At 44.5% G+C, this 71,114-nt stretch overlaps 1 protein-coding gene and 1 long non-coding RNA gene across 7 annotated transcripts; both read left to right on the top strand.

Moving 5' to 3' along the window:
* The first annotated feature begins 29,492 nt into the window (after positions 1-29,492).
* Positions 29,493-32,672, top strand: LOC115899085. Of its 4 annotated transcripts, XR_004058696.1 has the most exons (4): positions 29,493-29,535; positions 30,017-30,099; positions 30,361-31,165; positions 31,266-32,672. It is a non-coding gene; the product is annotated as an uncharacterized LOC115899085 (long non-coding RNA). The 4 variants fall into 4 exon arrangements; XR_004058694.1 differs by having other exon boundaries at positions 30,017-31,165; XR_004058693.1 differs by lacking the exon at positions 29,493-29,535 and having other exon boundaries at positions 29,723-30,099.
* Positions 32,673-32,681: 9 nt separating this feature from the next.
* Positions 32,682-68,252, top strand: NBPF12 (NBPF member 12). Of its 3 annotated transcripts, XM_030935490.1 has the most exons (29): positions 32,682-32,830; positions 32,934-33,143; positions 34,901-35,003; positions 35,832-36,046; positions 37,091-37,136; positions 37,624-37,835; positions 38,883-39,092; positions 40,845-40,932; positions 41,768-41,982; positions 43,044-43,116; positions 43,576-43,787; positions 44,839-45,048; positions 46,799-46,901; positions 47,737-47,951; positions 49,341-49,413; positions 49,874-50,094; positions 51,146-51,355; positions 53,106-53,208; positions 54,044-54,258; positions 55,647-55,719; positions 56,184-56,389; positions 57,689-57,740; positions 61,539-61,702; positions 62,745-62,796; positions 63,434-63,606; positions 64,307-64,358; positions 64,972-65,144; positions 65,862-65,913; positions 66,492-68,252. In XM_030935490.1, the coding sequence occupies exons 2-29, from the start codon at positions 32,969-32,971 to the stop codon at positions 66,733-66,735; spliced, it is 4,140 nt and encodes a 1,379-aa protein (XP_030791350.1). In that variant the 5' UTR covers positions 32,682-32,830; positions 32,934-32,968; the 3' UTR covers positions 66,736-68,252. The 3 variants fall into 3 exon arrangements, with proteins under 3 accessions (XP_030791350.1, XP_030791351.1, XP_030791352.1); XM_030935491.1 differs by lacking the exons at positions 40,845-40,932; positions 41,768-41,982; positions 43,044-43,116; positions 43,576-43,787; positions 44,839-45,048; XM_030935492.1 differs by lacking the exons at positions 37,624-37,835; positions 38,883-39,092; positions 40,845-40,932; ... (5 more) ...; positions 47,737-47,951; positions 49,341-49,413.
* Positions 68,253-71,114: the final 2,862 nt, after the last annotated feature.

Raw genomic sequence — 71,114 nt, 5'->3', positions numbered from 1 at the left:
AGAAGGAAGGAGACTGGCAACCCAATGCACAGAACTATATATAACAGGCATACTATTTATTGGTTGGTTATAAACCAGTGGAAATAAATCTTTTTATATATTGACTCTTGGTTTATGTCACAGAGGCACAGCCTGGAACAATAGACAACCAGATGTAAGATAAATTCGTTTGAATAACTGGACTTTTGTAAACCATTAGACAGACATTTGAGAAACCAAATTTAAAGCTGTTTGTGAGCCATGTTAGCCTATCAAGGTGGAAATTCAGGAGGGATACATAATGACAAATAAATGCTTTTGTGTGTGTGTGTGTGACACAGTGATCTGATGCATTGGGAATGTGATCTTGTGAATCTCTCAGGTGAGCAATCCTGACGTGATTGGGCATAAAGGTCAGTAACTGAAGAGGTACCAAATGTGCTCCATGTGTCAGTTGTGACCTAAGGAACTGAAGGCTTTCACCCTCCCTTGAAGTAATGAAGCTGACACAGCAGGGGGCTGCAAATTCCACTGCAGATCAGGGTCTTGATGCTGACATACTGAAGAGTGGACTCCCACTTGAGTTACAGAGTAGGAACTACTGTTTCCTAAGGCTCCTGAATATCCCACAAACTAACCTCCTCAGCTTGGCATTACTAATTATTTTAAAGCTCTTAGAGGTCTCATTTTATACTAGATCACATCAGAAGTAAGACTAATAAGGATCAGGTACAAACTCATATTGCATATCATCCCAAAGTTTCGGGCACTACATAATGCTGGAGTAGATTCTTGAATATTAAATTTAAAACTAAGGGAGAACATTGGCTTCTTAATTTTACAACTATAGTATTACAGCTAAACACAAGTGCAAATGGGCAGCCTTATCAACTGCATGAGTAATCTTAAGGAAAACTTATTGGTGAACATACAGAACATTTCACATGCATTTGTCTACAAAGTACAAATTCTTCCCAACCTCAGAACTTGATATGGGTTAGGACATTCCTCTCCCTTGGGCTGGTGACAAAGCTCTAACTGAAATGAGAAAGATTCTTCATACCTGGTAAATATGCAAGTTTCCAAAGATATTGCCACTGGCAGAGCAAACCTGAATCCAAAAAGCATTTGTTTCTAGCAGGATATAAGATCAATATGCGGCCGGGCGCGGTGGCTCAAGCCTGTAATCCCAGCACTTTGGGAGGCCGAGGTGGGCGGACACGAGGTCAGGAGATGGAGACCATCCTGGCTAACACGGTGAAACCCCGTCTCTACTAAAAAAATACAAAAAACTAGCTGGGCGAGGTGGCGGGCGCCTGTAGTCCCAGCTACTCCGGAGCCTGAGGCAGGAGAATGGCGTAAACCTGGGAGGCGGAGCTTGCAGTGAGCTGAGATCCGGCCACTGCACTCCAGCCTGGGCGACAGAGCGAGACTCCGTCTCAAAAAAAAAAAAAAAAAAAAAATTATGCAAAAATAAATGGTATTTATGCAATTGCATGGCAGAATTTAAATGTAAAAGGAATACCATTTACAGTAATGTCAAGTGTATACAATCCATATATATGAATATGACTGAAAAGTACAGCATATTTCACAGAGAACATAGTGCAGGCCTAATAACTGGAAAGATATTGTTTGTTCATGTGTTGAACAAACAATATTGTTGAGATGTTCATTTCCCCTAATTTGATCTATGAATTCAATGCAATCCGACTCAAAATTTCAGCATGCATCGTTGGTAGAAAATGGTCAGCTGATTCTAAAATTAACATGAACTGGCATAACCAAAATGCCTGTTTAACGAACAGCAAAATTGGAGGGCTAGCTCCACCTGATATAAAGAACAATCATAGAGTTGTAATGGCCACAATGGATGCTTTGGCATGTGATCAATTAAATGGATCAAAAGAAAATAGAGTCCAAATACAAGCCAATACATATATTGAGAACAGATTTTTGACAATCTTGAAAGAGCAATGTATTTAAAACTGCATAATATTTCAACAAATGATTGAGGATTTTCTTTTTTTTTTTTTTTTTTGAGACGGAGTCTTGCTCTGTCGCCCGGGCTGGAGTGCAGTGGCCGGATCTCAGCTCACTACAAGCTCCGCCTCCCGGGTTTTACGCCATTCTCCTGCCTCAGCCTCCGGAGTAGCTGGGACTACAGGCGCCCGCCACCTCGCCCGGCTAGGTTTTTTTTTGTATTTTTAGTAGAGACGGGGTTTCACCGTGTTAGCCAGGATGGTCTCGATCTCCTAACCTCGTGATCCGTCCGTCTCGGCCTCCCAAAGTGCTGGGATTACAGGCTTGAGCCACCGCGCCCGGCCGAGGATTTTCTTTTTAAGCAATGCATGTGACGTATTTGCAACCACATAAAAAATAAACAAGTAAAAAAAATTGAATTCATATGTCATATAATATATAAAAATTAGGGGTTACAAGAGGCTGGGAAGGAGATGGGGAGAAGGAAGAAAAGATATTAGTTAATGCATATAAAATATAGCTAAATATAAGGAATAAGTTCTAGTATTTGATAGTATATTAGGGAGACTATAATTCGGAATAACATTGCATATTTTAAAACAACTAGAAGAATTGGAATATTCCTAACATAAAGATAAAATTTTGAGGTGACTGATATCTTACACTGATTTGATCATTACAAATTGTATACGTTTATCAAAATATCACATGTATCCCTAAAATGTGTACAACTATTATACATCAATTAAAATAATGAAAAGTACCTCTTAGACAAATTAACAATGATTCCAATTCCATCAAGTATCTTTTCTGACCACAGTGGTATGAAACTAAAAATTAACTACATAAGGAAAACTGGAAAATTCAAAAATACATGGAAATTAAACAACATGCCTCTGAACAACTGATTGATCAAAGAACAAATCAAAAGGGAAATTTGAAAATATATTGAGGCAAACAAAAGTGAAAACAAACAGCAAAAACAGCTCTAAGAGTCAAGTTTATAACCATAAATGCATACATTAAAAAAGAAGAAAGACTTCAAATATACATTACACCTCAAGAAACCAGGAAAAAAAACCCAACAAAATAAATCCAAAGTTCACTGAAGAAAGGAAACAAAAATGAATGCAGAAGTCAATCAACTGAAGAATAGAAATACTACAGAAAAATAAAACTGAGTTGTTGTTGTTGTTGTTTTCCTTTTCATTTTTCTTTTTCTTTCTCTTTCTTATTTTAGGAGAGACAGCGTCTTACTATTCTTCCCAGGCTGACTGGGAACAACTGGCCTCCAGTGATCCAACATAGGCCTCTCACGCGCAAGTTGTTTTTTGGGAAAAAGTAAAATTAACAAACACTTGGCTAAAATAACTAAGAAAAAAATAGAGAAGACTCAAATAAGTAACATTTGAAATGAAAGTGGAGGCATTACAACAGAAGCCTCACAAGTAAAAAGGATCATAAGAATCTATTATTAACAGCTCTATACCGTCAAACTGGATAGCCTAGAGTAAATGGATAAATTCTTAGAAACATACAACCTACCAGGATTGAATCAAGAAGAAACTGAAAGCCTGAACCACTAATAACAAGTGAAAGGACTGAAGAACCTCCTAACAAAGAGAAGCTCAGGACCAAATGGCCTCACAGCTGAACTCTTCCAAATATTTAAAAAAGAACCCGGGGCAGTGGCTCACGCTTGTAATCCCAGCACTTCCAAGGCCGAGGCGTATGGATTACCTGAGGTCAGCAGTTGGAGACCACCCTGGCCAACATGGTGAAACCCTGTCTCTACTAAAAAAATGTAAAAATTAACCGGGGGTGGTGGTGCGTCCGTGTAATCCCAGGTACTTGGGAGGCTGAGGCAGGAGAATCGCGTTGCAGTGAGCTGAGATGGCGCCATTGCACTCCAGCCTGGGCAACAGAGCAAGACTCTGTCTCGGCGCGGGGTGAGGGGGGGGGAAGGAAAGAAAACGAAAACCTCTGCAAATCATAATGCATTTAGTTCCCTTTCTGAGAGTGTGATTTCCTCTTCCTGTGGAAATAGCGATAATTTTTATGAGGGGTGCTGCCCGGACCCCACTGGAGGAGCGCGTAAGATGAGGATTGTGCTCGGTGTTATCTCCCTACAGAACCACACAGGCTGATCGGTAATACCTGTGGCCCCTAAGTGTCCGTAAGGGGACTGGTCTCTCTACAGCATTACTTATGGCTGTGGACTCCCACTATATGGCAACAAGATGTATATGTGTGGGTAGTTGGCAAAACCATTATAGGCAACAGAAATTCAAAATGTTTCAGAACTCTAAAAAGTTCGCCTCATGTAGTATTTGGTCTATTGCAGGGGGCCCCAAGCCCCTGGGGCTGTGATCAGCTTCCTGTCCTGGGCCTGTTAGGCACCAGGCCGCACAGCAGGATATGAGCGGCTGGCAAGCGAGCATTCCAGCCTGAGCCCCGCCTCCTGTCAGATCAGTGGTGGCGTTAGATTCTCATAGAAACACAAACCCTATTGTGAAGTGTGCGTGAAAGGAATCTAGGTTGTGGGCTCCTTATGATAATCTAATTAATGCCTGATGATCTGAGGTGGAACAGTTTCATTCCGAAATGATCCTTCCCTCTTTTCAGGTCCCCACCCCTGGTCCAAGGAAACATTGTCTTCCACGAAACCAGTCCCTGGGGCAAAAAAGTTTGGAGACTGCTGGTCTTTCAGTGTCCCAAAACCCTTTTCTATGGTTCCTTCCCAAAGCCTGGAGGCTCTGAGTCCTCTCCTGTTCTTATATTCCTGTGTGTTGAGAAAAATAGCATTTCGTATGCTCTGAAGGCTCTCCAGAACATTCTTTCTAGGCTGCAGAATGGAGATTAATAATAACAGAATAATCGGCATGGCCTTGTTAGCCAATCCAAAGCCCTCTGGGCTGAAGTGGGGGTTTGTTTTTCACTTCAGGTACATACAGCCTGGCTACCTTCCATCTCAGCATCCCCAGGCACAGACAGGAAGTGACATCACCCATTTACATGATGTCTGTCTTTGTGACCTGGGCCACTGGGTGGCTTACCTCAGAGGTGGAAATGCCAGAGATGGGTGTTCTGGGCATGATTAACAAAGGGAAAACTGAGAGCGTTCCTACTGAAGCTCCTTCTCCTTTCAGCTCCCACCCAGGCGGCCTGTCCTTACGGGCCTTGCAGCGGAGACTTGAGCCACCACCTGTCCTTACAGGCCTTGGAGTGGAGACTTGAGCCACCACCTGTCAGAGGTGGAGGCTTCACAGGCACAGCCGGAGCTGAGAACCCTGGTGCCCAGTTGTCTGCGACTGAAGCTGGATCAAGGGTTTGACTGTGGCTATGGCTTAGCCAGGCGGGGCGTTTCCTCCACCACCTGCAGCTTCACAGCCAACGCTGATCCTGGGAAGCAATGGCCCCTGCAAGGTAGAGAAGGAAAGGGAACCACGAAGCTCTAATCCGGCTATTGGTGATCATGGTGCTGTGAGGGGAGGAGGCAATGTGGTCTCTTCGTGCTTCCTCAAAGTCAAGTAGAAATCCACAATGTTCCAACCCAGTGAGGTGAGCAAGAGCCTGGGGTTTAGGATCAAATCTGCTCTCAGGTCCTGGGTTTAACCCTTACTCATTATTCACCTCGGCCAAGTCATTTGTGGTGTTGGCATTTACATCTCAGTTCTGTCATCCGAGAGACCTGAAAAATAATATCTACATTCAATCATTGCTGATAACATTAATTATGACAATTTCCAAAGGGCTAATTCAGTTAAAATTGCTCAATAAATCTATGAATAGATGTTATCTAATTCTGTTTTCTGGTACGTTAGCACCTAGGAAATGACTTGACATTCGTTGTTTCAACTGAGAAAGTAACTGTTAGGATCTCTACTTTCTAGGGACCCCCTTCCTGTGTTTTCTTAGACAGTCTCTTTTGCCAGTTTTCTTCCTCTCCGTCAGCATCCCTTTTAAAGTCAATTTTCCCCTATCGAGCACTTTCAGTAACAACCTATTAGGCACATTAGTAAAAGTGCAAATCCTGGGCCCACAAGTCAGTCTCCTGACATACCCAGCTTCTTGCTCTGTTTTCTCCCCTCGTTTTGAAATAAAAGAATAAAAGGGCAACCTTCTCATGTAAAGGGTATAAATCTGTCTCTTCTACGAAACTCCATTTAGTTCATCATCTCCACCCATGTCCACGGCCATGTCCTCCATTTTCTTCTCACAGGGATCCACTTCTGCTCAGATTTCCTTAAAACCCTGGGTCGTGTTCATCCTTACTCTCCGTCCCACTCAATATCTACTCCTGGAGCCCCTGGGGCTGCCTGATGCTCATCTGTCAAGTGATGTCCCCAGCTGAGGAATAAGGAGACCCACGTCCTCAGGAGGGAGGGTCACGTGATGTAACGAGCACCATCTGGATCCCCGGAGAGGCCACACGGAAGACGCTCAGTGTCAGGGGATGCGTAGTCCCTGACACGTGCCCTGATAACTTTGAGTATTTAAACTGATTTCTTCCCACTGATGTCTCTTTTGCTTCTTCATGGATTCCCACACCCCCAGTCAGGACTCATCCACCTGGCTCCAACATTCTCACCTGCTGGCTTCCCCAGGAGTCCAGAGCACTAACCAGGCTCCAGGCAAGAGGACAGAGTGAAAGACTTTTGTTTCATTCTCCTTTACCTGGTGACTTCTCCCTGCTATCTAACAGGGCATTTGTTTCTCACCATGTCTTCCCTCTCTCATTCGTCTTATTTTTCTTTCTTTTTTTTTTTTTTTGAGGCGGAGTCTCGCTCTGTCGCCCGGACTGGAGTGCAGTGGCCAGATCTCAGCTCACTGCAAGCTCCGCCTCCCGGGTTTATGCCATTCTCCTGCCTCAGCCTCCCGAGTAGCTGGGACTACAGGCGCCCGCCACCACGCCCGGCTAGTTTTTGTATTTTTAGTAGAGATGGGGTTTCACCGTATTAGCCAGGATGGTCTCGATCTCCTGACCTCGTGATCCGCCGGTCTCGGCCTCCCAAAGTGCTGGGATTACAGGCTTGAGCCACCACGCCCGGCCATTAGTCTTATTTTTCTAAAATTTTTTTCCATTTTCAATGGACCAGATTATAATGTTAGTGATTATAATGCTAATTCAACATCTTCCACATCCCTATGTAATAATTTCTTCCAATAGATTTTTATATATAAACATATGCATTTATGTCATTTGTCATATACATTATGCATATTTGGCATATGTTTTTAATAAAATGTAGATATATGCTATATACATATCTGTATGATCATTTCATCAATATCCCATGTTTAGTGTATCCAATTCTTTTCTCTCATGTTCATTTAATGTTGATTTTTAGAATCTCCTCCCTCCCAAAACATAGCCTGTATCCAGTGTGATTTCCTTGCCTTTGCCTTATCTACCTGGAAGCTATTTGTGTTTATTAATCCTAAGTTTTTTGAATATGTTTGTCAATTGGGATCACCTTTTCCTCCTGGCAATCTTGTCATTACTGGGTGATGCATGAAAAATCAACAATACAGAAAATACCAAAATGTCTTTCCTGGCTTCCCTTTACCCCTTGGACTTTCTTATTTATGGCCACTTTCCTTCTCTGATGATCCTCCTGGGTGGAAGAGAAAGTCACAGTAAGATCATGGATGACAGTGAACGCTGTTGGGTGTGGTTTCATTTTCAGAGCTGGGTTTAGAGCCTCCTGGAATGAAGAACCCTCCCCAGCTGGAAGGTGATGCTCTTGAAGGCTCAACTGACAACACACATGAGCATCAAGTCATTGACCACAGCTATGCCTCAAGTGTCCTAAAACTGAAGATGATCAAAAGAAAACTGCCATTCAGCAAGTGGAGACTGGCATGCAGATTCCCTGGCCTGCAAGCTTAGGGTACGAAGGTAATCGCATCTATGGCTCTTAGCTGCACTCACTCCTTATTTCTCTCTGTTAATGATGACAGCTTCTTCTCCCATTGCTTTTCTCTTCCCTATTTGTTCTCTCCAGCAGCTGCTGTCACCTCTGTCTGGTCTTACCTCTGTGTCCCATGGGCTGCCACCCTGCCAGGTCCTTCTGGTCCCCATCGCCTGTTTGCTCTGTGAACTTTGCTCTGTTCCCACTGCTGCTGTCCTGAGAGTCCCTCTCACGGCCGCAGGAGAGCCCAGCCTCCTTGTTCCCCTCCAAGAGCATGGTGTGAGCTCTTAACCACAGGGTTCTTTGCCTGGAATCACACAGCTTGAGTAATTTGCCTTTCCTCTCTGCATCCCAAACTCCATTGCCTCTTGTCACTGGGAACATTGCTTTAATACATCATTTACACACAGATTTTTCTCTTGGGACAGCTTTTGAGCAACCCAACTAAGTCAAACTTTAACCCTCCCCTTGTACATGGGAATGAGACGTGTTAAAACTGAGCACTAAGAACTCCAAATCAAAAACTAAATTAGAACCTGGATCACAGATGAGAGTTCCCTGCTAGCCTGGAGTCAGCTGTGTCTTCAGCTCTAGATGGGCAATCTTATGTCAACGTGGATGAAGTTTCCAGAGACTCAGTGTCTGCTCCTCATGGACTCACTTAGCTGACATTAACTGGAGAACATTTATGGCATTCCAAGGGACTTCAGCCAAAGGTAGATGCAGATAGCAGGGCAGGACTTTGAACCTGCATAGACCATGAGGTACATTCTCACCTCTGTCCTTTTTATTCACATACCTACTTCTTTTTTTTTTTTTTTTGAGACGGAATCTCGCTCTGTCGCCCAGGCTGGAGTGCAGTGGCCAAATCTCAGCTCACTGCCAGCTCCACCTCCCGGGTTTATGCCATTCTCCTGCCTCAGCCTCTGGAGCAGCTGGGACTACAGGCGCCCGCCACCTTGCCCAGCTAGTTTTTTTTTTTGTATTTTTAGTAGAGACGGGGTTTCACCGTGTTAGCCAGGATGGTCTTGATCTCCTGACCTCGTGATCTGCCTGTCTCGGCCTCCCAAAGTGCTGGGATTACAGGCTTGAGCCACTGCGCCCGGCCTCACATACCTACTTCTACAAGCTCAGTTAGAGTCTAAAACACAACTCAGGTGACTTTTGAGGACAGAGAAATAAGACAGCATTTAGTGAATTAACTTTGAGAAAAGTGAGTCCAGGGGCCAGCTTTATGTCCACGTGAGATGATAGACAATAATCTATCAGTAGGACAGACTTTGCCTCAGACCAGCCCAAGTGAGAGATTTGATTTAACTGAAATTGTCAGAAGAAAGACTAAAATCCATAGAGCCACGGAGAATGAAGGCGATCCTGAGAGAAATGAGGATAGGAAAGAACATGACGGGAAATTGGTTTGGTTCATTCATTGTCTCTAAATCCTGCGACCATATAATAAGCACGTGGTGAGATTTCAATAAAGATGAATGCCTTGAACTGACATCTTGAGATTTTCACTTAAATGGTCTGGGGTGTGATTTGAGCATCAGTACCTTTAAAAAAACTTCCATGATATTCTAATATACAACTGAAGATGACAAGGACCACTGGTTTACTCTGACCTCAGGTTTTCAACATGGAGATGACCACATGTGTGGCTACTCCACACAAATGCTGAGCATCCATCAGACATTGATGGGATCTGTATTCACCTCTCAACAGTAGTATTTGTAGAACGTAGAAAAAAATTAAAAAGAAAAACAAGAAAATAGATGGATTAGACCTATAGTCTCTCTACTTAAAGCACACTTGCTTAATTTTGAATACAAGTAAAATAAGAAATAGTCATTATATTGAAACTCAGTATACAGAAAACAATACCTCGTATATTACACATATTCAAATTTCGTATTTTCTTTTCAATTTTATTTTATTGTGTTTTATTTTTAAGACAGAGTCTCACTCTGTCATCCAGGCTGGAGTGCAGTGGTGCAGTCTCGGCTCACTGCAACCTCCATCTGGCAGCTTCAACAATTCTCATGCCTCAGCCTCCTGAGTAGCTGGGATTACAGGTGCATGCCACCACACTTGGCTAATTTTTGTATTTTTTAGTAGAGGCACGGTTTCACCATGTTGGCAAGGCTGGTCTTGAACTTCTGGCCTCAAGTGATCCATTCACCTCGGCTTCCCAGAGGTGGGATTTAGGCATGAGCCATCATGCCCAGCCTTCTTTTCAATTTTAAAATAAATTCTGCAGTTTACATTTCCACACACTGATTCCACAGCCCATTAATGGATTCAGCACTGCAATGTAAAAATTCTGCTTTGCTCAATTCTTGACATTCAGTCAAATCCTCAAAGATAACTCGTATGTCTCACTCCACTAGAGAGACTATAATAATAATTAAAAACTGAAACTCGGCGGGGTATAGTGGCTCATGCCTCTAATTCCAACACTTTGGGAGGCTGAGGGGGGTGGATCACCTGAGGTCAGGAGTTTGAGACCAGCCTGGCCAACATGGTGAAACCCTGTCTCTACTAAAAACACAAAAATTAGCTGGGCGTGATGGCACATGCCTGTAATCCCAGCTACTCAGGAGGCTGAGGCAGGAGAATCACTTGAACCCGAAGGCAGAGGTTGCAGTGAGCTGAGATCACACCACTACACTCCAGCCTGGGTGACAGAGCGAGACTCCATCTCAAAAAAAAAAAAAAAAAAAAAAAAAGACATAATAATAATAAAACTGAAACTCAGGAAGAGATGATACATGAATAGTTTTTTTATGCTACCCTTGACGTTGGCATAAAATTCTAAAAAGAAATCTTTCCCAACAAACCACTTTGGGAAAAATATAACAGGGAGAGGAGAATGCACTAAAACATAAACTAATCCTTTTCACTTTCTACTTCAGAGTTTTGTTGATCAGATATTGAGAATATTTCTAGAAATGCCTTAAGGTATAACCAGGTGTGGAATCAGCTTCAGGGAATTAGGGATAATAAGTTGGGCCATGGTTACAATCTCCACCCTTCCTTTGTAATTCCATTTGACTCTTTCCTTTTCCTTTTTTTCTGATCCATTTTGGAAGAACACATATTTCTTTTGTCTTTTTCTCATTTTTTATTTTAACCAACAAAACAAGCAGCAGTGACATCATCTTTCTTTGTCAAAGCTCATTCCTATCCTAGCCAAGGTGACCCAGCAACCTCCAGTGACTGTTGAGAACTCCAGATTGGAGAATTTACTCTCCCTTCTCTCCAACTTACTGAAGGGGCCTTCGTGCGTGGGTTCCAGTTTCAGGGTTGTCAATAGCAAGTCATGTGGCTTTAGTTAAGTCAGCCCCGTGGCATCACTGCTCCTCTGTTGTAAAAGGCAGAACTGGACGTGGATGTGGTCTGAAGTCCTTCCTGTATCTCACACACAGGGTTCTTCCCATGGCCCTGCCCACCCTTCCCTAAGAGACTGGGACATGGAGTTGTAAGGGGGTGGGTTTCTCTGCAAAAGGCCCTTTCCTTCTGCAGCCCTCTGTTTCTGAGCTTTCATGGTTGATGCTGAGAACATCCTCACTGAGAGCTCTCAGTGATAGCTTGTCACAGAGTGAAAAGCTATCACTCTGCTCCTTATACATTGGGAATCAGGAGGAAAGGGGCTGCTGGTTGGGCAGAGCTAGGGTCCCTATATCCTTCACCTCAATCTGACTGGAAGTTCAGGGGCATTTACTTTTCACTTGTGGATGGCACTTGCCATTCACCCAGCCTGAGGCTCACCCTTCAGCTCATCCTCCTAGCAGGAGCTCAGTTTGCCCCGGGCTATCAACACTTAACTGTCCCTCTAGACTCAGCCATCAGCAGGACCTGACAAAGATGCCCATTTGATCTTTCCTTCTCTTTCTCCTGCAGATACTAGATGCTGCTGGAACAATGAAAAGAAAGAACAGATGTCACAAAAAGCATTTTCATTTGATGAAAAAAACTAAAAGAGTAAAGCATTTGAAAGCTCAACACAACACGGGAGGGATCCGTGGCTGAAGATTGTATTTCAGAACCACTGACTGCTCTTGACAATTGTTAACCCACTAGGCTCCTTTGGTTAGAGAAGCCACAGTCCTTCAGCCTCCACTTGATATCAGTACTTAGGAAGACCAAAGCCAGATGGACAAACAGCATTGAGAGGCTTTAGCCCTATTCCTCTCAGCTTCCATCCTGTAGAGAACAGGAGTCAGGAGCTGTTGGCAGGAGACAGCATGTCACACGGGACTCTGCTGGTGCAGAATATGAACAATGCCATGTTCTTGTTAAAAATGCTTAGCTTGAGTTTCATAGGAGGTAATCATCAGACAGACAACTGCAGAGTGTAGAATACTGAGCAGGACAACTGTCCTTCACACAGTCCATGTCACCACGAATCACACAATAAAAAGGAGAAAGACATTTTGGGTTCAAAAAAAGTAAAAAGATAATGTAGCTACATTTCTTTCTTTTTTTTTTTGAGACGGAGTCTCGCTCTGTCGCCCAGGCTGGAGTGCAGTGGCCGGATCTCAGCTCACTGCAAGCTCTGCCTCCCGGGTTCACGCCATTCTCCTGCCTCAGCCTCCCGAGTAGCTGGGACTACAGGCGCCTGCCACCTCGCCCGGCTAGTTTTTTGTATTTTTAGTAGAGACGGGGTTTCCCCATGTTAGCCAGGATGGTCTTGATCTCCTCACCTCGTGATCTGCCTGTCTCGGCCTCCCAAAGTGCTGGGATTACAGGCTTGAGCCACCGCGCCTGGCCTAGCTACATTTCTTTAGTTATTTTGAACCCAAAGTATCTCCTCATCTTTCTGTTGTTGTCATTGATGCTAGGGACATGGACTTGTTTGTAGAGGACAGGTCAGCTGTCTGGCTCAATGTTCTACATTTTGAAGTTGTCCAAAATGTCCTCATGATTAAATTCAGCCTAAATGTTTTGCCAGGAACACTGCAGAGTCACTACTGAGTTTCCTACCTTAGCCCATCTGCAGGCAGAGAAGGTCCAGTTTGTCCATCACCATTTTCGTGATACTAGGACTGGTCACTTGGTTAAGGAGGAATCTAGGAGACCTGTCCCTTTTAGAGACACCTTATTTTTAATGAAGTAGTTGGGAAAGTGGTTTTTAAAAGTATAAGTGTCCTGTATTCTAATGATCATCTTCTAAATATTTTATCATTCACTAATCATCCCTGCCCGTGTCAATTATTACATTCATATCTCTACGCTGGAAATTTTCTATTTCAGTTTTTACTATATCCTTATTTTTGCTAGTTTCTGTTGTTGAAAAAACATTTCCTGTCTGGGTTTTAATTTTTGTCGAAAGCTAACTTTGGACTGGTGAATTGTTTTTTACATTCAGTGTTATGATCTTTTCTTATGTTGATTGGTTTTGGTAGGTAATGATACAAATTAATAAGAACATTTTTATTTCCGTGTTTATTTTCTAAATGCTTTCACATTGTAGGCTACGTTTATCATATGTAGCAGATTGTATTTACTATATTTCTTTGTTCTAGTTATTTGTATTCTTTAACAGTGTGTGTGTGTGTGTCTGCGTGTGCCTTTGGCATTTAGGAAGGGTTGTATAGGTCATGTTTAATATTGCACTAAAATGTTTTCGATAGTTTTTCCCCTTTGAAGTAGACACACTTCTAATATTTGGTTTATATGTTTTAAATTATAATTTTCAACATCAAATATTTCCATATGACAGTCAATTACATGATTTGTTTTCTTTTCCCTATCTTCTTTACCTGCCACTTCTCATAATAGTAGATAGAGATGAAGATGAAGAGAGAGGAGAGAGAGAGAGAGGAGACAGGGAGAGAGAGAGGAGACAGAAAGAGAGAGAGAGAGAGAGAGAGAGAGAGAGAGAGAGAGAGATTGAGATTGATTTTAAGGAATTGGCTCATATAATTGTGGATGCTTGGTGAGACCAAATCTGATGAGGTAGACGAGCAGGCTGGAGACTCAAGGGAGAGAGTTGCAGTTCAAGTCGAAAGGGAATCTGCTGGCAGAATTCCTCCTTGTTAGGGGGAGGTCAGGTTTTATACTATTAAGGCCTTCACCTAACTAGATGAGGCCAACTCACACTATGGAGGGTCATCTGCTTTACTCAAAGTCTGCTGATTTCAATGTCTCATTTCATCAAAAAACACCTTCACAGAAACATCAGAATAATATTTGACCAAATATCTGGGCACCATAGCCCAGGCAAATTTACACATACAATTAAGCATCACAACATATAATATTGAAAGTGTAGAAAATCAAAGACCAAAGAACATCTTGAGAGAAGCTAGAGAAAGAAAACACCTTACCTTAGAAGAACAAGGATGAGTATTACATTAGACTTCTCTTCAGAAACCATGCAAGAAAGAACAGCAGGCAGCTGATATATTTACTGTTGGAGGAAAAAGAACCCTGTTAACCTAGAATTCTGTAGAATTACCCTTCAAACGTGAAGGAGAAATAAAGACCTCCTTGACAAACAAAAAGTGAGGGAATTTGTCACCAGTAATTTTGTCTTCCATGAAAGGTTAAAAGAAGTTCTTCAGAAAGAAGAAAAAAACCACAAAGGTGGCCAGGCGTGGTGGCTCACGCCTGTAATCCCAGCACTTTGGGAGGCTGAGGCGGGCGGATCACGAGGTCAGGAGATCGAGACCATCCTGGCTAACACAGTGAAACCCCGTCTCTACTAAAAATACAAAAAAAAAACTAGCCAGGCGAGGTGGCGGGCACCTGTAGTCCCAGCTACTCGGGAGGCTGAGGCAGGAGAATGGCGTGAACCCAGGAGGCGGAGCTTGCAGTGAACTGAGATTGCGCCACTGCACTCCAGTTTGGGCCACAGAGCGAGACTCCATCTCAAAAAAAAAAAAAAAAACAACAACAAAAACAAACCACAAATGTTAGAGACATGGCTACAGGAAGGAAGGAGGTTAGAGAAGGAATAAATGAAGATAAAATAAAATATTTTATTATGTTTATTCTTAATTCATATAACTGTCTGTCAAAATAAGAAAAACAGCAATAATAGATTGGATGATTATACATTATTAATGCATCAAATGAATGATAGCAATGTTTTAAAGGGTGGTAAGGGCCGGGCGCGGTGGCTCAAGCCTGTAATCCCAGCACTTTGGGAGGCCGAGACGGGCAGATCACGAGGTCAGGAGATCGAGACCATCCTGGCTAACACGGTGAAACCCCGTCTCTACTAAAAAATACAAAAAACTAGCCGGGCGTGGTGGCGGGCGCCTGTAGTCCCAGCTACTCGGGAGGCTGAGGCAGGAGAATGGCGTGAACCCAGGAGGCGGAGCTTGCAGTGAGCTGAGATCTGGCCACTGCACTCCAGCCCGGGCGACAGAGCGAGACTTTGTCTCAAAAAAAACAAAACAAAAAAAACAAAAAAACAAAACAAAACAAAAAAAAAAAACAATAAAATAAAGGGTGGTAAGAAGGAATTAGGAATTTTGTTTTTAAGGTACCCGCATGACCCATGAAGCATCATAGCATTACTTTAAGTTGATTTAGATTACTTGTAAGTATATATGGCAAGCAATAGGGTGAAAACAAAAACACCATTTTTCTTTTAAGAAATGGAATTCGTATTGTAAGAGAGAAGAAAAAAATGGGATCATATAACATGTTCAATTATAGCCAGAGAAGGTAGAAAAAGAGTAAAAGACACAAAAGGAAACAATGAAGAAAGTAAAAAAATAGAAACAGTTACACATATGGTACATATTAATCCAATGATATCAATAGTCACTTTAAATGTGAGTGGTCCAAGTACACCAATTAAAAGACAGAGACTGGCAGAATGGAAAATGAGGTCCAACTATATGTTGTCTACAATGAACCTACTTTAAATAAGAAGGCACAGAGATATTAGAAGTGAAGAGATGGAGAAAGATATATCATACTCATTGTAATCAAAAGAAAATTGGAGTAGTAGCTGGGTGCCGATGCTCACACTTGTAATCCCAGCACTTTGGGAGGCTGAGGCAGGTGGATCACTTGAGGTCAGAAGTTCAAGACCAGCCTGACCAACATGGTGAAATCCCATCTCTACTAAAAATACAAAATTGGCCGGCCGTGGTGGTGCATGCCTTTAGTCACAGCTACTTGGGAGTCTGAGGCAGGAGAATCGCTTGAACCTGGGAGATGGATGTTGCAGTGAGCTGAGATTGCACCACTGTACTCTAGTCTGGGCAACAAGAGTGAAACTCAAGTCAAAAAAACCCCAAAAAACTAGAGTAGCTATATTAATTTGAGATGGAGCTGACTTCAGAGGGAGGAAAATCATGGGGATAAAGACAGTCATTATATAACGACAAAGAGGTCATTTCTCTAAGAAGATATGGCAATCATTAAATGATATGCACCTAACAACAGAGCATCTAAATATCAGGGTGAAAAGCTGTTAGAACTTCAAGGACAAATAGACAGATTCACTATTGCAGTGGGAGACTTCAGCTTCAATAATTGACAGATCCAGCAGGCAGGAAATCAATAAAGATATAGTGAAACTGGACACCACCATCAGTCACCTGGATTCAAGCGACTTTTTAGATTACTTCATCCAACAAGAGCAGAATACATATTCTTTTTAGGGTCACATGGAGTGTTCACCAAGATCCACCACATTCTGGCCCACAAAACACACTTCAACACATTTAATGGGATAGAAATCATACCAAATATGCCCTCGATTCAAATTATAGAACTGAAGTAGAAATCAATAACAGATAGCTGGAAAACCCCAAAATTGGAGATCAGACAAAACACTTCTAATGACATATGAGTCAAGAAAAAGTCTCAGGGCAAATTACATATTTTGAGCTAAATGAAAACAAACATACAACTTATACAAAATTTCTGGGTGCAGGAAAACTGGTGCTTAGAAAGAAATTCATAGTATTCAATGCATATGGTAGCAAAGAAAAAAGATCTACAATCAATAATCTGAACTTACACTTTAGGAAACTCAAAAAACAAGAACAAATTAAATCCAAAGTGAGTGGAAAGCAAGAAACAAGAAAAATTAGAGGAGAAATCAAGGAAATTGAAAATCAGAAATCAATAGAGAAAAATCAACAAAACCAAAACGTAGTTCTTTAAAATAATCAATAAAATTGATAAACATCTAGCTGGTGAACCAAAAACAATGAGAGAAGATACAAATTACAAAAAGGAAAGAAGGTCCTCACTACTGACCTCATGGATATTAAAAGGATAACAGATGAAGATTATCAACAATTCTCTGCTCACAAATTTGATAACTTGATGAATTGGACCAAGTCCTTGAAAGACACAGTCCACCAAAACTCGCACAAGGAGAAATAGATAAGCTAAATAGATCTTTATCTATTAATGAAATTGAAGCAACGACTAACAACCTTCCAGAACAAAGCACCAGATCTAGATGGTTTCACCACCAAACATTTAATGAATAAATGATACCAATTATCTCTAGAAAATGGAAGCCGAGGGAACACGGCTTATCTCTGGTCTAGGAGGCACTTTATTCTAGTAGCAAAACAAGACAGACGGTTCTGAACCAGGATATTGAACTAGCCTGCACTGCTGAGCAGCTCCTGAAACTCAGCCCTGGAAGAACCGGAGAAGCAAGAAGGAAACACGGCTCACGGGACCTGTGAAAAATGGGAAACCTCCCTTAGAGACCAAGGCGGTTTTGAACCGGTGTGTGTGGAAGGTTGATGTTCACAGGTAGGTGAGAGAGAATGACATAGAGAAAAGTGTTTTCGGTTCTGCTCTTGTTTCTGACTCCATTGCTATGGGCCAACTGAGGCTCTTACCCCTTCACGAAAGAGATTTGTCAGCGGCTTTTTTTTTTTTTTTTTTTTTTTTTTGAGACGGAGTCTTGCTCTGTGGCCAGGCTGGAGTGCAGTGGCGCGAACTCGGCTCACTGCAACCTCCACCTCTCGGGTTCCAGTGATTCTCCTGCCTCAGCCTCCCGAGTAGCTGGGATCACAGGCGGGTGCTACCACGCCTGGCTAATTTTTTGTATTTTTAGTAGAGACGAGGTTTCACTGTGTTGGCCAGGATGGTCTGGGTCTCCTGACCTTGTGATCCCTGCCTCGGCCTCCCAAAGTGCTGGGATTACAGGCGTGAGCCACCGTGCCTGCCTTTTAATCCGCCAGTGTGGCAGCTGCGATGTGACACCTGGACCCATATAAGCTTCCCCGAGGAAAAGAGTAGATGAAAACAGGGGAGGACAAACGAGATGATCCCGGGACGTTCCTTTTCCAGCTTTCCTCCCCAATCCTCCAGAGGTGATGATTGTCATGGCCTCCCCAGCATGATGCTTAAAGAGACGCATTAAAAAGAATCCCCTAGGCCGGGCGCAGTGGCTCACCCCTGTAATCCCAGCACTTGGCGGGGCCGAGGCGGGCAGATCACAAGGTCAGGAGATCCAGACCTTCCTGGCTAACACGGTGAAACCCTGTCTCTACTAAAAATACAAAAAATTGGCCGGGCGCGGTGGCTCAAGCCTGTAATCCCAGCACTTTGGGAGGCCGAGACGGGCGGATCACAAGGTCAGGAGATCAAGACCATCCTGGCGAACACAGTGAAACCCCGTCTCTACTAAAAATACAAAAAACTAGCCGGGCGAGGTGGCGGGCGCCTATAGTCCCAGCTACTTGGGAGGCTGAGGCAGGAGAATGGCGTGAACCCAGGAGGCGGAGCTTGCAGTGAGCGGAGATCGTGCCACTGCACTCCAGCCTGGGAGACAGAGCAAGACTCCGCCTCAAAAAAAAAAAAAAAAAAAAAAAAAAAAAGAAAAGAAAAGGTGTTGGGAAAAAATTGTTGCCTTAATGTTTTCTAAGCAAAGGCATGATCCATCAAGGAGAAATATACTTAGGTTTTTTTAAGGTTAATTTTTATGTTTTAATAATTCACATACAATCTTAAGAACTCAGAGAGAAATAGAGAGATCCCTTGTACACCTTACTCAGTTTTCTCCAATGGTAACATCTCGGTAATATTTCCAAAATGGTAATATTTGCATATAATGCAAATGTATTGCAATGCCACAGTACCAGGAGATTGACATTGATACAAGCAAGGTAGAGAACATTTCCATCAACACCGGAATTCATCATGTTGCCTTTTTATAGCCATGACCACGTCTATTCAGTGCTGCTCCTCCTTCCCTCCTTAACCCCTGGCAACTACTAATCTATTCTCCATTCCTATAATTTATTCATTTCAACAATGTTACATAAATGAAATCCTACAACTAACCTTTGGGATTACGCTTTGTCCACTCAGCATAATTCTGTGAAGATTCATCCATGTCATTGTGGGTATCAGTAGTTTGCTCTTTTTTTTTAAAAATAATCATTGAGGACTATTTGGTGCTATGAATATATACCGCAGTTTGTTTAACCATTCACCTCATGAAAGTCATCTGTACATTGGTTCCCCAGTTTTGGCTATTAAAATAAAGCCACTACAAACTTTAGTACATGGGTTTTGTGTGGACATGAGTTTCTATTTCTTTGCAGTAAATGCAAGGAATGCAATTCCTAGGGGGTATGGTGGTTGCACATATAGTTTTAAACTTAAAAACTATACAGATATTCTCCAGAGTGGGCTGTAACAGTTTACATTCCCACCATCAATGTATGAGTGATTCAACTTTCTCTGAATCCTTGACAGCACTTGATGTGGTCACACTTTTATTTTGGCCATACTGATAGGTATGTAGCAATTTCTCATCGTTTTAATTAGTAAATCACTAGTGGCTACTAATGTTCTGATTCAACATATGAATTTTGCAGGGGCTGGACACAATGCATCCCATAATAATGTGTATTCTGGTGTGCTTGGATGTTCTAAAATTGTCAATTTAAGTCCTGCTGGTTGATCATGCTGTTGGGTTCTTTTATATTCTTGTTGATTTTCTGTCTGGTTGTTGTGTACATTGTTGAGAAAGGGGGACATTGAAGCATACAGCTATATTTGTGGATTAGTCTAGCTATCTGTTCAGTATTTTTCAGTTGTTGTTGCATAGATATTTATGACTTTTGTCGGGGGAGGGGTTGGTGGATTGGCCCTTTCATCATTTTCTAACATCCCTCTCTCTCTCTGATTAGTTTCTTTGTTCTGAAATATACTATATCTGGCATTAATATAGCCAGTCTTACTTTCCTTTGGCTAATGTTTGCATGATATATCTTTTTCCAGCCTTTTGATTTCTACTTGCCTGTATCATGTTTGAAGGTAATCTCTTCGTAGCCAGGATGCAGTTGTCCATTAACCTACTCTGCCAATCTCTGTCTTGTAATTGGTGTACTTAGGCCATTGATATTTAATGTGATGATTGATATGGTAGGGCTTAAGTCTGCCATTTTGTTTTTTTTTCTGTTTGTTCTCTCTGGTTTCATTTTCTGGATATGCTTTCTTTTTCTTACTTGCTGTGGTGACTTGAACATCTTTGAGAATGGTGTTTTGCCTTATCCACTGTGTTTTTTAGTATATGTGTTTGTATAGCCCTCTTGGTTTTTCCAGGTATATATATTCATATGTCTGTGCATCTATATCTGACCACACAGTATACTGGTGGACGATAGACAAGTAACCTTCTATGCAGGTCTCTTTACCCTTCCAGTTTATAATTGTTTCCAACATTTTCTTTATGGAGAGTTAGAACCACATCGAATGGTGCTATGATTTTTTTTTTTTCCTGAAACTGTCAAGCATAGTTTAGAAAACACAAGAGGAGAAAGAAGGCCTATTTTGCTTACCATTTTAAAAAATTTTCTTTCTGATGTCCCAACGTTCCTTCTTTAATCATTTCCTTTCTGTCTAGAGAATTCCCTTTAGCCTTTCTTTTAAGGTAGAACTGCTGGTCAGAGATTCCCTTAGTTTTCTTAATCTGAAACTGTTTTGATTTTCCCCTTAATTCCTGAAAGATGTTTCTGTTGGAGAGAGGAGTCTGGGCTGACAATTATTTTCTTTCATGGCTTGAAAAGCACTGGGCAACTTCTTTCTGCTTCCATGGTTTCTGATGAGAAATCCATCATCACCGGAATTGTTTTTCCTTTCTATGTAAGGTGTCACCTTTCTCTGTTGCTTTCCAGATATTTTCCTTGTCTTTTGTTTCCAACATTTTATTTTTTCAAGTCTTACCATAGATCTCTTCGGGTTTTATCCTATTTGGGGTTCTCACAGCTTCTTGAGCCTGTAGGTTAATGTCTCTTGCCAAATCTGGGAAACTTTCAGCCATTTACTTCTTTGAGTATGTTTTCAGCCTGGTCCTCTTTCTCTTCCCCTTCCAGACATAGATAACAACATGAAAGTGAGACCTTTTGAGGTAGTTTCACAGGTCCCTGAGGTTCTGTTCACTTTCTCCCACCGTCTATTTTTTTCTCTGTTAAGATTGTATAATTTCTATTTTTTTCATCTGCAGTATATGGATTTCTTTGCTCTGCACCATCCATTCTGCTGCTGAGCCTATCTGCTGGAATTTTTTATTTTAGCTGTTGTATTTTTACTTCTAATACTTCTATTTGGTTCTCCTTTGTGTCTTGCATTTATTTGCTAAGTCTTTCTACTCATCCATTTGTTTCAAGTGTGCTCATAATTACTCATTAAACCATTTTCATCAGGCTTGCTTGCTTTAAAGTCTTTATCAGACAATCCCAATACCTCTCTCATCTCATTACCTGTGTGTATTAGCTGTCTGTTTTCATTCAGTATGAGATTTTCCTAGTTCTTGGTATGATGAATGATTTTCAATTGAAACTTGGACTGTTGGGTATTATGTTATCAGAGTTTTGATTTTACTGAAATCTTCTGTTTTAACTTCCTTTTTTTGAGTCTGTTTCTACAGGGGAAGGGGAGTGCTGCCATCTCATTGTAGCCAGGTGTGTGCAGAAATCCCAGTTTCCCACCTGATGGACCTCTGTTGACACTCTGAGTGGAGGAGCTGCTAAGGTAGGAGAGGGAGTTCCAGCAGCCCACTCATCCTCCACTGCTACCTCCCTGGCTGGGTGGGTAGGAGTGCTTCATTACTGCTTTCCATGTGGCCTCCAGTGACACCACAGGACACGGCTTGCTACTGCTGGGCGGTGATGAAAGTCCTGACTCTCCACTAGGACTCCTCTGACACCGGCCTAGCAGACAGAGGAAGAGGCACCTCATGACCACCTAATGAAGTCTAGGCTCCAAATGTAGTTTCTACTGACAGGGAGGTAAACATATTGTCACCTGGCAGGGATGATGATGACAGCTCCAGCTTTCTTCTCTAACATCTGTCATTGAAATTGGTTTTCCCCTCTAGGTAAGATGTCATCTTTCTCTGTTGCTTTTGAGATATTTTCTCTGCCTTTAGTTTCCAGCATTTTAGTCATTGTGTGTCTCATGATAAATAAAATGCTGGAACCTAAAGAACCTCTGGGCAAGGTGGGGGTTTAGGGTATGTCATTATACCTGTGCAAGTGTGAAACCCAAAGCCCCTCACTGGGAGGGGCTTTTATGTTGATGCAGCCACAGCTTTTTTTCCATGGTGCTTGACCTGAAGAAACGGATGATCATATGTAAGTGTCTTGTCTTGCTAGACTGCCCCTTTGCTGATCCTTTGCCTAGAGAGAGCAGGATTGTATTGGGGGTTGTTGGATCTGTAGCCATTGGTATTTCTGGGTTGCCATCTCCTTTGACTCTACATCTAGGATGTATGCGGGGGGGGCATGGAGGAATCCTGGGAACTCGTCTCCTGGCTTTCTGTGGGTCTTGAGGAAGCCAGATGGCCTCCTACCTTCTCTTTGACCTTCAGTTTTCCTATGTTTGTTTTATATACAATGCCCAAGGTTTTTAGATGTAATGAGCAGGAAGAATAGGGCAACGTTCATCTATTCCGCCTTCCCAGTGTATGCCTTTGATATCCTTGTCTTACCTTATTGATTTGGGTAGGATAGTCATGTGAAATATCAGTGGTGAGCATGGTCTTCCTTGCTTCGTTCCCAGTCCTAGAGGAAAAGCCTGCAGTCTTTCACCTTGAGGTAGGATGTTAACTGTGAATTTTTTGTACGTGGTCTTTATCGAGCTGACGAAGTCCTGTATTCCTATGTTTCTGAAAGTTGTAAAACATTTTCTTTCTTCCCTTCTTTCTTTTCTTCTATTTTTCTTATTTCTTTTTTTGTTTGCTTTGTTTTTTTGAGACGGAGTCTAGCTCTGTCACTCAGGTTGGAGTGCAGTGGCGTGATCTCGGTTCACTGCAACTTACACCTCCTGGGTTCAAGCAATTCTCTGCTTCAGCCTCTGAGTAGCTGGGATAACAGGCGCCTGCCACCACGCCCAGCTAATTTTTGTATTTTTAGTAGAGACGGGATTTTACCATGTTGGCTAGGCTGGTCTCAAACTGTTGACCCCAGGTGATCCGCCCACCTCGGCCTCCCAAAGTTCTGTGATCACAGGCATGAGCCAAAGTGCCTGGCCTCCCTTCTTTATTTCTATGACTGAATAGATGTTGAATTTGTCAAATTATTTTTCTTCATTGACTGATACATTTTTTTGTGGTCTGGTTTTGGAGTTGGGGTAATCATAGCTTCACAGAAATAGTTGAGAGGTGTTCCTTCATCTTCTGTTTTCTGGAAGAGATTGTATAGAATTGACGTTAATTTGGCCGGGCGTGATCAAATTAACTGCACTCCAGCCTGGGAGAGAGAGCAAGACTCTGCCTAAAAAAAAAAAAAAAAAAAAAAAAAGAATTGATGTTAATTTTTCTTCAACCATTTGTTCGAATTCTCCAGTGAAACCATCTGGACCTGGAGCTTTCTTTTCTGGAAATTTTAAAATAAGGAATCCAATTATTTTCACAGTTACAGAGCTACTCAGATGACCTATTTTGCTTTAGTTGATATTTATGACAGATTTGTCCAATTCATCTGGGTGGTCAAATATATGTGTGTTCAGAATTTTAAATAGTTTTTCCCTTATTATTATCCCTTTGATATCTGCAGAGTCTGTATGAGTGTAGTCTCTGTTTCGTCCTGATGTTCATAAGTTGTGACTTCTCATTTTCTTTGTGAAGTTTATTGATCTTTTCAAAGAGACAGCTTTATTTTCACTGGTTTCCCCTTTAGTTTTTTCTGTTTTCAATGCCATTGATTTCTGCTATTATCTTTATTATCTCCTTCCATTTGCTTTAGGATTTTTTTTTTTTTTTTTTTTTTTTTTTTTTTTTTGAGACGGAGTCTTGCTCTGTCGCCCAGGCTGGAGTGCAGTGGCCGGATCTCAGCTCACTGCACGCTCCGCCTCCCGGGTTTACGCCATTCTCCTGCCTCAGCCTCTGGAGTAGCTGGGACTATAGGCGCCCACCACCTCGCCCGGCTAGTTTTTTGTATTTTTAGTAGAGACGGGGTTTCACCTGTGTTCGCCAGGATGGTCTCGATCTCCTGACCTCGTGATCCACCCGTCTCGGCCTCCCAAAGTGCTGGGATTACAGGCTTGAGCCACCGCGCCCGGCCCTTTTTTTTTTTTTTTTAGATTCAGTCTCATTCCTATGGTGAGGCTGGAGTGCAGTGGTGTGATCTCAGCTCACTGCAGCCTCCACCTCCCGGGTTCAAGTGATTCTCCTTACTCAGCCTCCCGAATAGCTGGGATTATAGGCGGGTGCTACCACACCCAGCTATTTTTTTTGTATTTTTAGTAGAGACAGGGTTTTGCCTTGTTAGCCAGGCTGGTCTTGAACTCCTCACCTCAGGTCATCCACCCACCTTGGCCTCCCAAAGTGCATGTATTACAGGCATGAGCCACCGAGCGCGGCCTGCTTTAGGTTTCTTTTGCTTGCCTTTTTCTTGTTTCTTGAGGGGGGAACTTAAAAAGAACGAATATTCGAGACGTCCCCTCTTTTCTTTTATCCCTTTTTAAAACTTTTGTATGTAATTATTGTAGGAAGTTAGGCTTGGGCCTGCAAACTATGGAAGGACAGAATATACTAGGCCGCTGCTTTAATAGCCGGTGACTGCTTGTCGCCCACCCTCTCTCCCCCACCTTATCTGCCTTGTCCGAACCAAAGAGTTTAGTCTAGAATGAACATTTACTAGCCTGCAAAATAGTGCACTACATCTATTCTTATCAGCTTGCCTGACTGCTTAGGTCATAAGTCAAATACTTGAAAAGCCCCTGAGCTGACCACGATTGCAATGCATTATGGGATGCAACAAAATGCAGGGAGACAACCCTAAAAACAAAACAAAACAAAACAAACCTAAAAGTCCCAACCCAAGATCCAATAGGCGACATCGGAATATTTTGACCCCATAGTACTCAGCCTATGAGGAACCGGGGGAGGCAATTGCACACTAGGGGATAAATTGCTTGTTGTAAGCGTACTGGGTGTGTCTGCCTCCCAGACACCAGATCTTGCAAGACTGTCATTAAAAGTCTCACTTCTGCTGTTTTCTGGGTCTCTGAGTCCATTCTTTGGGTTCCGACGGGTAAGTTTATTTCTCACAATTATTTCTAGGCAGGCTTTGTGCAGTGGGTGGCTCATGCTTGTAATCCCAGCACTTTGGGAGGTTGAGGCTGGAGGATCATCTGAGGTCAGGAGTTCGAGACCAGCCTGGTTAACATGGTGAAACCCTGTCTCTACTAAAAATACAAAAATTAGCCGAGCATGGTGGCACGGGCCTGTAGTCCCAGCTACTCGGGAGGCTGAGACAGGAGAATCACTTGAACCCAGGAGGTGGAGGTTGCAGTGAGCCGAGATTGCGCCACTGCACTCCAGCCTGGGTGACAGTGCAAGATTCTGTTTCTAAATAATAATAATAATAAATAATGATGGCATGACCTAAAGTTATGCAAACATTTGCCTTACATAAAATTTCAAGTTTTCAAAGTTGTTAGCTGGGTGGACGGCATGACTTTACTTCCTATTTCTTGGTATTTCCTAATCTTGTTGAAAAAAAAAGTTTTTCTTTTTCTCAAAGGCTTATTTCAGTGGAAGCCCATCTGCAAAATGTTATAAATTTAAATTAGAAAATAACTACAAGTGCCATTGACACGCTGGTTGTTTTAGCGAGTGACCTAAGGCCACTGATCAGCTGGGGGCTGCCTTCCAAGCCTGCGCCTCTGCACCGCGTGCCGGGGCCTGGAAGTCAGACTCGGTGGTAGAGCGGCAGCAAGGCCTGCAGTCCTAAGAGCGGGGTCGCCCCGGGACACCGAGGGGGTGTGTCTTCTGCCTCTTTAACATGGCAAGGGCAGTTCAAGTGACCGGGGAAATCAGTGATTTGCAGGGTCAAGGGCTGGTGCTTTGAAAGAGAGGCGATTTCCCGGAGAGAGGGATTTCCCGCTCTCGCTGCACTCGGTGCATCCCCTCGGTTACTCCTTTCTTGGCCCGCGCGAATCCGTTGCGCGGTAGAGGCGGCAGAGTATCTTTTTTTTTTTTTTTTTTTTTTTTTTTTGAGACGGAGTCTTGCTTTGTCGCCTGGGCTGGAGTGCAGTGGCCGGATCTCAGCTCACTGCAAGCTCCGCCTCCCAGGTTCACGCCATTCTCCTGCCTCAGCCTCCCGAGTAGCTGGGACCACAGGCGCCCGCCACCTCGCCCGGCTAATTTTTTGTATTTTTAGTAGAGATGGGGTTTCAACGTGTTAGCCAGGATGGTCTCGATCTCCTGACCTCGTGATCCGCCCGTCTCGGCCTCCCAAAGTGCTGGGATTACAGGCTTGAGCCACCGCGCCCGGCGGCAGAGTATCTTTAAGGCCCTCCTGCGCCTGCGCCTTGGGCTCTCCTGAGGCGCAGAGCAGCACCCTGAGGAGACAGCGGGCAGCAGGCTAGGGGCTGGGCGGCGGTTGAGACAGCGGCTGTATTGGGGGGTAGGTGACGGTCGCGAGGCTGCCTGAGCTTCTGAGTGAGCTCGGAGCTCTGGGGAACGCGGGAGGGGCGACCTGCGGCGCCAGGAGCGGGCAGAGGCGCAGCGGCCGGGCTGCAGTGTGGATGGGAAGTTACGGTTTACAGCTAAGTCCACCCAGCGGTTCCGAGGTGAGGGCGCCGCCCCTGGCCAGGCGGGGGTGAGTCCGGGACCGCGGGTGCACAGCTGGGTCGAGCTGCCGCTGTCCCAAGTTTTGCTGCGAGCGGCGGCGGGGGCGCGGCGTGGGGGATGGGGAGGCGTGTGCTCTGGCGCCGCCGGGGCCTAAGATCCCTGCGCTCGATTCCTCGCCTGCCGCTGCCGCCCGCAGCCCACCTCTCCTGGGCGCTGGGGCAGAACCTGGCTAGTGGGTGTTCTGTGGTTTCCCAGGGGGTGGAGGGACGGAGCAGCTTTGGGGGCATGTCCTCGTATATCTTGTGGAGGACACTGATCCCGCACCCCACCCTTGAGGCCAGAAATCAGTTCCCTCTGGGGACGTGAGAGGCGAGAGCGCTCGCGTCCCTGACTTGCAAAGTTGGAGTCTTTAGTGTCCTCCGGGATTCTGCTCCTGGCGGTGTCTCCAAGCTGGTGATGGGCAAGCCAGGTGTGCCAGGTCCAGGAGGCACGTGACGAGCGTTTGTAGCCATCACTGAATCACCTCCTAACTAGTGGGACAAGCCTCAAATTAACCGCAGGATTTCCGGTAGATTGGATTATGGGGTTGGTGTTTGCACTGCAAAGAGTTGGTGTGATTTCCCTGTGTCTGTCTGTCTTTCTGGCTTCTTAGATCATCTCATTTGGCGTCCTTTCACCGAAGAGTTAACCAAGACGTTTGGCGTAGTTTCCTTGCTTTCCTCCTGTCTTTTGCTGCTACAGCTGCTTTGGAAAAGAAGTCTTTTCTTGCAGTGGTATCTTTTCTTTGGGTTCCAGTGTTGTTCATCCTTTCTTTGCCGAAAGAATGAATCCCAGTGCGTCAGGAAGTTAAAGAAAAGTGATCTGCTGGTAGTGTTTTGCCTTTGTTCTGAGCTGATATGCGTTAGTAGTTTTCTTTCTGTTTTTAAATTTTGTTAGTAAAATTTCACCAGTGAACCAGACGCTCTTTTTTTCTATTCTGAAATGCTAGCTTTAAGATTTCTGAGAACTTTGTGTCAAAGAAATCTTTGAAAAGTTACTGAAGTATACAGAAGAGGTGCACAATTTTAAATGTGCAGGTGGTCCCGGCGCCGTAGATCACACCTGTAATCCCAGCACTTTGGGACGCCAAACTGGGCGGATCACTTGAGCCCAGGATTTCCAGACCAGCCTGGGCAACGCGGCAAAACCCTATCTCTACTAAAAATACAAAAGTTAGCTGTGTGTGGTGGTGTGTGCCTGTAGTCCCAGCTACCCGGTAGGCTGAGGTGGGAGGACCACCAGAGCCACAGCCCGGGAGGTTGAGGTTGCAGTGAGCCGTGATCATGGCAGTGCACTCCGGCCTGGATGGCAGAGTGAGACCCTGTCTCAAAAAAAAAAAAAACAAAAAAAACAAAAAAAACAAAAAAAACCCAAAAAACAAAAACCAAACAGGTAATGAATTTTTACCAAGTGAACCACCACAGATCAAGAAATAGAACATTACTAGACTGGGGTATATTTGTAGGAGTGGCATTGTTGATTTTAGAGGTATATGAATGATAAAACTTTAGTATTACATATTGTTGAACATTTTCCCAAAGTGATTGTATCATTTAGCAGGGATATTCTGGTTACCCCACATCCTTGCTGATGCCTGTCAGTTAAAAATTATTTTGTTGTTCTAGTAGAGGAGCAGTAATATATCAGCGTGGTTTCATTTTGCATTTTCCTGGTATTGAGATTGAGTATCTTTTATTGCCATTTATGTGTCCTCTTTTGTGAAGTGCCTGTTAAATCTTTTTATCCAGTTTTCATTGATATGGTTGTTTTTCTGTTGATTTGTAATACTTTAATCTGAATATGTATCCTTTCTAGGATGTATATGTATTGCATTTCCCTTTTTTAAATCTGTAGCTTGCTTTTTCACTCTTTTAATGGTGTTTATTCATGAATGGAGATTCTCTTAACATTTTTTTTTTCTTTTTGAGGCAGGATCTCACTCTGTTGCCCAGGCTGGAGTGCAGTGGCACAATCACAGCTCACCACAACCTTGACCTCCCAAGGCTCAGGTGATTCTCCTGCCTCAGCCCCCAAGTAGCTGGGACCTACAGGGGAGCACTACCACACTCAGAAGCTCTTTTTTTCTATTCTGAAATGCCAGCTTTAAGATTTCTGAGAACTTTGTGTCAAAGAAATCTTTGAAAAGTTACTGCAGTATACATTCGGCTCTTTTCTGTGTTTTTAGTAGAGATGGGGTTTTGCCACATTGCATAGGCTGGTCTGGAATTCCTGGGCTCAAGTGATACACCTGCCTTGGCCTCCCAAAGTGTTGGGATTACAGGCATAGGCCACTGCACCAGCCTGAGATTCTTAATTGTAATGAAATTATACTTTATCAATCTTTTCCTTTATGGTTACTGCTTTTTGTGTCCTGTTTAAGAAACCAATGCCTAACGTAAGAGTATGAATGCATTTTTTTGTGTTAACCTTATAGCAATTTTATTTTAGTTTTTGCATTTTTTTTTTTTTTTCAGACAGGGCCTCACTCTGTTGCCCAGGCTAGAGTGCTGTGGCAGGATATCAGCTCACTGCAACCTCCACCTCCTGGCTCAAGCAATCCTCCCACCTCAGCCTCCTGAGTAGCTGCGACTATGGGTGTGTGCCATCATGCCTGGCTAATTTTCATATTTTTTGTAGAGATGGGGATTCAACATGTTTCCCAGGTTGGTCTCAAACTCTTGGGCTCAAGTAATCTTCCAGATTCAGCCTCCCAGAGTGCTGGGATTACAGGCGTGAGCCACCCCACCCGGCTGTGATTCAAGGCTCAAGAAATCCTCCTGCCACAGCCTCCTGAGTAGCTGAGACTACAAGTGTGTGCCACCATGCTCAGCTAATTTTTCATTTTTTATTTTCAGAGACACCGGGGTCTTACTATGTTGAGGGAACCTAGAAGTAAAGGAGAAGGACATCTGGCTTGCTGGGCTCCATTTAAACTTTATTTTGAGTACAGCAGAGCCACGAGCTCTTCGGGACACATGCCTGAGGCAGTGACAGTCCAACTTTGGAAGAGTGGAAGCCCTAGTTTCAAATTCAAGCATGCTTTGTGTAGAAATTAAGTTGACCTCTTTTTGCACAGCAACATGGCCAATCTTGCCTAAGCTGCTCCCCTTACTAGAAAAGGAATCATACTGCTAGGAATTCAAACTTCAGCAGTCATGGGTAAGTAAGGAAGTCTTATAAATCTATTCTAGCCACCTAACAAGAAACCTGAAATTTAGCAAGCTCTTTCAATTTCAGGACAGTTGTGTTCACTAGATCGGAGGCATGAAGAACTGACCCCTAAAAAGGGAAAGTGTTCCTTTCAGTTTTAGGACATCACTGGAACATTCGGGAAGTGGGAACACAGCTGCCTGCTCTAGAGTATGGGTTGCGTTTGTGTCTGGAATGTGTCTGACGTCCTGATCCCTGTGTCCATTTCAGGGAGCCTTGGGAGGAGCCTGAGTCACTGATGGAATTGGACAGTGCATGGAGATGCTTCAGCAGGACGTGGGTAAGTGCAGGGGCAAGTCCAGGTCATACTGAGAGAGAATGAGTGGTGTTGATGGGGACAGACAAAGGTAAAATCCAAGGTCTGTGCTTCATCTTCAAAAACTCAAACTAATAACAAACTGGGCCTTACGAGAAATCATAAGCATTTTTCTATTTACGTGGGAATTTAATCTCAAAACAGGAATCAGAAAAATATTAAGTCCAGGGCATAAAACCTAAACCATTGCTCATATTTATTCTTTCTAAATAGAGCAAAGTGTAAAATCATCTCCATAAAACGTACACTGTGGTTATAAAAAGGCAAAAGTCTTAGTGAGAATCATTGGTATTCCATAGAAGAGTGAATTAAACACAGCCAAGGGAAGACCCAAGTCTCATACTTCTCCTGTATATTCCAAAGTTTCAGGGAAATTCCAGGTGATAGAGGTTATTTCCCATAATATTAAAGCAAGGTTTCAGACACTTGAGAATTTTGGTCCCAGTACTCTAGGAGGGGACACCTCTGTCCTGGAAAATAATCCAGGTATGTTTACTCTTCCTGTGACTCATTCTGGTCATTCTTCCAGCATCACAAAGACCAAAAAATGGAAATATGTCCAAAGACATGCTTTGCTATCCCTCTTCTTCAGGTTTCTTACCTGTTACATATGGATAATAGCATTACCTTAAGGATTATGGTGAAGATACAACATCCAAATATGAGCACAGTTTTGAGCAAAATGCCTTGTACGAATTGGTCAGTAAATATGTACGAAATAATTATGTGACTATTTACTGAATTATATGGATCCTAAGAACAATGACTGAATAATGACTGTGATTGCTGTTATTGGCAGTGCTGAAAACTCATCCCTGTGTGACCTCAAGTAAGCCATGTAACTTTGTGAACCTGCAGTTTTATCATTTTTAAAATGAAGAAACTTGACAGATTTTCATTATGACACAGAACGTCAGGTCTCCCAGACCCTGGAAAATACATTTACTTAAAGCTGTTGATACCTCTCAAAGCAGTATCCTTACAGTGTCATTGGAGGACAGTGCGGGCTGCAGTGAGGCACGCCTTCAAATGGGATTGATCCAGTCCTCGTTCCTTCACTTCCACATGAATGCTGAGCGGCCCAGGATCACACCCAGTGCACCCACAACTCAGGCAAGTCCAGCAGCCAATCCTAGGAGACCTGGGCTACAGAACAGTCTCCCAAGTTCCAGGCTCACAAAACCTCGGTGGGGATGGAAGCTGAGAAAGTGAGGAGGTGGCTCAGGGGATTGCTCTTTCCTACTCATTCCTCTCATCTCAAACTCACCTTCTGCTGCACCAGTGAGGATCACCAGCCAACCCTGACCATAACCTTGATCTTGCCATGTTCTGTTAGTGAAATGAAACCAAAAATGAATGGTGTTAGTCCAACTCAACAAAATATATATCAAAACATATTCCATAAGAACCGCTCATGGCCCTGTTCTTTCCAGTATATGGGAAAACGAAAGGGAAACAACAAAATAGCGTCAGGTTTATGAAACTTCCTAAGATAGATGGTCACACAGGCTTTCAGGAGACCGCTATATACATGAGTTTGATCACTTGATACCTTGAAAAGAGTTCCTGAGGCACTAGAATGACATCCAGAATTGACAAGTATGAAATGTGGTGCTCAGTGCCATTAAATACAAATCAACCCACATAGAGGAAGAGCTTTGGACATAGGGATGTCAAACTGGTCTAGAGTGTAATGAAAAGCCAAGATGGTGCCCCAGTAAGAAAAAAGAAATCAACATAACAATGAGATGCAGCAAGAAGAATACTGAGACAGGAAAGAAAACATTTTTAAAAAAAGAATTATTCATTCATTTTCTAGTGGATAGAGAAAAAATTGCAGAAGATGCAGAGGATATCAGTTTCGTATCTTACACTTGTAGAAAAGGCTTAAGATCAGTTTTAACTTAGAACAGGTGGGGTGACTTCATGACTGCCATTAAGAAAATATAACCTGTTGGGAAACTGTTTCTGCCTTGATGATGTTGTGCAGACAAGAGATAAACAGTGAGGAATGTGCTTAAATGTATTGGGAAAGAGATGGGTCTGTGGCATTGTCACAAAAGTATGTGAATATTGAGAGTGAATGGTGAAGGAATGAGCCAATTGGTGGTGACCAGGGTGCCTGTGTTTCAGCCAAGCTGGGGCAATTGGAATGGAGGCTCCTAAGATTCCATGACACCCCCACCTTCTAATTCTGTTATTGCAACTGCAGACCGTTACCTGGCACGCTGGCCACAATCTTCCTCACTCTTGTGAGACTGAGCGACTGGCAGTGCCTTAGCTCTGAACTCAGACACCTGGAACCTTGTTTTTGTGGTTAAGGATCCGAAAGTGCTGTGGGGACTGATCTTGTTTTTCTCAACAGTAAGTTAAGAATTTCAGTTACTGACATCCCTCAGTCCTGATTCAACCTATTTGATTTCACCAGTTTTTAACCCATCATGTGTTCAGGGTTTTTTCTCCCCAGTCCCTGGCTCCACCTCTTCTGCCACAGACGTCAGCATGATGGTACCTGTGGGCCCTTGGCCCAGTAAGAAGGCAGAGATGAACACTCTAGAAATCAACGGGAAATTGCGCCCCCAGCGGGCAGAGAACAAACATCAGTTCATAAACACCAAGGAGAAATATCTTGTAACTCAAGTGGCCTACTTTCTGGCCAAGGGGCAGAACACTTACAGTAAGTTCCATAGGCTCACCATCACAAAAGTGATGAATGATGTCCTGTCTTCTCTCTGAGAAACTGAATTCTCTCTCCATCAAAAATATTTTAATCCTTCCCGTACTTGTAGGAAAAAAGAAATGGGTATTTTCACATTTTGTTAAAGTTGGAAGAGAGAGGTACCAAAGTATTTCTCAACTTTCCATGTGTGCAGTCAGGTGGGTATGGGCCTAGAGGTAAAATTGCAGTTATTGGTTTCGGACACAGGCACAGAACCAGCTGTTTTCTCCAAGAGGTTAAATCATGTTTTCAAGAATCCTCTCTGTACAATATAAGATCCGGCAGACAAATAATATCTATTCTGTTGTTCTAAATGACTAGGACTAGTGAACTTTTATTCAGTTCAAGCTTCTGTTGAGGCCCGATAGGCAAAGCTCTGTTCTAGGGACCCTGAGGGAAATTTGGTGATAGTACACAGTACCCGCTGTGAGGGGCGTCAAGAGGAGTCTGCTCCTAATAGAACCTGCAGTATCTATAACCGACAGCATCAAGAGCAAGGAGTAGGGACCGTGCAAAGTGGCTCAGTCCTGTAATCCCAGCACTTTGGGAGGCTGAGGTGGGCGGATCACGAGGTCAGGAGTTTGATACCAGCCTGGGCAACATGGAGAAGCCTCGTCTCTACTAAAATTACAAAAATTAGCTGGGCATGGTGGCGGGCACCTGTAATACCAGGTACTCGGGAGTCTGAGGCTGGAGAATCCTTTGAACCCAGGAGGCAGAAGTTGCAGTGAGCCAAGGTCATGCCATTGCACTTCAGCCTGGGCGACGGGGCAAGACTCATCAAAAAAGAAACAAACAAAAAAGGCAGAGAGTAGCCTGGTGGGAGGGATGTCCTGTTTCTTGGGGCACAGGCTTTTGTTCCTAAAGAGAAAGAAAGATGCACCCAAGAATGTGTGGAAGCAGCAGTGCAGTGTGCAGCGCAGGAACCCTGGGCCTGTCTCCTGGGCTCCATCCAACTTGCTTGTCCTGTCTGTCCCTCAGTTTCCTCATCTGTTCATAGGGTACTACAGTAATACCTACCTCTGTAAATTGCTGCAATGGATTACATGAGCTATTTCTTGTCAATCTCCTAGAACATTTATGGGCACAGAGGAAACACTACCTATTAGTTCTTCATTCTACTGTTTCTGAATTAACACAAACTTTGTTAGTATTTGGACATATTTCCTTCATAGTCTTGTGGTCTTATGTCTCATACTTTATGTTTCTGTTATGATTGTTAAAATCATATCTGCAGATATGATTTAAAAATCAAAGATTTTTAAGATCTTTGACATATTTGTCCTTGAAATTCCCATTAAAAGGGAAACCATCAGTCCCATAGTCCTAGAGGCCTTCCCGACTGTCCAAGAAATCTCTACTTCATGCCCCAGTGCAGTGTTTTGGAGGAGAGGCTGCAAGGCTTGGGAAAGTGGCCCTGCATTCAGAGTCAGACCTCAGGGGCTGTGAATTCTGACTCCACTTCATTGTGGTTGAATCATCTTGTCAACTTCCTTGATATGCCCTTGAGTTTCTCTTTCTTTGTCTGTAAATTTTGAAGGATTAGATGCCAGAAAGTCGGGAGACTGAAGAGTAAGGAGGTGGAAATCCCTGCCTAGAGCCTGGTACTGGGGACAATTATGTCCTTGGGATGGACCTGGCTCCTGCCCTGTAGGCAGTGACCACCGCTGTGTGTCCAGCTTTTCACTGAGGCCGGCGTGTCTGTCTTTTCTCAGACTATGAAGAGTGCAAAGACCTCCTAAAATCTATGCTGCGGGATGAGCTTCAGTTCAAGGAGGAGAAGCTTGCAGAACAGCTCGGGCAAGCTGAGGAGCTCAGGTGAGGGGGCCCTATGCAGGCAGGTGGGCAGGTGTGTAATACTCTGAACTACAGCCACTCGGCGGGGCGAAGTAAGAGCTAAGCTGGGGGGAAGGGCGGGAATTACCATGGCAGGCTCACAACACACAAAGATTTATGAAACAGAGAACAGGGATAATAATAAGTTATGGTTTGCAGTTGTTTCTGAGAGTCTTGGTTTCTCTTTTTGAAAGAGGTAATTGTTGAGGTGAAATATGCATAACACAAAAATAACTAAAGGAGTGGGAACCACCCAGCAGCATTCAGTGTACTCAAAATGGTGCGCCATCACCACCCCACTTACCCTTAGTCAGAATCGCCTCCTGACTGACTGCGGCTTCTCATGCTTTCACTCAATCAATGTTGCCTTCTGGAGCCTGTCATTCTTTCCTTCTTTCATCTTTTCAATTGGCCCCGTCTGCACCTGGCCTCATTTCTGTCCATGGCTTTGCATCTAGTGACTGCAAGATGCACTATGTGTATTTTCACATGGAAATGTCCATGGCCAGAGTGAGGAACTGAAAGGATGAATGTCTTTTTGAAACTGAATAAGGAAGACACCTACTTTTGTTTATAGAAGGGAAAGATGAATGGAACGTCGTTGAGGATCTTACAGGAGCCCTCTCTGATATAGAGGAAGCCTGTAAACCATTTTTTATTCTTTCTCTTGGCCACAGACATTTCTTTAAACATGTCCTGACCTTCTTGGAGGTCTCCTTGAGGACATTGTCTCAGAAATCTCTGTCACAATATTCGATCTTATCACTCACCCGTTTCCACTGTTAAATTTTCTCTACTGTCTCACCTTAGGCAATATAAAGTCCTGGTTCACTCTCAGGAACGAGAGCTGAGACAGTTAAGGGAGAAGTTGCAGGAAGGGAGAGATGCCTCCCGCGCATTGAATCAGCATCTCCAGGCCCTCCTCACTCCGGATGAGCCAGCCAACTCCCAGGGGCGGGACCTCCGAGAACAGCTGGCTGAGGGCTGTAGGCTGGCACAGCAGCTCGTCCGAAAGCTCACCCCAGGTAAGGTTTCCATAGGACCTGATGATCCAAAACCCCAGGCTTATGAGAGACTCCAGACCTCCGTACCTTCACAATGGCCGTTGTATCGGTGTTGTTTTTTTTCTGCTAAGCATATGTGGCCCTTCCAGGACTTCCTGTGTGATATCAGAGATGGGAAACTCATGCGTTTGGAGGTCCCAGTATTGCAAATGTCCCTCCTTCCTTGGTGGAGATGGTCTTTGGAGCAAGAGGCAGCATCTCTCTAGTTGTAAAGGAGAGGAAGGAGGCTGTGACAGGAGGGTGCTTGTTAGAGTCAAAAGAGCTGTAGACTTAGAATGAAGGTTCCCAGGCTGTCTCCTTGGCAATATTCTTCGTAACTGTCGGTGAGTGAGTAATTTATCCTTCTTGAGTTTCTCTGTGTCCATCGGAAAAGGCAGGCAAATTGTCTCTTGCAAGGGTCTGAAGTATCTAAATGTGGGAACACTTACGATTGCTTTTGAAAATGAGATAAAGCCCCTCGCCGTGTGGTGTTGAAGAAGGCACTTGATGTGGGGCATTTGGTGGTAGGAAGTGCTTCAACTGGTGCACTCCCCATGGAGAGAATGCCCCTGAATAACACAGGAGAAGCCACATAGAGGGCCTGTGAAGTCTCCTGAGGCATAGAGGACTGTGGGGCAAGTTTGTCCTCTCCTAAGGGAAAGAATTAGGTTCGAAATGCGAACTGTGACACAACACCAAGTCTGTGCCTGGGAATCAGATCTGTGGTGGGATGTGGGAGACAGCTTCCAAAGTCCAGGAGAGGCTGCCCAAGATCCCAGTGATATGGGGAGCAAAGGATCTTTTCAATATTTGGTGACATCTTGATGGTGGCCCTCCAGATCCGAAATGCATTGCCTGATGGATCAGGAAACCATGCCAGGGCATTTTGTTAAAGATAAACCATGAGAGCTTTCAGCTGAATGGTGACCCATGCCTAGATGTCCATGTCTCTGTGCACATTGGACTGACCTGTGCCTGCAGAGTGTGAAGTGGGAAATATCTGAACGAACACTTCTGTATTTACAGAAAATGATGAAGATGAGGATGAAGATGTTAACGTTGAGGACACTGAGTAAGTACAGGAATCATGTGTCCCAGGTAACACTGAATAATCGGGTGCAAGTAATAGATTTTAACATATGAAAAAGGTCTAGGAGGCACACCTGTCTCTGGCATCTACAATGGGCCACAAGACTGCATTTCCTTGGCCACAGTATGTGAAATTCAACCCAGCTTAGACACAGGGTGTGGCAGCTGTTGTGTTTCTCTGTGTGTGGTGAGTGTCATATCTGTACCGTACAGGGATAGCTGAGTCTTCATCTTTCTCAGCTCCTATCTATCCAGTGAAAAGAAGACCGGTTGCTCTCTTCCTCTCTGTCTCCCATGGCCACCATGCTCTGTTGCAGAGAGAAGAGGATTGCCTGTTCCCTCTTAAAGGGAACCTCCTGTTTGCTTTCTGTGACCACTGTCTTAATGCCTCCTGTCAAAACCGGCTAGGTCTCCCTGGGTTCCAATCCCTCTGTGTTTAATCTTCTGGCATCTCTATCTCACCTCATCAGGGAGGTGCAGAAGGCAGAAGAAAAGGAAGTCCCTGAGGACTCAGTGGAGGAATGTGCCATAGCTTGTTCAAATAGCTATGGCCCTTCTGAGTCCAACCAGCCTCACAAGAACTCCAAAGTCACATTGGAGGAAGACCAAATGAACTTGACTCTGCTTATAGACCATGAATCGTCTCCTGATGGATGGCAGGATGCTCTAAACCTTGTCCCAGGTATCCTCTATTTTCCTTGTGTCTCATACCTCTGTCTAGGCTACGGAAGATCCATTATGAGGACGGGCTATATACATACATATTGGTTTACTCAGAAACTAGGATGGAGCTAGGGGCGGTGACTGACACATATATTCGCAGCACTTTGGGAGGCCCAAGTGGGAGGATCATTTGAGTTCAGGAGTTCAAGGACCAGGCTGGACAATATGGTGAAACCCATCTTTACAAAGAATACAAAACATTAGCCAGGCATGTTCCTTTGCCCTTACAGTCCCAACTGCTCAGGAGGCTTAGGTGCGAGGATTGGCTCAGATGATCCTCCCACCCTCATTCACTTTTCTCAGGCTAGACTCTCTCTCCTTTTCATTGGCTTGTCTTAGCTGTTAATAAGAAGTCTCTGGCCAGGGTGGCTGGGCTCACATCTGTAATTCCAGCACTTTGGGAGGGTGAGGTGGGTGGGTCACCTGAGGTCAAGAGTTCGAAAGCAGCCTGGCCAACATGGCGAAATTGCATCTCTACTAAAAATACAAAAAAATCGCTGGCATGGTGGTTGGTGCCCCTAATCCCAGCTACTTGGGAGGCTGACGCACGAGAATCACTTGAACCCAGGAGGCAGAGGTTGCAGTGAGCTGAGATCGTGCCACTGCACTCCAGCCTGGGCGACACACTGAGACTTCTCAAACAAAACATAAAAAACCAAAACCAACCAACCAATCAAAAAAATTAACGAAACAAAAAACAGTCTCTTGAGCTACACAGAAACATTGGCCACTCATGGGGTAAAAAGCTCAGAGCCCAGCCTTGCTTTATAGAAACTTGTAAGCAAGAAAAGGGTGGAAGCGTTTGTGTCCTGGTTTCAAGGTGACTGCGCAGCTCAGACAAGTTGACTTAAAGGAGATCAAGAGTGGAGATGAGAAGAGTGAAACCAGGGAAACAGCATCTTCAAATCAGTGGACAAGGCTGTCGGTGACATCCCTCAGTCCTGATTCAACCTATTGGATTTCACCAGTTATTAACTCATCATGTGTTTGGGTTTTTTCTCCCCAGTCCCTGGCTCCACCTCTTCTACTACAAACGTCAGCATGGTGGTATCTGCGGGCCCTTGGTCCAGTGAGAAGTCAGAGATGAACACTCTAGAAATCAATGAGAAATTGCGCCCCCAGCAGGCAGAGAACAAACATCAGTTCATAAACACCAAGGAGAAATATCTTGTAACTCAAGTGGCCTACTTTCTGGCCAAGGGGCAGAACACTTACAGTAAGTTCCATAGGCTCACCATCACAAAAGTGATGAATGATGTCCTGTCTTCTCTCTGAGAAACTGAATTCTGTCTCCATCAGAAGTAATTTAATCCTTCCTGTACTTCTAGGAAAATAGAAATGGGTATTTTCACATTTTGTTAAAGTTGGAAGAGAGAGGTACCAAAGTATTTCAAAACATCCATGTTTGCAGTCAATTGGGGGTGGGTCTAGAGTTAAAATCTCAGTTATGGTTTCAGACACAGGAACAGAATGACCTGTTTTCTCCAAGAGGTTAAATCATGTTTTCAAGAATCCTCTCTGTACCATATAAGATCTGGCAGACAAATAACATCTAGTCTGTTGTTCTAAATGTCTAGGACTAGTGAACTTTTATTCAGTTCAAGCTTCTGTTGAGGCCCAATAGGCAAAGCTCTGTTCTAATGACCCTGAGGGAAATTTGGTGATAGTACACAGTACCCGCTGTGAGGGGCGTCAAGAGGAGTCTGCTCCTAATAGAACCTGCAGTATCTATAACCGACAGCATCAAGAGCAGGGAGTAGGGGCCAGTGCAGGGTGGCTCAGTCCAGTAATCCCAGCACTTTGGAAGGCTGAGGCGGGTGAATCACGAGGTCAGGAGTTTGATTTCATCCTGGGCAACGTGGAGAGACCCCGTATCTATTAAAATTACAAAAATTAGCTGGGCGTACTGGCGGGCACCTGTAATCCTGTCTACTCGGGAGGCTGAGTATGGAGAATCCTTTGAACCCAGGAGGCAGAGGTTGCAGTGAGCCAAGGTCATGCCATTGCACTTCAGCCTGGGCGACAGGGCAAGACTCATCAAAAAAGAAACAAACAAAAAAGGCAGAGAGTAGCCTGGTGGGAGGGATGTCCTGTTTCTTGGGGCACAGGCTTTTGTTCCTAAAGAGAAAGAAAGATGCACCCAAGAATGTGTGGAAGCAGCAGTGCAATGTGCAGCGCAGGAACCCTGGGCCTGTCTCCTGGGCTCCATCCAACTTGCTTGTCCTGTCTGTCCCTCAGTTTCCTCATCTGTTCATAGGGTACTACAGTAATACCTACCTCTGTAAATTGCTGCAATGAATTATATGAGTTATTTCTTATCAATCTCCTAGAACATTTATGGGCACAGAGTAAACACTCTCTATTAGTTCTTCATTCTACTGTTTCTAAATTAACACAAACTTTGTTAGTATTTGGGCTTATTTCCTTCATAGTCTTGTGGTCTTATGTCTCATACTTTATGTTTCTGTTATGATTGTTAAAATCATATCTACAGATATGATTTAAAAATCAAAAAATTTTAAGATCTTTGACATATTTGTCCTTGAAATTCCCAAAGGGAAACCATCAGTCCCATAGTCCTAGAGGCCTTCCCGACTGTCCAAGAAATCTCTACTTCATGCCCCAGTGCAGTGTTTTGGAGGAGAGGCTGCAAGGCTTGGGAAAGTGGCCCCGTATTCAGAGTCAGACCTCAGGGGCTGTGAATTCTGACTCCACTTCATTGTGGTTGAATCATCTTGTCAACTTCCTTGATATGCCCTTGAGTTTCTCTTTCTTTGTCTGTAAATTTTGGAGGATGAGATGCCAGAAAGTCGGGAGACTGAAGAGTAAAGAGGTGGAAATCCCTGCCTAGAGCCTGGTACTGGGGACAGTTATGTCCTTGGGATGGACCTGGCTCCTGCCCTGTAGGCAGTGACCACCGCTGTGTGTTCAGCTTTTCATTGAGGCTGGCGTGTCTGTCTTTTCTCAGACTATGAAGAGTGCAAAGACCTCCTAAAATCTATGCTGCGGGATGAGCTTCAGTTCAAGGAGCAGCTCGGGCAAGCTGAGGAGCTCAGGTGAGGGGGCCCTATGCAGGCAGGTGGGCAGGTGCGTAAATCTCTGAACTACAGCCACTCGGTGGGGCAAAGTAAGGGCTAAGCTGGGTCTTGGGGACGGTAGGAATTACCATGGCAGGCTCACAACACACAAAGATTTATGAAACAGAGAACAGGGATAATAATAAGTTATGGTTTGCAGTTGTTTCTGAGAGTCTTGGTTTCTCTTTTTGAAAGAAGTAATTGTTGAGGTGAAATATGCATAACACAAAAATAACTAAAGGAGTGGGAACCACCCAGCAGCATTCAGTGTACTCAAAATGGTGCGCCATCACCACCCCACTTACCCTTAGTCAGAATCGCCTCCTGACTGACTGCGGCTTCTCATGCTTTCACTCAATCAATGTTGCCTTCTGGAGCCTGTCATTCTTTCCTTCTTTCATCTTTTCAGTTGGCCCCGTCTGCACCTGGCCTCATTTCTGTCCATGGCTTTGCATCTAGTGACTGCAAGATGCACTATGTGTATTTTCACATGGAAATGTCCGTGGCCAGAGTGAGGAACTGAAAGGATGAATGTCTTTTTGAAACTGAATAAGGAAGACACCTATTTTTGTTTACAGAAGGGAAGGATGAATGGAACATCGTCGAGGATCTTACAGGAGCCCTCTCTGATATAGAGGAAGCCTGTAAACCTCTTTTCGTTCTTTCTCTTGGCCACAGACAGTTCTTAAAACATGTGCTGACCTTCTCCTTGGAGGTCTCCTTGAGGACATTGTCTCAGATATCTCTGTCGCAATATTCGATCTTATCACTCACCCCATTCCACTGTTAAATTTTCTCTACTATCTCACCTTAGGCAATATAAAGTCCTGGTTCACTCTCAGGAACGAGAGCTGAGGCAGTTAAGGGAGAAGTTGCAGGAAGGGAGAGATGCCTCCCGTGCATTGAATCAGCATCTCCAGGTCCTCCTCACTCCGGATGAGCCGTCCAACTCCCAGGAGCGGGACCTCCGAGAACAGCTGGCTGAGGGCTGTAGGCTGGCACAGCAGCTCGTCCGAAAGCTCACCCCAGGTAAGGTTTCCATAGGACCTGATGACTCAAAATCCCAGGCTTATGCGAGACTCCAGACCTCTGTACTTTTACACTGACAGTTGTATCGGTGGTGTTTTTTCCCACTAAACATATGTGGCCATGACATGACCAGGAATTCTTGAGTGAGAACAGAGATGGGAAACCCTGCAACCCATGGGGTTGGAGGTCACAGTATTGCGAATGTCTCTCCTTCCTTGATGGAAGATGGTGTTTGGAGCCAGAGGCGACATCTCTCTAGTTGTAAAGGAGAGGAAGGAGGCTGTGACAGGAGGGTGCTTGTTAGAGTGAAAAGAGCTCTGGACTAAGAATGAAGGTTTCCAGGCTGTCTCTTTGGCAATGTTCTTAGTAACTGTTGGTGAGTGAGTGATTTTTCCCTCGTGAGATTCTCTCTCTCCATCTGCAAAGGCAGGCACAGTGTCTCTTGCGAGGTTCTGAAGCATCCAAATGTGGGAACACTTCCGACTGCTTTTGAAAATGAGATAAAGCCCCTCGGCATGTGGTGTTGGAGAAGGCACTTGACGTGGGGGCATTTGGTTGTAGGAGGTGCTTCAGACTGGAGCACTCCCCATGGAGAGAATGCCCCTGAATAACACAGGAGAAGCCACATAGAGGGCCTGTGAAGTCTCCTGATGCATAGAGGACTGTGGGGCCAGTTTGTCCTCTCCTAAGAGAAAGAATTAGGTTCGAAATGTGAACTGTGACAGGACACCAAGCCTGTGCCTGGGAATCAGATTTGTGGTGGGATGAGGAAGACAGCTGCCAAAGTCCAGAGAGAGGCTGCACAAGTCCCCAGTGATATGGGGGAGCAAAGGGTCTTTTCAATATTTGGCCACATCTTGCTGGTGGCCCTCCAGATCAGAAATGCATTGCCTGATGGATCAGGAAACCATGGCAGGGCTTTTTCTTAAAGATAAACCATGAGAGCTTTCAGTTGAATGGTGACCCGTGCCTAGATGTCCATGTCTCTGTGCACATTGAGCTGACTGTGCTTGCAGAGTGTGAAGTGGGAAATATCTGAACGAACACTTCTGTATTTACAGAAAATGATGAAGATGAGGATGAAGATGTTAACGTTGAGGAGGCTGAGAAAGTACAGGAATCATGTGCCCCCAGGTAACACTGAATAATCAGGAGCAAGTAATGGGTGGTAACATATGAAAAACATCTAAGAGACACACCCTCTCTGGCATGTAGGATGAACCAAAAGCTTGCATCCCCTTGGCCACAGTATGTGAAATTCAACCCAGCTTAGACACAGGGTGTGGCAGCTGTTGTGTTTCTCTGTGTGTGGCGAGTGTCATGTCTGTACTGTGCAGGGATAGCTGAGTCTTCTTCTTCTCAGCTCCTATCTGTCCAATGCAATGAACACCGGTTGCTCTCTTCCTCTCTGTCTCCCATGGCCACCATGCTCTGTTGCAGAGAGAAGAGGATTGCCTGTTCCCTCTTAAAGGGAACCTACTGTTTGCTTTCTGTGACCACTCTCCTAATGCCTCCTGTCAAAAGCGGCTAGGACTCCCTGGGTTCCAATCCCTCTGTGTTTAATCTTCTGGCATCTCTGTCTCACCTCATCAGGGAGGTGCAGAAGGCAGAAGAAAAGGAAGTCCCTGAGGACTCAGTGGAGGAATGTGCCGGCACTTGTTCAAATAGCCATGGCCCTTCTGAGTCCAACCAGCCTCACAAGAACTCCAAAGTCACATTGGAGGAAGACCAAGTGGACTCAACTCTGCTTATAGACTGTGAATCATCTCCTGATGGATGGCAGGATGCTCTAAACCTTGTCCCAGGTATCCTCTATTTTCCTTGTGTCTCATACCTCTGTCTAGGCTACGGAAGATCCATTCTGAGTACAGGCTGTACACGTACATATTGGTTTACTCAGAAACTAGGATGGAGCTAGGGGCGGTGACTGACACATATATTCGCAGCACTTTGGGAGGCCCAAGTGGGAGGATCATTTGAGTTCAGGAGTTCAAGACCAGGCTGGACAATATGGTGAAACCCATCTTTACAGAGAATACAAAACATTAGCCAGGCATGTTCTTTTGCCCCTATAGTCCCAACTGCTCAGGAGGCTTAGGTGCGAGGATTGGCTCAGATGATCCTCCCACCCTCATTCACTTTTCTCAGGCTAGACTCTCTCTCCTTTTCATTGGCTTGTCTTAGTTGTTAATAAGAAGTCTCTGGCCAGGGTGGCTGGGCTCACATCTGTAATTCCAGCACTTTGGGAGGGCGAGGTGGGTGGATCACCTGAGGTCAGGAGTTCGAAAGCAGCCTGGCCAACATGGGGAAATTGCATCTCTACTAAAAATACAAAAAATAGCTGGCATGGTGGTTGGTGCCTGTAATCCCAGGTATTTGGGAATCTGATGCATGAGAATCCCTTGAACCCAGGAGGCAGAGGTTGCAGTGAGCTGAGATCATGGCACTGCACTCCAGCCTGTGCGACAGAGTGAGACTCCCTCTCAACAAAACATAAAAAACCAAAACCAACTAAACAATCAAACAAACAAATTAATGAAACACAAAACAGTCTCTTGAGCTACACAGAAACATTGGCCACTCATGGGGTAAAAAGCTCAGAGCCCAGCCTTGCTTTACAGAAACTTGTAAGCAAGAAAAGGGTGGAAGCGTTTGTGTCCTGGTTTCAAGGTGACTGCGTAGCTCAGACAAGTTGACTTAAAGGAGATCAAGAGTGGAGATGAGAAGAGTGAAACCAGGGAAACAGCATCTTCAAATCAGTGGACAAGGCTGTCAGTGACATCCCTCAGTCCTGATTCAACCTATTGGATTTCACCAGTTATTAACTCATCATGTGTTTGGGTTTTTTCTCCCCAGTCCCTGGCTCCACCTCTTCTACTACAAACGTCAGCATGGTGGTATCTGCGGGCCCTTGGTCCAGTGAGAAGTCAGAGATGAACACTCTAGAAATCAACGAGAAACTGCGCCCACAGCTGGCAGAGAAGAAACAACGGTTTAGAAACACTAGAGAGAAATTTCTTGTAACTCAAGTGGCCTACTTCCTGGCCAACCAGCAGAACAGTTATAGTAAGTTCTGTCGGCTCACCATCACAAAAGTGATGAATGATGTCCTGTCTTCTCTCTGAGAAACTGAATTCTCTCTCCATCAAATCTATTTTAATCCTTCCCTTACTTGTAGGAAAAAAGAAATGGGTATTTTCACATTTTGTTAAAGTTGGAAGACAAAGGTACCAAAGTATTTCTCAACTTTCCATGTGTGCAGTCAGAGGTAAAATCGCAGTTACTGATTTCGGACGCAGGCACAGAACCAGCTGTTTTCTCCAAGAGGCTAAATCATGTTTTCAAGAATCCTCTCTGTACAATATAAGATCCGGCAGACAAATAACATCTATTCTGTTGTTCTAAATGTCTGGGACTAGTGAACTTTTATTCAGTTCAAGCTTCTGTTGAGGCCCGATAGGCAAAGCTCTGTTCTAGGGACCCTGAGGGAAATTTGGTGATAGTACACAGTACCCGCTGTGAGGGCCGTCAAGAGGAGTCTGCTCCTAATAGAACCTGCGGTATCTATAACTGACAGCATCAAGAGCAGGGAGTAGGGACCGTGCAAGGTGGCTCAGTCCTGTAATCCCAGCACTTTGAGAGGCTGAGGTGGGCGGATCACGATGTCAGGAGTTTGATACCAGCCGGGGTAATGTGGAGAAACCCCGTCTCTACTAAAATTACAAAAATTAGCTGGGCGTGGTGGTGGGCACCTGTAATCCCAGGTACTCAGGAGTCAGGCTGGAGAATCCTTTGAACCCAGGAGGCAGACGTTGCAGTGAGCCAACATTACGCCGTTGCATTCCAGCCTGCGTGACAGGGCAAGACTCGTCAAAAGAAAAGAAAAAAGAAAAGAAAAGAAAAAGCAAAGAGTACCCTGGTGAGAGGGAAGTCCTGCTTCCTGGGGTACAGGCTTTTGTTCCTAAAGAGGAAGAAAGATCGCAGCCGAGAATGTGTGGAAGTAGCAGTGCAGTGTACAGAGCAGGAACCCTGGGCCTGTCTCCTGGGCTGCATCCAAGTAGCTTGTCTTGTCTGTCCCTCAGTTTCTTCATCTGTTCATAGGGTACTACAGTAATACCTACCTCTGTAAATTGCTGCAATGAGTTACATGAGCTATTTCTTGTGAGTCTCCTGAAATATTTATTGGCACAGAGTAAACACTCTCTATTAGTTCTTCATTCTACTGTTTCTAAATTAACACAAACTTTGTTAGTATTTGGGCATATTTCCTTCATAGTTTTGTGGTCTTATGTCTCATACTTTATGTTTCCGTTATGATTTTAAAAATCATATCTGCAGATATGGTTTAAAAATCAAAGATTTTTCAGATCTTTGACATATTTGTCCTTGAAATTCCCAGTCAAAGGGAAACCATCAGTCCCATAGTCCTAGGGGCCTTCCCGACTGTCCAAGAAATCTCTACTTCATGCCCCAGTGCAGTGTTTTGGAGGAGAGGCTGCAAGGCTTGGGAAAGTGGCCCCGCATTCAGAGTCAGACCTCAGGGACTGTGAATTCTGACTCCACTTCATTGTGGTTGAATCATCTTGTCAACTTCCTTGATGTGCCCTTGAGTTTCTCTTTCTTTGTCTGTAAATTTTGGAGGATTAGATGCCAGAAAGTCGGGAGACTGAAGAGTAAAGAGGTGGAAATCCCTGCCTAGAGCCTGGTACTGGGGACAGTTATGTCCTTGGGATGGACCTGGCTCCTGCCCTGTAGGCAGTGACCACCGCTGTGTGTCCAGCTTTTCACTGAGGCCGGCGTGTCTGTCTTTTCTCAGACTATGAAGAGTGCAAAGACCTCCTAAAATCTATGCTGCGGGATGAGCTTCAGTTCAAGGAGGAGAAGCTTGCAGAGCAGCTCGGGCAAGCTGAGGAGCTCAGGTGAGGGGGCCCTATGCAGGCAGGTGGGCAGGTGTGTAAATCTCTGAACTACAGCCACTCGGCGGGACGAAGTAAGAGCTAAGCTGGGTCTGGGGAAGGGCGGGAATTGCCATGGCAGGCTCACAACACACAAAGATTTATGAAACGGAGAACAGGGATAATAATAAGTTATGGGTTGCAGTTGTTTCTCAGAGCCTTGATTTCTCTTTTTGAAAGAAGTAATTGTTGAGGTGAAATTTGCATAACACAAAATTAACTAAAGGAGTGGGAACCACCCAGCAGCATTCAGTGTACTCAAAATGGTGCGCCATCACCACCGCACTTATCCTTAGTCAGAATCACCTCCTGACCGACTGCGGCTTCTCATCCTTTCGGTCAATCAGTGTTGCCTTCTGGAGCCTGTCATTCTTTTCTTCTTTCATCTTTTCAACTGGCCCCGTCTGCACCTGGCCTCATTTCTGTTCATGGCTTTGCATCTAGTGACTGCGAGATGCACTTTGTGTATTTTCACATGGAAATGTCCATGGCCAGAGTGAGGAACTGAAAGGATGAATGTCTTTTTGAAACTGAATAAGGAAGACACCTACTTTTGTTTATAGAAGGGAAAGATGAATGGAACGTCGTCGAGGATCTTACAGGAGCCCTCTCTGATATAGAGGAAGCCTGTAAACCATTTTTTATTCTTTCTCTTGGCCACAGAAATTTCTTTAAACATGTGCTGACCTTCTCCTTGGAGGTCTCCTTGAGGACATTGTCTCAGATATCTCTGTCGCAATATTCGATCTGAGCACTCACCCCATTCCACTGTTAAATTTTCTCTACTATCTCACCTTAGGCAATATAAAGTCCTGGTTCACTCTCAGGAACGAGAGCTGAGGCAGTTAAGGGAGAAGTTGCAGGAAGGGAGAGATGCCTCCCGCGCATTGAGTCAGCATCTCCAGGCCCTCCTCACTCCGGATGAGCCAGCCAACTCCCAGGGGCGGGACCTCCGAGAACAGCTGGCCAAGAGTTGTAGGCTGGCACAGCACCTCGTCCGAAAGCTCACCCCAGGTAAGGTTTCCATAGGACCTGATGACCCAGAACCCCAGGCTTATGAGAGACTTCAGACCTCCGTACTTTCACAATGACAGTTGTATTGGTGGTGTTTTTTCCCACTAAACATATGTGGCCATGACATGACCAGGAATTCCTGGGTGAGATCAGAGATGGGAAACCCTGCAACCCATGGGGTTGGAGGTCACAGTATTGCGAATGTCTCTCCTTCCTTGATGGAAGATGGTATTTGGAGCCTGAGGCAACATCTCCATAGTTGTAAAGGAGAGGAAGACGGCTGTGACAGGAGGGTGCTTGTTAGAGTGAAAAGAGCTCTGGACTAAGAATGAAGGTTTCCAGGCTGTCTCTTTGGCAATGTTCTTAGTAACTGTTGGTGAGTGAGTGATTTTTCCCTCGTGAGATTCTCTCTCTCCATCTGCAAAGGCAGGCAGTGTCTCTTGCGAGGTTCTGAAGCATCCAAATGTGGGAACACTTCCGACTGCTTTTGAAAATGAGATAGGCCGGGCGCGGTGGCTCAAGCCTGTAATCCCAGCGCTTTGGGAGGCCGAGACGGGCGGATCACGAGGTCAGAAGATCGAGACCATCCTGGCTAACATGGTGAAACCCCGTCTCTACTAAAAAATACAAAAAACTAGCCGGGTGAGGTGGCGGGCGCCTGTAGTCCCAGCTACTCGGGAGGCTGAGGCAGGAGAATGGCGTAAACCCGGGAGGCGGAGCTTGCAGTGAGCTGAGATCCGGCCACTGCACTCCAGCCCGGGCGACAGAGCGAGACTCCGTCTCAAAAAAAAAAAAAAAAAAAAAAAAAAAAAAAAAAAAGAAAATGAGATAAAGCCCCTCGGCATGTGGTGTTGGAGAAGACACTTGACGTGGGGGCATTTGGTTGTAGGAGGTGCTTCAGACTGGAGCACTCCCCATGGAGAGAATGCCCCTGAATAACACAGGAGAAGCCACATAGAGGGCCTGTGAAGTCTCCTGATGCATAGAGGACTGTGGGGCCAGTTTGTCCTCTCCTAAGAGAAAGAATTAGGTTCGAAATGTGAACTGTGACAGGACACCAAGCCTGTGCCTGGGAATCAGATTTGTGGTGGGATGAGGAAGACAGCTGCCAAAGTCCAGAGAGAGGCTGCACAAGTCCCCAGTGATATGGGGGAGCAAAGGGTCTTTTCAATATTTGGCCACATCTTGCTGGTGGCCCTCCAGATCAGAAATGCATTGCCTGATGGATCAGGAAACCATGGCAGGGCTTTTTCTTAAAGATAAACCATGAGAGCTTTCAGTTGAATGGTGACCCGTGCCTAGATGTCCATGTCTCTGTGCACATTGAGCTGACTGTGCTTGCAGAGTGTGAAGTGGGAAATATCTGAACGAACACTTCTGTATTTACAGAAAATGATGAAGATGAGGATGAAGATGTTAACGTTGAGGAGGCTGAGAAAGTACAGGAATCATGTGCCCCCAGGTAACACTGAATAATCAGGAGCAAGTAATGGGTGGTAACATATGAAAAACATCTAAGAGACACACCCTCTCTGGCATGTAGGATGAACCAAAAGCTTGCATCCCCTTGGCCACAGTATGTGAAATTCAACCCAGCTTAGACACAGGGTGTGGCAGCTGTTGTGTTTCTCTGTGTGTGGCGAGTGTCATGTCTGTACTGTGCAGGGATAGCTGAGTCTTCTTCTTTCTCAGCTCCTATCTGTCCAATGCAATGAACACCGGTTGCTCTCTTCCTCTCTGTCTCCCATGGCCACCATGCTCTGTTGCAGAGAGAAGAGGATTGCCTGTTCCCTCTTAAAGGGAACCTACTGTTTGCTTTCTGTGACCACTCTCCTAATGCCTCCTGTCAAAAGCGGCTAGGACTCCCTGGGTTCCAATCCCTCTGTGTTTAATCTTCTGGCATCTCTGTCTCACCTCATCAGGGAGGTGCAGAAGGCAGAAGAAAAGGAAGTCCCTGAGGACTCAGTGGAGGAATGTGCCGTCCTCTCCATAGCTTGTTCAAATAGCTATGGCCCTTCTGAGTCCAACCAGCCTCACAAGAACTCCAAAGTCACATTGGAGGAAGACCAAGTGGACTCAACTCTGCTTATAGACTGTGAATCATCTCCTGATGGATGGCAGGATGCTCTAAACCTTGTCCCAGGTATCCTCTATTTTCCTTGTGTCTCATACCTCTGTCTAGGCTACGGAAGATCCATTCTGAGTACAGGCTGTACACGTACATATTGGTTTACTCAGAAACTAGGATGGAGCTAGGGGCGGTGACTGACACATATATTCGCAGCACTTTGGGAGGCCCAAGTGGGAGGATCATTTGAGTTCAGGAGTTCAAGACCAGGCTGGACAATATGGTGAAACCCATCTTTACAGAGAATACAAAACATTAGCCAGGCATGTTCTTTTGCCCCTATAGTCCCAACTGCTCAGGAGGCTTAGGTGCGAGGATTGGCTCAGATGATCCTCCCACCCTCATTCACTTTTCTCAGGCTAGACTCTCTCTCCTTTTCATTGGCTTGTCTTAGTTGTTAATAAGAAGTCTCTGGCCAGGGTGGCTGGGCTCACATCTGTAATTCCAGCACTTTGGGAGGGCGAGGTGGGTGGATCACCTGAGGTCAGGAGTTCGAAAGCAGCCTGGCCAACATGGGGAAATTGCATCTCTACTAAAAATACAAAAAATAGCTGGCATGGTGGTTGGTGCCTGTAATCCCAGGTATTTGGGAATCTGATGCATGAGAATCCCTTGAACCCAGGAGGCAGAGGTTGCAGTGAGCTGAGATCATGGCACTGCACTCCAGCCTGTGCGACAGAGTGAGACTCCCTCTCAACAAAACATAAAAAACCAAAACCAACTAAACAATCAAACAAACAAATTAATGAAACACAAAACAGTCTCTTGAGCTACACAGAAACATTGGCCACTCATGGGGTAAAAAGCTCAGAGCCCAGCCTTGCTTTACAGAAACTTGTAAGCAAGAAAAGGGTGGAAGCGTTTGTGTCCTGGTTTCAAGGTGACTGCGTAGCTCAGACAAGTTGACTTAAAGGAGATCAAGAGTGGAGATGAGAAGAGTGAAACCAGGGAAACAGCATCTTCAAATCAGTGGACAAGGCTGTCAGTGACATCCCTCAGTCCTGATTCAACCTATTGGATTTCACCAGTTATTAACTCATCATGTGTTTGGGTTTTTTCTCCCCAGTCCCTGGCTCCACCTCTTCTACTACAAACGTCAGCATGGTGGTATCTGCGGGCCCTTGGTCCAGTGAGAAGTCAGAGATGAACACTCTAGAAATCAACGAGAAACTGCGCCCACAGCTGGCAGAGAAGAAACAACGGTTTAGAAACACTAGAGAGAAATTTCTTGTAACTCAAGTGGCCTACTTCCTGGCCAACCAGCAGAACAGTTATAGTAAGTTCTGTCGGCTCACCATCACAAAAGTGATGAATGATGTCCTGTCTTCTCTCTGAGAAACTGAATTCTCTCTCCATCAAATCTATTTTAATCCTTCCCTTACTTGTAGGAAAAAAGAAATGGGTATTTTCACATTTTGTTAAAGTTGGAAGACAAAGGTACCAAAGTATTTCTCAACTTTCCATGTGTGCAGTCAGAGGTAAAATCGCAGTTACTGATTTCGGACGCAGGCACAGAACCAGCTGTTTTCTCCAAGAGGCTAAATCATGTTTTCAAGAATCCTCTCTGTACAATATAAGATCCGGCAGACAAATAACATCTATTCTGTTGTTCTAAATGTCTGGGACTAGTGAACTTTTATTCAGTTCAAGCTTCTGTTGAGGCCCGATAGGCAAAGCTCTGTTCTAGGGACCCTGAGGGAAATTTGGTGATAGTACACAGTACCCGCTGTGAGGGCCGTCAAGAGGAGTCTGCTCCTAATAGAACCTGCGGTATCTATAACTGACAGCATCAAGAGCAGGGAGTAGGGACCGTGCAAGGTGGCTCAGTCCTGTAATCCCAGCACTTTGAGAGGCTGAGGTGGGCGGATCACGATGTCAGGAGTTTGATACCAGCCGGGGTAATGTGGAGAAACCCCGTCTCTACTAAAATTACAAAAATTAGCTGGGCGTGGTGGTGGGCACCTGTAATCCCAGGTACTCAGGAGTCAGGCTGGAGAATCCTTTGAACCCAGGAGGCAGACGTTGCAGTGAGCCAACATTACGCCGTTGCATTCCAGCCTGCGTGACAGGGCAAGACTCGTCAAAAGAAAAGAAAAAAGAAAAGAAAAGAAAAAGCAAAGAGTACCCTGGTGAGAGGGAAGTCCTGCTTCCTGGGGTACAGGCTTTTGTTCCTAAAGAGGAAGAAAGATCGCAGCCGAGAATGTGTGGAAGTAGCAGTGCAGTGTACAGAGCAGGAACCCTGGGCCTGTCTCCTGGGCTGCATCCAAGTAGCTTGTCTTGTCTGTCCCTCAGTTTCTTCATCTGTTCATAGGGTACTACAGTAATACCTACCTCTGTAAATTGCTGCAATGAGTTACATGAGCTATTTCTTGTGAGTCTCCTGAAATATTTATTGGCACAGAGTAAACACTCTCTATTAGTTCTTCATTCTACTGTTTCTAAATTAACACAAACTTTGTTAGTATTTGGGCATATTTCCTTCATAGTTTTGTGGTCTTATGTCTCATACTTTATGTTTCCGTTATGATTTTAAAAATCATATCTGCAGATATGGTTTAAAAATCAAAGATTTTTCAGATCTTTGACATATTTGTCCTTGAAATTCCCAGTCAAAGGGAAACCATCAGTCCCATAGTCCTAGGGGCCTTCCCGACTGTCCAAGAAATCTCTACTTCATGCCCCAGTGCAGTGTTTTGGAGGAGAGGCTGCAAGGCTTGGGAAAGTGGCCCCGCATTCAGAGTCAGACCTCAGGGACTGTGAATTCTGACTCCACTTCATTGTGGTTGAATCATCTTGTCAACTTCCTTGATGTGCCCTTGAGTTTCTCTTTCTTTGTCTGTAAATTTTGGAGGATTAGATGCCAGAAAGTCGGGAGACTGAAGAGTAAAGAGGTGGAAATCCCTGCCTAGAGCCTGGTACTGGGGACAGTTATGTCCTTGGGATGGACCTGGCTCCTGCCCTGTAGGCAGTGACCACCGCTGTGTGTCCAGCTTTTCACTGAGGCCGGCGTGTCTGTCTTTTCTCAGACTATGAAGAGTGCAAAGACCTCCTAAAATCTATGCTGCGGGATGAGCTTCAGTTCAAGGAGGAGAAGCTTGCAGAGCAGCTCGGGCAAGCTGAGGAGCTCAGGTGAGGGGGCCCTATGCAGGCAGGTGGGCAGGTGTGTAAATCTCTGAACTACAGCCACTCGGCGGGACGAAGTAAGAGCTAAGCTGGGTCTGGGGAAGGGCGGGAATTGCCATGGCAGGCTCACAACACACAAAGATTTATGAAACGGAGAACAGGGATAATAATAAGTTATGGGTTGCAGTTGTTTCTCAGAGCCTTGATTTCTCTTTTTGAAAGAAGTAATTGTTGAGGTGAAATTTGCATAACACAAAATTAACTAAAGGAGTGGGAACCACCCAGCAGCATTCAGTGTACTCAAAATGGTGCGCCATCACCACCGCACTTATCCTTAGTCAGAATCACCTCCTGACCGACTGCGGCTTCTCATCCTTTCGGTCAATCAGTGTTGCCTTCTGGAGCCTGTCATTCTTTTCTTCTTTCATCTTTTCAACTGGCCCCGTCTGCACCTGGCCTCATTTCTGTTCATGGCTTTGCATCTAGTGACTGCGAGATGCACTTTGTGTATTTTCACATGGAAATGTCCATGGCCAGAGTGAGGAACTGAAAGGATGAATGTCTTTTTGAAACTGAATAAGGAAGACACCTACTTTTGTTTATAGAAGGGAAAGATGAATGGAACGTCGTCGAGGATCTTACAGGAGCCCTCTCTGATATAGAGGAAGCCTGTAAACCATTTTTTATTCTTTCTCTTGGCCACAGAAATTTCTTTAAACATGTGCTGACCTTCTCCTTGGAGGTCTCCTTGAGGACATTGTCTCAGATATCTCTGTCGCAATATTCGATCTGAGCACTCACCCCATTCCACTGTTAAATTTTCTCTACTATCTCACCTTAGGCAATATAAAGTCCTGGTTCACTCTCAGGAACGAGAGCTGAGGCAGTTAAGGGAGAAGTTGCAGGAAGGGAGAGATGCCTCCCGCGCATTGAGTCAGCATCTCCAGGCCCTCCTCACTCCGGATGAGCCAGCCAACTCCCAGGGGCGGGACCTCCGAGAACAGCTGGCCAAGAGTTGTAGGCTGGCACAGCACCTCGTCCGAAAGCTCACCCCAGGTAAGGTTTCCATAGGACCTGATGACCCAGAACCCCAGGCTTATGAGAGACTTCAGACCTCCGTACTTTCACAATGACAGTTGTATTGGTGGTGTTTTTTCCCACTAAACATATGTGGCCATGACATGACCAGGAATTCCTGGGTGAGATCAGAGATGGGAAACCCTGCAACCCATGGGGTTGGAGGTCACAGTATTGCGAATGTCTCTCCTTCCTTGATGGAAGATGGTATTTGGAGCCTGAGGCAACATCTCCATAGTTGTAAAGGAGAGGAAGACGGCTGTGACAGGAGGGTGCTTGTTAGAGTGAAAAGAGCTCTGGACTAAGAATGAAGGTTTCCAGGCTGTCTCTTTGGCAATGTTCTTAGTAACTGTTGGTGAGTGAGTGATTTTTCCCTCGTGAGATTCTCTCTCTCCATCTGCAAAGGCAGGCAGTGTCTCTTGCGAGGTTCTGAAGCATCCAAATGTGGGAACACTTCCGACTGCTTTTGAAAATGAGATAGGCCGGGCGCGGTGGCTCAAGCCTGTAATCCCAGCGCTTTGGGAGGCCGAGACGGGCGGATCACGAGGTCAGAAGATCGAGACCATCCTGGCTAACATGGTGAAACCCCGTCTCTACTAAAAAATACAAAAAACTAGCCGGGTGAGGTGGCGGGCGCCTGTAGTCCCAGCTACTCGGGAGGCTGAGGCAGGAGAATGGCGTAAACCCGGGAGGCGGAGCTTGCAGTGAGCTGAGATCCGGCCACTGCACTCCAGCCCGGGCGACAGAGCGAGACTCCGTCTCAAAAAAAAAAAAAAAAAAAAAAAAAAAAAAAAAAAGAAAATGAGATAAAGCTCCTCGGCATGTGGTGTTGGAGAAGACACTTGACGTGGGGGCATTTGGTTGTAGGAGGTGCTTCAGACTGGAGCACTCCCCATGGAGAGAATGCCCCTGAATAACACAGGAGAAGCCACATAGAGGGCCTGTGAAGTCTCCTGATGCATAGAGGACTGTGGGGCCAGTTTGTCCTCTCCTAAGAGAAAGAATTAGGTTCGAAATGTGAACTGTGACAGGACACCAAGCCTGTGCCTGGGAATCAGATTTGTGGTGGGATGAGGAAGACAGCTGCCAAAGTCCAGAGAGAGGCTACACAAGTCCCCAGTGATATGGGGGAGCAAAGCGTCTTTTCAATATTTGGCCACATCTTGCTGGTGGCCCTCCAGATCAGAAATGCATTGCCTGATGGATCAGGAAACCATGGCAGGGCTTTTTCTTAAAGATAAACCATGAGAGCTTTCAGCTGAATGGTGACCCGTGCCTAGATGTCCATGTCTCTGTGCACATTGAGCTGACTGTGCTTGCAGAGTGTGAAGTGGGAAATATCTGAACGAACACTTCTGTATTTACAGAAAATGATGAAGATGAGGATGAAGATGTTAACATTGAGGAGGCTGAGAAAGTACAGGAATCATGTGCCCCCAGGTAACACTGAATAATCAGGAGCAAGTAATGGGTGGTAACATATGAAAAACATCTAAGAGACACACCCTCTCTGGCATGTAGGATGGACCAAAAGCTTGCATTCCCTTGGCCACAGTATGTGAAATTCAACCCAGCTTAGAAACAGGGTGTGGCAGCTGTTGTGTTTCTCTGTGTGTGGCGAGTGTCATGTCTGTACTGTGCAGGGATAGCTGAGTCTTCATCCTCCTCAGCTCCTATCTGTCCAGTGCAATGAACACCGGTTGCTCTCTTCCTCTCTGTCTCCCATGGCAGCCATGCTCTGTTGCAGAGAGAAGAGGATTGCCTGTTCCCTCTTAAAGGGAACCTCCTGTTTGCTTTCTGTGACCACTGTCTTAATGCCTCCTGTCAAAACCGGCTAGGGCTCCCTGGGGTCCAATCCCTCTGTGTTTAATCCTCTGACATATCTATCCCACCTGGCTCATCAGGGAGGTGCAGAAGGCTGAAGAGAAGGAAGAACCTGAGGACTCAGTGCAGGAATGTGCCATCGCTTGTTCAAATAGCCATGGTCCTTGTGAGTCCAACCAGCCTTGCAGCAACACCAGAATCACATTTGAGGAAGACCAAGTCAACTCATGTCTCATTGACTCATCCTCTCATGATGAATGGGAGGATACTGTATCCATTATCCCAGGTAGCCTCTATTTTCCTTGTGTCTCATACCTCTTTCTTTGCTGAGGAAGTATAACCCTGAAGAGAGACTCTATACATACAAATTGGTTTAAATAAAAATCTACGATGGGATTCTAAACACAGATATCAGGGAGGTTTTCTATCCTTCTCAGCTCATGTCATGCCTTTGTCTCCCGGTCCCCAGTGTGAAGTTACTGGATGCCAGGCAAGTGTGACAATCTCATAGTCACCTGAGTGCAGGAGGTGCATGGGAAGTAACTGTGAGGCTTCCTAGCTTCGATTCAGTATCTCTTGTGACCTCTGATTAAGTCATGTGTCCCCGAACAATGTCAATGGAATTTCTATGCCTTTTGAAGGAGACTGGCAGCCTTGCCTTTGTATTTGGATATGTTGTTCCCCAGGCTTCACTACTCTCAGCTTTAATCTTGATCTCTTTTAAGTCAGCTTGGTTAGCTGCACAGTCACATTGAAATTTGGACAGAAACTTTTCTTGTTTAGTTTGCTGATACAGTTCCATAAAGCAAGGCTGGACCCTGGTTCTCCATCCCATCAATGCAATAGCTGATCGAATGTTTCTTTGTAGTGTCACAGATTGTTGTTCTTGGTGGTGGTGGTGGTTTTTTTTTTGGTGATGGAGTCTTGCTCACCCAGGCTTGAGTGCAGTGGCACCATCTTGGCTTGCTGCAAACTCCGCCTCCCAGATTTAAGTGATTCTCCTGCCTCAGCATCTTGCGTAGCTGGTACCACAGGTGCACACAACCACATCTGGCTAATTTTTGTATTTTTAGTAGAGATGGAGGTTCCCCATATTGGCCAGGTTCATCTTGAACTCATGACCTCCAATGATTCACCTGCTTTGGCCTCCCGAATCACAGATTTATTTTAAAGCAAGAGTTGTTAGAATGCATCTATCAGTCGAGTTTCATGTACAGATGCCTCTGAACATTTAATGTCCATGGTACCTGGTGATATAAGTCAGTATTGCAGCAACACTCCTAGAAAATTGTTCGACTGATTTTTGGAGATTTTGAGGGAAAATTTTATTTTCTTTGCATAGACTCAGGCAGGGAATATGGCATTATGGTCTACCCACAGAGGGAAGTTTTGGCCTGTGGGTCTGGAAAGCAGGGTCATCTACTTCTCACCAGACTTAATCTAGACCACCCTAGAATATTCATGTCAGAATCCATGTTCTTGCCCTGAGAATATTTAGGTCCTTGTGCTATGACTGGACAGTGATTTGGTCATGTGTGAATTGTGATTTGTTTAATGTGACCTGCTTCTCTGAATTTATTTACAGAAAATGAAAGTGATCATGAAGAAGAGGAAGAAAAAGGGCCAGTGTCTCCCAGGTAATGCTGTGGAATTGTGAGCTGTTAATTCAGTAGTGACACCTGGAGATTGTAGATTTAGGGAAAACGAGGAAATGATGAATAGAACGACTTCTTTCATTCACTCAGCTACAAATTGTCCTTATTAACAATGTTGTGCATTATTTGTGGCACTTGTATTGGTTTTAATTTCATAGTCCTCTCAAGATAGATAATTGCAATCAGTTGAGCCAGGTGAACTAGCCAAACGGGGATATCTTGTTCATCTTTTCAAAAAACCGGCTCCTGGATTCATTGATTTTTTTTTTTGTTGTTTTGAGACAGAGTCTCACTCTGTCGCCCAGGCTGGAGTGCAGTGGCCTGATCTCAGCTCACTGCAAGCTCAACCTTCCGGGTTTATACCATTCTCCTGCCTCAGCCTCCCGAGTAGCTGGGACTACAGGCACCCGCCACCTCTCCCAGCTAGTTTTTTGTATTTTTTAGTAGAGACTGGGTTTCACTGTGTTAGCCAGGATGGTCTCAATCTCCTGACCTCATGATCCGCCTGTCTCGACCTTCCAAAGTGCTGGGATTACAGGCTTGAGCCACTGCGCCTGGGTCATTGATTTTTTTGAAGGTTTTTTTGTGTCTCTCTCTCCTTCAGTTCTGCTCTGATCTTAGTTATTTCTTTTTTTTTTTTTGAGACAGAGTCTCGCTCTGTCACCCAGGCTGGAGTGCAGTGGCCAGATCTCAGCTCACTGCAAGCTCCGCCTCCCGGGTTCACGCCATTCTCCTGCCTCAGCCTCCCAAGTAGCTGGGACTACAGGCGCCACCACCTTGCCCGGCTAGTTTTTTGTATTTTTAGTAGAGACGGGGTTTCACCGTGTTAGCCAGGATGGTCTCGATCTCCTGACCTCGTGATCCGCCCGTCTCGGCCTCCCAAAGTGCTGGGATTACAGGCTTGAGCCACCACGCCCGGCCTGATCTTAGTTATTTCTTGCCTTCTGCTAGCTTTTGAATTTGTTTGCTCTTGCTTCTCTAGTTGTTTTAATTGTGATTTTAGGGTGTTGATTTTAGATCTTTCCTTTCTCTTGTGGGCATTTAGTGCTTGAAATTTCCCTCTCCATACTGCTTTAAAGGTGTCCCAGAGATTCTGGTGTGTTGTGTCGTTGTTCTCAGTGGTTTCAAAGAACATCTTTATTTCTGCCTTCATTTCATTATTTACCCAGTAGTCATTCAGGAGCAGGTTGTTCAGTTTCCATGCAGTTGTTCAGTTTTGAGTGGGTTTCTTAATCCTGAGCTCTAATTTGATTGCACTGTGTTCTGAGAGACAGTTTGTTGTAATTTCTGTTCTTTTACATTTGCTGAGGAGTGCTTGACTTCCAACTATGTGGTCAATTTTGGAATAAGTGTGATGCGATGCTGAGAAGAATGTATATTCTGTTGATTTGGGGTGGAGAGTTCTGTAGATGTCTATTAGGTCCGCTTGGTGCAGAGCTGAGTTTGCGTTCTGGATAGCCTTGTTAACGTTCTGTCTCATTGATCTGTCTAATATTGACGGTGGGGTGTTAAAGTCTCCCATTATTGTTGTCTGGGAGTCTAAGTGTCTTTTTAGGTCTCTCAGGACTTGCTCTGTGAATCTAGGTGCTCCTGTATTGGGTGCATATATCTTTAGGATAGTTAGCTCTTCTTGTTGAATCGATCCCTTTACCATTATATAGTGGCCTTCTTTGTCTGTTTTGATCTTTGATGGTTTAAAGTCTGTTTTGTCAGAGACTAGGATTGCAACCTCTGCTTTTTTTGCTTTCCATTTGCTTGGTAGGTGTTCCTCCATCCCTTTATTTTGAGCCTATGTGTGTCTCTGCATGTGAGATGGGTCTCCTGAATACAGCAGACTGATGGGTCTTGACTCTTTATCCAATTTTCTAGTCTGTGTCTTTTAATTGGGGCATTTAGCCCATTTACATTGAAGGTTAATACTGTCATGTGTGAATTTGATCCTGTCATTAAGATGTTAGCTGGTTATTTTACCTGTTAGTTGATGCAGTTTCTTCCTAGCATCAGTGGTCTTTACAATTTGACATGTTTTTGCAGTGGCTGGTACTGGTTATTCCTTTCCATGTTTAGTGCTTCCTTCAGGAGCTCTTGTAAGGCAGGCCTGGTGGTGACAAAATCTCTCAGCATTTGATTGTCTGTAAAGGATTTGATTTCTCTTTCACTTATGAAGCTTAGGTTGGCTGGATATGAGATTCTGGGTTGAAAATTCTTTTCTTTAAGAATGTTAAGTATTGGCCCCCACTCTCTTCTGGCTTGTAGAGTTTTTGCAGACAGACGTGCTGTTAATCTGATGGGCTTCCCTTTGTGGGTCACCCGACCTTTCTCTCTGGCTGCCCTTACTATTTTTTCCTTCATTTCCACCTTGGTAAATCTGACAATTATGTGTCTTGGGGTTGTTCTTCTCGAGGAGTATCTTTATGGTGTTTTCTGTATTTCCTGAATTTGAATGTTGGCCTGCCTTGCTAGGTTGGGGAAGTTCTCTTGGATAATATCCTGAAGAGTGTTTTCCAGCTTGGTTCCATTCTCCCCATCACTTTCAGGTACACCGATCAAACGTAGATTTGTTCTTTTCACATAGTCCCATATTTCTTGGCAGCTTTGTTTGTTTCTTTTTACTCTTTTTTCTCTAAACTTTTCTGCTCACTTCATTTCATTAATTTGATCTTCAATCACTGATACCCTTTCTTCCACTTGATCGAATTAGCTACTGAAGCTTGTGCACGTGTCATGTAGTTCTCATGCCATGGTTTTTAGCTCCATGAGGTCATTTAAGGTCTTCTCTACACTGTTTATTCTAGTTAGCCACTCGTCTAATCTTTTTTCAAGGTTTTTAGCTTCCTTGCGATGTTTCCGCACATCCTTCTTTAACTCTGAGAAGTTTGTTATTACCAACTTTCTGAAGCCTACTTCAGTCAACTCGTCAAAGTCATTCTCTGTCCTTTTTTGTTCTGTTGCTGGTGAGGATCTCTGATCCTTTGGAGGAGAAGGAGCGCTGTGGTTTTTAAAATTTTCAGGTTTTGTGCTCCGGTTTCTCCATCTCTTTGTGGTTTTATCTACCTTTGGTCTTTGATGCTGGTGACCTACATATGGGGTTTTGGAGTGGATGTCCTTTTTGTTGAAGTGGATGCTATTCCTTTCTGTTTGTTAGTTTTCTTGTTAACAGTGAGGTCCCTCAGCTGCAGGTCTGGTGGAGTTTGCTGGAGGTCCACTCCAGACCCTCAAACCGGGATTTCTTGGTGTCGCCTGTTGTCTCCCATGCGTTTAAATCCAGGGAGAGAATGTACATATGCTTTCTGCTTATTTTTTGTTAGTGTGTTTTCCAGTATTTGTGCAAGAAAAGAAACTGCAAAAATAAACATATTATATCAAAATATTGGGAAAATGGGGCCCTTAGCACACAAGATCTGTGTCTGCACTGCCGCAAGAGCTCTGTTCACTTGAATGCTGCATGGAAAATTCAATGCAATTTATGCAAAGTACTTGAAATCCTGTGTTAGTGTCTGTGCTGCAAGTCATGATGGTAGTTTACAGGGAGAGTCTGGGTGCTCTGCATTGGCTCATCTGTGGCAAGTGTACTGAGCACGTGCTGCCCATTTTTGGTCATTCCCCAGGGCAGTCACCCTCTGCCCTGCATTTAGGATACTTTTATTTCTGTCGAAGGAAAAATGGCTTTGGTTTCTGTGACCACTCCATTCTGCCTCCCATCAGATCATCTGGGAGGTTTTGTTGTCTAATCTCTGTTGGTTAAATCTTCTGTCATCCCTGTCCTGCCTGTCTCATCAGGAATCTGCAGGAGTCTGAAGAGGAGGAAGCTCCCCAGGAATCCTGGGATGAAGGTTATTTGACTCTCTCAATTCCTCCTGACATGTCTGCCTCATACCAGTCTTACAGGAGCACCTTTCACTCATTAGAGGAACAACAAGTCGACTTGGCTCTTGACATGGGCAGTGAGTACTCCATTGTTAAGGTGATAAAGCTCCAGTTCATGTCCCAAGTAGACCCCGTAATGTTGGGGCTTTCCGCCCCTGGTTGGGCTGAGAGTTGCCATCACTGTGGGTTTAACCTATATATCAATGTAGATTTCAATCACTCTGGAGTCGAGTCTGAAGCACAGGCATGGCGTGGTTCAGTGAGCTTTAATATCTTCCTAGTCTCAGGCCATGCCAGTGCCACCCTGGACTGACTGTCAGGACATTGAACTCAAGGCAGGTGTGGCAAACTCACACCAAGCCATGCAGCATATGCCCAGGTGTTGTCTATCAGATCAGTTCATCTGAATTAAATGTGTCTTGCCAGCCACAAAGTTCCTTATGAGTTTTGTTCCCAAAGCCTGTCTGTGCAGTTCTTCACCTGCCCAAGGCCAGTGTCACCCTTGTCTACCTCTGAATTGGAGATGTGACCGTAGTTTCACTGAATTTATCCCCATTTTCTGTGACTTCTCGGTTGGCTTGTTTTAGCTCATCTGTCCATCGTCTTGCTGGTATGTTTTCTAGATAAATGACTGACTTGTCACCCACAAAAGCCATAATAGCTGATGCTTCTGCGTAGAACCAAGTCTCATTGTAACTCAAGAGCTGGTATATTACACCCCTGCATGAAATCTCAGTGTCCACAATCTCGTAAACTATCAAATCCTGGGTATTTGATGTGAGAAACCTGAATATTGCAGTATCTCTCCTACGAGGTGTTAGAACTATTTGCCTAAAATCTATTGGGAAAGTCATTGCTCATTTGTGTACACAAACCTAGGACCGATCACATTGGGAAGATAACATTCCCAAACAGGGGAATTTTGCCCAAGGCTCATGAAAGGAACCAAGTCAGTTCTCTCAAGACTTGACCTCAGGCCTCCGGTTATGTTTCTCTCAAAGTCTTCTGTTCCCACACTGAGAAGACTGATGTCCCTGTGTTAGGATTGGACAGAGGAATGTTTCTGTGCGCAAGGAAGAACTGCTTCATGTAAGAGGCCCCATCTGAATTTATTTGCAGGACATTGGTGTGATGAAGTGAAAAAGGAGGACCAAGAGGCCACAGGTCCCAGGTGAGTCTGAGAAATTGTGGACAGTTAATTTGCTGTTGACACCTAGAGACGCCAAGTGCAGGGAAAACAGTACATGCTGAAAATAGTGATTTTGCCTTATCAGACAAGTCTGAATTATGCCTACTAATATCGCTTTTGGTTTTCATTACAGTAAATATTTAGGTTTCCATTTCTTCCTACGCTTATCATTTACTAACCTACTGAAGGTTGACCATACCTCAAAAGCTGTATTCTCATGGTGACCGCAGGGAAACTTGAGCACATTTTATGCAAAATTATTGAGCCCACTGTTTTCATGATCACTGTTCGCTGTTGGTCCTGAGGGCACAAATACAGAGTGTTCTTTGACTGCCTCATCAGTGTGTCACCTGGCTGATTCACTGAGTTCTTGCTCTCTCTCTCTCTCTCTCTCTCTCTGTGTGTGTGTGTGTGTGTGTGTGTGTGTGTGTGTTTCTTTCTTTCATCCTTTTCTACCTGGCCCTGATTGTGCCAACATAAAGGCAATAATCTGTTACCCCATTAATAGAGCTGTCCTTTTTCTTTTCAAATACTTCCTTATGTTACCTGTGAAATCTAGCTGGGGCTGTGTGGTTTCTGATTCCCCCTGGCTTATTCTTTACTTTTCCTACTTTTCCAGGCTCAACAGGGAACTGCTGGGTGAGAAAGAGCCCGAAGCCTTGCAGGACTCACTGGATAGATTTTATTCAACTCCTTGCGGGTATCTTGAACTGCCTGACTTATGCCAGCCCTACAGAAATGCCTTTTCCTCGTTGGAAGAACAGCACTTTGGCTTGGCTCTTGACATGGACAGTGAGTACCTTACTATGAAGGTGATAAGGCTCCACCTGGTCTTCCAGATAGGGGTGATATTCCTGTTCCAAGTGGCCCTTCCTGACCCGAGAGATGTCACTGCTGCCGGCAGGACCTATGGACGCATATAGGTTGTAATGCAACTATAGTTTCAGTTAGAAGCCCAGATATGAAATGGGTCAGTGAGCATGGCTCTATTCCTAGTCTCCAGTCATGTCTGTGGCAACCTGAACCCACTCTCAGCCCATTGAACCCAGGCAGATGTAAAAAGTTCACAGAACTATAATTCGGACTCAAGGGTTTGTAGATTTCCTCCTTTATTCTAATTTCAGTGTCTTGCAACCATGAACGCGTTGGGAATTTGATGAGACAGGGCTGAATACAGCAGTTTTCCTCCTAGAAATCATCTGGGGCATTTTCTTTGAATTGATGGAACAGTAAGACATAACTGCACAAACGTGGGATAAATGATTTTGGGATAACTGTCTACCAGAATAGGGACATTTCACCCTTGGTTCTGAGATGTAAATCAAAGAATCTCTATCATGACCAGCTTTGAGGCCTCCTGCAGTGTATCTCTCACATGATCCTGTTCTCATGCTGAGGAGCCTGTGGTCCCTGTGTGGTGATTAGACAGTGGACTGTTATGGGTGTAGGTGAACTGGCTTATTTTGCCTGTCCCTGTCTGATTTTATTGCAGGAATTACAAAGGACCATGAAGAGGAAGAAGACCAAGGCCCACCATGCCCCAGGTAACTCTGAGCAATTGTGAACAGCTAATTCTGTGTCGACACCTGGAGACTCCTAGTTCAGGGAAAACAGAGCGGGCTGACATTATTGATTACATCTTTTCAACCAAGCCTGAATTATTCCTACTAACATTGCTGTTGGTTTTCATTGCCGTAGATATTTAGGTTCCCATTTCTTCCTCCCCTTATCGTTTACTAACCTCCTGTAGGTGGACCATACTTCAAAAGCTGTATTCTCATGGTGACTGCATGGAAACTTGAGCACATTTTATGGAAAATTACTGATCACAGCCTTTTCATGATCACTGTATGCTGTGTGTCCCGAGGGCACTAACTCAGAGTGTCCTGTTACTCCCTCATCAGTGTGTGACCTGGACAATTCACCAAGCACTCTCTCTCTCTCTCTCTGCCTCTGTCTCTCTGTCTGTCTTTCTCTTTCATCCTTTTCCATTTGGCCCTATTCTGTCCCAAAGTGAAGGCAATAATTTGTTACCTCATTCATGGATCTATCATTTTTCTTTCTTGACCAGTTCCTTATGCTACTCGTGAAATCTAGTTGGGGATCTGTTGTGTCTGATTTCTCCTGACTTATTCTTTACTTTTTCTACTTTTCAAGACTCAGCAGAGAGCTGCTGGAGGTAGTAGAGCCTGAAGTCTTGCAGGACTCACTGGATAGATGTTATTCGACTCCTTACAGTTGTCTTGAGCTTCCCGAGTCATGCCATCCCCATGGAAGTTGCTTTGACTCATTGGAGGAACAACACGTTGGCTTTTCTCTTGGCGTGGATGGTGAGTAAGGATCCACTCTGAAGCTGATAAGGATCCACTGAGTCTTCGGTATAGAGATCATATTCCTGTTCCAAGTGGCCGTTACTGAGCTGAGAGATGTCATTGCTGCAGTGAGGACCTATAGGCACATGTAGGTTCAATGAAACTCTAGTTCCACCTGGAAGCCCAGACATGGGATGGGTCAGTGAGCATGGCTCTCTCCCTAGTCTTAGGCCATGCCTGTGGAGCTCTGATTCTACTCTGAAGACATTGGACCTGGTGGGATGTGACAAATTCAGAGAACTATGATTTTGACTCTAGGGTTTCCAGATTTCCTTTCTCACCCTAATTTCAGTGTCTAAAATCCTCACAGCCATGAACAATCTGAGTATTTGATGAGACAGGGCTGAGTATTGCAGTCTTTCTCCTAGAAATCACTTGAGGGCATTTGCTTTAAATTGATTGGAAAAATATGGCATAACCATTTGCAGAAACTTGGGACAAATGATATTGGGATAACCATCTAGCAGAAGAGGGACATTTTACCCTTAGTTTCTGGGACAAAAACCAAGGAATCTCAATCATGACCAGCCTTTAGGCCTCCTGAAATATATCTCTCATAGTGTCCTATTGTTATGCTGAGGAGCCTGAGGTCCCTGTGTGAGGATTAGACAGTGGATTGTTATGTGTGTAGGGGAATCAGCTTCATGTGTGTGTTCATGTCTGAATGTATTGCAGAAATTGAAAAGTACCAAGAAGGGGAAGAAGATCAAAACCCACCATGCCCCAGGTAACTTTCAGCAATTGTGGACGCTTAATTCTTTCTTAATACCTGGAGACGACAGATCCAGGGGAAAGCAGTGTGTTTGGTTTCATGTTTTCAAGGAAAGTTGAATTACTCCTACTGACATTGCTGTTGGTTTTCCTTGCAGTAGAGGTTTAGGTTTCCATTTCTTCCTCCCCTTATCATTTACTAACGTACCATAGGTTGACCATACCTCAAAAGCTGTACTCTCATGGCGACTACATCGAATTTTAATCACATTGTATGGAAAACTATTGAGCTCACTCTTCATAATCACTGTTTGCTGTGTGTCATAAGGGCACTAACTCAGAGTGTCCTTTTACTCCCTTATCAATGTGTCACCTGGCCAATTCACTCAGCTCGCTTTCTCTCTCTCTCTCTCTGATTGTTTTCTACCTGGCCCTGTTCTATCCCAAAATAAAGGCAACAATGGTTTACCTCATTAAAAGGATCTATCCTTTTCCTTTTTTAACCACTTCCCTATGTTACCCCTGAAATCTAGTTGGGGCTCTGTGGTGTCTGATTTCCCCTGGCTGCTTCTTTAGTTTTGTCCCCTTTTCCAGGCTCAATGGGGTGCTGATGGAAGCAGAAGAGGCTGAAGTCTTGCAGGACTCACTGAATGGATGTTATTCGACTCCTTCAAGTTACTTTCAACTACCTGACTCATTCCAGCACTACACAAGTGCCTTTTATTCACTTGAGGAACAGCACGTCAGCTTGGCCCTTGACGTGGACAATGGGTTTTTTACTTCGACGGTGATAAGGTTCCACCTGGGCTTCCAGATGGGAGTCATATTCCCACACTAAGCAGCCCTTACTAAGCTGAGAGATGTCATTGCCGCAGGCAGGACTTACAGGCACATGTAGGTTTGAATGAAACTGTAGTTCCGTTTGGAATCCCAGACATAGGATAGGAAAGTGGGCAGAACTCTATTCCATTCTCAGACCATGCAGTAGCAACCTGTGCTCAGTCTGAAGACACTGGACCCAAGTTAGGTGTGACACGTTCACATAACTATGCAGCACATGCCGGGAGTGATCTGTGAGATATTCTAATTCGAACCAGGTATCTCTGGGTAGCTACAAAGTTCCTCAGGGATTTCATTTTACGGGCATGTCTCTGAGCTTCTATGCCTGCTCAAGGTCCGTGTCATCTTTGTGTTTAACTCATGCAAAGGTGTTACCCAGGTTTCAGTGAACCTCCCCCCATTCTTTGTATCTTCAGTGTTGGTTTGTTTTAGCTGATCCATGTGTAACACAGGAGGGATCCTTGTCTGAGGATTGTATTTCAGAACCACTGACTGCTCTTGACAATGGTTAACCCACTAGGCTCCTTTGGTTAGAGAAGCCACAGTCCTTCAGCCTCCAATTGCTATCAATACGTAGGAAGACCACAGCTAGATGGACAAACAGCGTGGAGAGCCCTTAGCCCTGCTCCTCTCAATTCCATCCTGTAAAGAACAGGAGCCAGGAGCCGCTGGCAGGAGGCAGCATGTCACCCGGGACTCTGCTGGTGCAGAATATGAACAATGCCATGTTCTTGCAGAAAACGCTTAGCCTGAGTTTCATAGGAGGTAATCACCAGACAACTGCAGAATGTAGAACACTGAGCAGGACAACTGGCCTGTCTCCTTCACACAGTCCATGTCACCACGAATCACACAACAAAAAGGAGAAGAGATATTTTGGGTTCAAACCAAGTAAAAAGGTACTGTAGCTACATTTCTTTATTTTGAACCCCAAATATTTCCTCATCTTTTTGTTGTCATTGATTGTGGTGACATGGACTTGTTTGTAGAGGACAAGTCTGCTCTCTGGCTCAATGATCTACATTCTGAAGTTGTCTGAAAATGTCTTCATGATTCAATTCAGCCTAAACGTTTTGCCAGGAACACTGCAGAGTCAATACTGTGAGTTTCCAACCTCAGCCTGTCTATCTGCGGGCACAGAAGGTCTGGTTTGTCCATCACCATTATCATGATATCAGGACCGGTTACTTGGTTAAGGAGGGGTCTAGGAGATCTGTCGCTTTTAGAGACACCTTACTTATAATGAAGTATTTGGGAAAGTGGTTTGTAAAGGTATAAACGTCATGTATTCCAATGATCATCCTGTAAACATTTTATCATTTATTAATCATCCCTGCCTGTGTCTATTATTATATTCATATCTCTATACTGGAAATTTTCTGTCTCAATTTTTACTCTGCCTTTGTTTTTGCTAGTGTCTGCTGTTGAAAAAAAAAAATTCTCTGCCTGAGTTTTAATTTTTGTCCAAAGTTATTTTAGTCTATACAATTAAAAACTTTTGCCTATCACTCTGGACTGTTGGATTGTTTTTTACATTCAGTGTTAGAATCTTTTATTATGCTGATTGGTTTTGGTGGGTACTGATACAAATTAATAAAAAGATTTTCATTTCCCTGTTTATTTTCTAATCTCTTCCACATTGTAGGCTATGTTTATCATATGTAGCAGAATATATTTACTACATTTCTTGATTCTAATTATTTTATTCTTTGTGAGAGTGTGTATGTGTGTGTGTGTGTGTCTGTGTGTGTGTCTGTGTGTGCCTTTGGCGTTTAGGAAGGGTTGCATAGCTCAGGTTTAATATTGCACTAAAAATGTTTTTGATAGTTTCCCCCCCTTTGAACTAGACACACTTCTAATATTTGGTTTATATGTTTTAAATTATGACTTTCAACGTCAGAGATTTCCATAAGACAGTCAATTACATATGCGTTATCTTTTTTCTACCTTCCTTACCTGCCACTTCTCTCTCTCTCTTTTTTTTTTTGTATTTTTTAGTAGAGACGGGGTTTCACCGTGTTAGCCAGGATGGTCTCGATCTCCTGACCTTGTGATCCACCTGCCTCGGCCACCCAAAGTGCTGGGATTACAGGCGTGAGCCACCGCGCCCGGCCTGCCACTTCTCATGATAGTATTTCAACCTAAACATACACCAGTGACATTCTGTGATTGTCATCTTGGCCCCACCTTGGTTTTTGGTTAGATCCACAAATATATTAATGCTCATGAGCTATTCAAAAGTGAATGTCACAGTCATCACTTGCTGAGTGGTACTCATCCTTAACAGAGTCCTCCTGAGGGAATCAGGTCTTACTGAGCTTAGCATGTTTAATAATCTTTTCTCACGGTCTTGATACATGGATCGCATGACTGGATATAAGGTGCTCGCCCAAAATGATTTTTCTTGAGTTTTTAGGAGATATTGTCTTCCCTGGGGGACATACATGGTGTATGTTCTCATTGTGGGATTCTATTTTGTTCTACCAGGACCTCTAATTTCTGCCAGTTACTTCGTTCATGTGTTCTCTTCACCACGAGTCTCCAGAGGATGCTTCCTCTGTCCATGCCTCCCCATCTCCCAGCAATTCTGCATCTCCAAGATTGGTACCTCTGGTCCTCTGCACAGTGAAGCCCCTTCCTTTCAATTCCCCAGTAGCCAGTGCTCTAATCCACCAGGTCTCAGGCATGGTCTGTGTTTCTCCACACTCACTTTCCAAGGATAGTTTTACCTGTGTTCTGTCATGAACAGCCCCTCCCTGCTGTCCTGGCCTCTGTTTGTATAGTGTTTCCTGCTCTCTGCCTTTATGTGGCTCCCAGACCCGGCTAAATACACTCACCTGAGGGCCACAGTGTTCCCTAGCCCTGGTGTTTAGGGGCAGGATTGTGGGTGGGATTTTTGATTCTCTAAGTTAACCCCTAGGGCGTTGAAGTGTATGTTGAGAAATTCAGCTGTTATCATCCTAGGTGGCCTTGCTCTCTCCTATCCTCCTACTTCAAATGCAGAACTTCAATTGTGTACAAAAGAAGACTGAATCATATAATAGAACACACCCTTATTCATTGGCTAGCTTCACCAATCATCTCATGGCTGAACTTTTAAAAATACAATGTTAGTCACATACCTATGAAAAGTATATGTGTGTGTATATATATATATATGAATTTGCTTCTGAGATTATGGAGGCTGAAATTCCCAAGATGGAAGGAAAGCTGGACACCCAGGAAAGCATTTGTTTCCCATTAGGCCTCTTAATTCTCTCCTGGCCTTTGATTGATTGTATGAGTCCCACCCCCATTAAGGAGGCCAATCTGCTTCACTTAATCTGCCCATCCCAATGTTACTCGTATTCGAAACACTCTCTGGAACACAATCAGAATCATGTTTGGCCAAATGTCCTGGCACCCTGGTGCTTGGTCACAGTGACACGTACAAGTAACTATCACACATGCCCTTTGTCATATTTGTGATTTCCACTGTTTTTCTTCCAGTCTGCAGCTTATATCTGTTCTCTTATTACTGCCTTGTGTTGAGCAAAAACTTTTAATTTTTATGAAGTTGAATTTATCAATGTTTTAATGGTTTGTGTTTATTGATAACAAAGATCACTTTGCCTAACTCTGTATTGTGAAGATTTTGTCTTACATTTTCTGCTATACTTTTTCTAGTTTTATAGTTTAGTTCCATAATCCATTTTGAGTTAGTTTTTGAGTAAGTATTGAGGTTCAGGTGAATTTTTTTCCTTTGGGGATATGCATGTCCAGTTGTTTCTACACAATTTGTTGACAAGAGAATGCCTTCTCCACTGAATCATATTTGGACGTTTGTCAATCCATTGGGTGGTTGAGGCTGGTGAGAGGTCTGTCCTGGTGTTTGGACAGAGAGACAGGGGATGAAGTAGGAGGGTTCTTATGGGAAAAATTAAGGAAGGCACATCTTTCCATGAGGCATAGGAAAGCCCCAAGCACAATTGGGGTACCCTCTACCAGCATGTTGTAGCACACTCATCTCTGCTCTCTCTCCTCTCCTGTTGCAAAAGCTTGGGTGTGTATAGACACTGAGGTCGAGTGGTGTCTTTGGGCACTTTTGAGCATTGACACCAAAGCTCCAGCATCAAATCTTAGAATATCAAGCAGCCAAGTGGATCACCTGAGGTCAGGAGGTCACGACTAGCCTGATTAGCGTGGTGAAACCCCGTCTCTACTAAATACAGAAAAATTAGCCAGGCATGGTGGCTCATGCCTGTAATCTGAGCAATTGGGAGGCTGAGACAAGAGAATCACTTGTGTACCTGGATGGCGGAGGTTGCAGTGAGCTGAGATCACACCATTGCACTCCAGCCTGAGAGTGAAACTCCATCCCCAAAAATAAATAAATAA

Source organism: Rhinopithecus roxellana, chromosome 8, assembly GCF_007565055.1.
Source record: "Rhinopithecus roxellana isolate Shanxi Qingling chromosome 8, ASM756505v1, whole genome shotgun sequence".
Lineage (NCBI taxonomy): Eukaryota > Metazoa > Chordata > Mammalia > Primates > Cercopithecidae > Rhinopithecus > Rhinopithecus roxellana.
The sequence above is the reverse complement of the archived record's forward strand: the minus strand, read 5'-3'. Positions and strand labels throughout refer to the sequence as shown.

Coding starts and splice junctions, on each gene's coding strand:
- NBPF12 (XM_030935490.1), top strand. CDS start 32,969: ATGATGGTACCTGTGGGCCCTTGGCCCAGTAAGAAGGCAGAGATGAAC. Junction 33,144..34,900: donor CAAGGGGCAGAACACTTACA/GTAAGTTCCATA, acceptor GTCTTTTCTCAG/ACTATGAAGAGTGCAAAGAC. Junction 40,933..41,767: donor GGGCAAGCTGAGGAGCTCAG/GTGAGGGGGCCC, acceptor ATCTCACCTTAG/GCAATATAAAGTCCTGGTTC.